The sequence below is a fragment of the Eumetopias jubatus genome, unplaced genomic scaffold (assembly GCF_037043125.1).
Source record: "Eumetopias jubatus isolate StellerSeaLion01/CBP00866 unplaced genomic scaffold, mEumJub1_p1.0 scaffold_17, whole genome shotgun sequence".
NCBI classification, from domain to species: domain Eukaryota; kingdom Metazoa; phylum Chordata; class Mammalia; order Carnivora; family Otariidae; genus Eumetopias; species Eumetopias jubatus.
In genome coordinates, this window is record NW_028274823.1 from 381198 (window position 1) to 452645 (window position 71448).

General features: G+C 47.5%; 2 protein-coding genes and 2 pseudogenes across 8 annotated transcripts; 3 read left to right on the forward strand and 1 right to left on the reverse strand.

Annotated features, from left to right (window-relative positions):
* The window catches only part of LOC114221809 (olfactory receptor 13A1-like), a 932-nt pseudogene extending 866 nt beyond the window's left edge, over positions 1–66 (forward strand).
* Positions 67–25730: 25664 nt separating this feature from the next.
* SCART1 (scavenger receptor family member expressed on T cells 1) lies at positions 25731–40553 on the reverse strand. 7 transcript variants are annotated; one of them, XM_028119922.2, is made up of 14 exons: positions 40340–40550; positions 38154–38471; positions 36967–37263; positions 35790–36098; positions 35145–35450; positions 34717–35034; positions 34332–34646; positions 28620–28934; positions 28419–28487; positions 28029–28343; positions 27704–27751; positions 27048–27182; positions 26396–26590; positions 25731–25919 (listed from the first exon to the last, which is right to left on the reverse strand). In XM_028119922.2, the coding sequence occupies exons 1-14, from the start codon at positions 40404–40406 to the stop codon at positions 25849–25851; spliced, it is 3078 nt and encodes a 1025-aa protein (XP_027975723.1). In that variant the 5' UTR covers positions 40407–40550; the 3' UTR covers positions 25731–25848. The 7 variants fall into 7 exon arrangements, with proteins under 7 accessions (XP_027975723.1, XP_087876203.1, XP_087876205.1 ...); XM_088020077.1 differs by lacking the exon at positions 25731–25919 and having other exon boundaries at positions 25926–26590; positions 40340–40552; XM_088020079.1 differs by lacking the exons at positions 25731–25919; positions 28029–28343 and having other exon boundaries at positions 25926–26590; positions 40340–40553.
* A 13353-nt stretch (positions 40554–53906) lies between these two features.
* On the forward strand, positions 53907–54828 carry LOC114221778 (olfactory receptor 226-like; annotated as a pseudogene).
* A 1399-nt stretch (positions 54829–56227) lies between these two features.
* On the forward strand, positions 56228–56793 carry LOC114221760 (U6 snRNA-associated Sm-like protein LSm3). The gene is made up of 2 exons (XM_028119871.1): positions 56228–56415; positions 56648–56793. Exons 1-2 carry the CDS (start codon positions 56228–56230, stop codon positions 56766–56768), a joined length of 309 nt encoding a protein of 102 aa, XP_027975672.1. The 3' UTR covers positions 56769–56793.
* The last annotated feature ends 14655 nt before the right edge of the window (positions 56794–71448 follow it).

Consider the following 71448-nt stretch of genomic DNA (forward strand, 5'->3'; position numbering starts at 1 on the left):
CTGAAGAACAAGGATGTCAAGGCAGCCCTCAGGAAACTCTTGATACTCATGGTCAATAACCTGTAAATTGGCAATTTCTAAAGTTTGTGTTCTTTGTTGCTCTCTGACCACTGAGCCTTATGAGATTTATCCCACCTGTTATAAATACCCTCTTTCTATGCAACCCTCAATATACTTCATTGAGAAAATATTCCTCTGTGAATTCTCTATAGCATCCCAGTGAGATGTGAATTTTGGCCACTGTTACTGAAAGTTTGGAGTCCCTGGAATATAACACATATTAAGATACAATGGATGTGTTGGTTACTTCTCAGATCCCTGGACTGCACACCAACCCAGAGTCTCTACCTATGTCTTACTGACCTTCATGAGGTGGGAGCCAGCTCAACTCCATCCAAAGTTCCACTGTAAAAAAAAAAAAAAAAAAAATGCCCCTGTAAAGCTACCCAAAGTTCTTGCTTAGGCCATACAGATCTTGGTCCCAAACTGCAGAGGAGGTATCTCCTACAATGGTTGATTTTATGTGTCAACCTGACTAGGCTCCAGGACACCCAGACAGCTGGTCAAACATTATTTCTGGGTGTGTCTGTGAGGGTGTCTCTGGAAGAGATTAACATTTGAATGGGTAAACTGGATAAAGAAGGTCATAGATCATCCTCAGCAATGGAGGTGGGCATCATGAGTCCACTGAGGGCCAGAATGAAACAAAAAAGGAAAAGAAAGGTATATTTGCTTCTTTGGCTATCAGACTCAGAATAGTACTTACAAACTGCCCCTGGTTTGTAAGCCTTTGGACTTGGACTGAATTACTACATCAGCTCTTCTGATTCTACAGTTTGCAAATGGCTGGTAGTGGGGCTTCTTGTCTTCCATAAATGCATGAGCCAGTTCCAATAATAAACCTCCAAATGTATGTATATATGTATATATATGTGCACACCAGATTGTATAATATCATGTATGTAATTACACGTGTTATACGTATGTATATATGTGTGCATGTTATATACATGTGTGTATAGATATAGATCACCACAAATCCAAAAGTATGTATACCTGCTGTTGGTTGTTTCTCTGAAGAACCCTAAGACATCTCTCTTCCCATATAAAGTATGATAGGAACCTCATGATCCAAGGCAACATTCCCCCTTCGAATCTTGTGTACACATTGCTCCTTCAGCATGGAATGTTATTTACCTGCTCAACTCATGCTCTTTCCACATCCCAGCTGCATGTTAAATCCTAAATAATTTTTCCCTAACCAGCCTGAGTTAGGTCCCTCCATTATCTGCTCTCCTAGTGCCTTCTTATTTCCCTCAGAGCTAATCATACAGTTGATTATTTAATTAATATCTCTCATACTGGGTTTCATTAAGAGAAGGGCTATAGTTTTTGCTCACCACTGTATCCTCACAAAAAACAGGACCTGGAACATAATAGGTGATAAATAAATGACAAATAATCCACAGTACCACCTTACTTTGCACATCTTTTCAAGATGAAGAGGTACATACTCTACTATTCAACAATTTCACTGCTAGGTGTTCTTGCATATATACACAAGGACACGGGTTCAGAGTTGTTTGTTCCATCACTTTGTGCAGTAGCAAAAAGTAGAAACAACCTAAATGTCCATCAGTGGGAACATGAATAAGCAAGCCATGGATTTATCACACATGGATTATCATCCTGAATCCATACATTTAATGTGGACACACATCACACATGGAGTATCATGTTGGATGTGCCTTATCCATGTGGACATACAACAAAAGCATAATGTCAAGTAGAAAAGCAAGTTGAAAGTGACTATATAAAGGTGGCAAACATTGCCATATTTATAGAAATTTGAAATAATGGGGTGTCTCAGTCAGTTAAGTGTCTGCCTTGGCTCAGGTCATGGTCTCAGAGTCCTGGGATCAAGTCCCGCATCGGGCTCCTTGCTCAGTGGGAAGCCTGCTTCTCCCTCTGCCTCTGTTGCTCCCTCAGCTCATGCTTGTTCTCTCTCTCTCTCTCTCATACTTGCTCTCTCTCAAGTAAATAAATAAAATATATTTTTTTAAATCATTGAGGGGTACCTGGGTGGTGGCTCAGTCAGTTAAGCATCTGCCTTCGGCTCAGGTCATGATCCCAGTGTCCTGGGATTGAGTCCCACATTGGGCTCCCTGCTCAGCGGGGAGCCTGCTTCTCCCTCTGCCTCTGCCTGCTGCTCCCCCTGCTTGTGCTCTCTCTCTCTCTCTCTCATACACACAAATAAATAAATAAAATCTTAAAAAAAAAAAAACCTAATGAATCAGAATTTGCATTTTAACAAGTTCCCTGGGTGATGCTTCGTAAGCTGAGGTATGAATACCCCTAATTCAGGGTAAAAGCAAGACTTTCCTGTCTCCCACTATGTACCCATCATGGGATCTGATATTCTTCCTCAAAACAGAGAAAGCTATAGGACCCCCCTGCTAAATTCCTCTGTTTAGCAGATAAGTCTGAATTTTCACTCAACAGTATAGATGTTCATATCCCGTTTGTTTAAAGAAAATTTGTCAGTATCATTGATCAGAATGGCTAAAATTAATAACATGAGAAACAACAGGTGTTGGTGAGGATGTGAAGAAAAGGGAACCCTCTTACACTGCTGGTGGGAATGCAAACTGGTATAGCCACTCTGGAAAACAGTATGGAGTTTCCTCAAAAAGTTAAAAATAGAGCTACCCTACGACCCAGCAATTGCACTACTAGGTATTTACCCCCAAAGATACAGATGTAGTGAAAAGAAGGGCCATATGCACCCCAATGTTCATAGCAGCAATGTCCGCAACAGCCAAACTGTGGAAAGAGCCGAGATGCCTTTCAACAGATGAATGGATAAAGATGTGGCCCATATATACAATGGAATATTACTCAGCCATCAGAAAGGATGAATACCCAACTTTTACATCAACAGGGATGGGACTGGAGGAGATTGTGCTAAGTGGAATAAGTCAAGAAGAGAAAGTCAATTATCATATGGTTTCACTTATTTGTGGACATAAGGAATGGCACGGAGGACATTAGGAGAAGGAAGGGAAAAATGAAGGGGGGGGAATCGGAGGGAGAGACGAACCATGAGAGACTATGGACTCTGAGAAATAAACTGAGGGTTCTAGAGGGGAGGGGGGGTGGGGGGATGGGTTAGCCTGGTGATGGGTATTAAGGAGGGCACGTTCTGCGTGGAGCACTGGTGTTATGCACTAACAATGAATCATGGATCACTACATCAAAAACTTACGATGTACTATATGGTGACTAACATACCATAATAAAATACAAAATTAAAAATAAAAAAGTCAGTATCATAATCTGAGTTTTTGGAAGTATGTTTTCTAGTAAATATAGGTAGCTCAGCCAGTGGGCTATATTGATTGTAATCCCCCAGAGCACCCCGTTTTCTCTCAGCGGTCTGAGAGCCATGGGTCATCTCTCCACAGCATGGCTCAGCCACAGGCAGCTCCCAAAGCCTCCATTAAAGTTCTTTTTCACTCCTGTGGAAGAGACACCACACAGCACATGCATCGCCCTGTGATCAGGTCCTGGATATACCACTGACAGCACAGTTAGGCTATGGGAAGGACCACAGGCTGCTTTGGATGGTGACACAAACTTGAGTGCTGAAAATAGTATTATAGGGAAAAGAGTTCTTCTAAATTCTATCAGAATAGTAATCACATGAATGTTTCCAACCAGCTAGCTAGCATCGGAGTTTCTATCATTCTCATCTTGCCTGACTCCAAAAGACAAATGAACTGTGACTACAGAATGTTACCTGGCATTAGCGGCTGGTGAGTCAGTGCATCACAATGGCTTCAGGTGGTCCCTCTGGGCACTTTAGCCACTTAGAATTCATCTCCCAATTTCGCAGGTACTTTGTCATATTTCCAAATTGTAACTGATTTTGCCACATAAAGCTATGAAGATCCTTAATTTAGTGCATCACCTCAGCGGTTTAGGACAGGCAAGTAAAGAATGTGATTACAATTAACCTTGAATTATTTTTCCCAATTCTTTTTCTATATAAGAGTAGATATGTATTTATCATCACCGCAAAATATTACATGAAGAGAGTAGAAACAGTTCCAACAGATTCTTGGTCCTCCCTCTTACACACACACCCCATTTCTATCCCCAGAGTAATCCCTGTTAATTTTTTCTTTTATTGTCTTCCAGAAAATTTTTTTCTCTTTAAATTTTTTATTGTTATGTTAATCACCATACATTACATCATTAGTTTTTTTAATTTTTATTGTTATGTTAATCACCATATATTACATCATTTGTTTTGGTGTAGTGTTCCATGATTCATTGTTTGTTCATAACACCCAGTGCTCCATGCAGAATGTGCCCTCTTTAATACCCTTCACCAGGCTAACCCATCCCCCTACCCTCCTCCCCTCTAGAACCCTCAGTTTGTTTTTCAGAGTCCATCATCTCTCCTGGTTCGTCTCCCCCTCTGACTTACTCCCCTTCATTCTTCCTCTCCTGCTATCTTCTTTTTCTTTTTTCTTAAAATATGTTGCGTTATTTGTTTCAGAAGTACAGATCTGTGATTCAACAGTCTTGCACAATTCACAGCACTCACCGTAGCACATACCCTCCCCAATGTCTATCACCCAGCCACCCCATCCCTCCCACCCCCAACCACTCCAGTAACACTCAGTTTGTTCCTGAGATTCAGAATTCCTCATATCAGTGAGGTCATATGATACATGTCTTTCTCTGATTGACTTATTTCACTAAGCATAACACCCTCCAGTTCCACCCATGTCATTGCAAATGGAAAGATCTCATTCCTTTTGATGGCTCCATACTATTCCATTGTGTATATATACCACATCTTCTTTATCCATTCATCTGTCGATGGACATCTTGGCTCTTTCCACAGTTTGGCTATTGTGGACATTGCTGCTATAAACATTGGGGTGCACGTACCCCTTCGGGTCCCTACATTTGTATCTTTGGGGTAAATACCCAGTAGTGCAATTGCTGGATCAAATGGTAGCTCTAATTTCAACTGTTTGAGGAACCTCCATACTGTTTTCCAGAGTGGTTGCACCATCTTGCATTCCCACCAACAGTGTAGGAGGGTTCCCCTTTCTCCACATCCCCGCCAACATCTGTCGCTCCCTGACTTGTTAATTTTAGCCATTCTGACTGGTGTGAGGTGGTATCTCATTGAGGTTTTGATTTGGATATCCCTGATGCCGAGCGATGTTGAGCACTTTTTCATGTGCCTGTTGGCCATTTGGATGTCTTCTTTGGAAAAATGTCTGTTAATGTCTTCTGCCCATTTCTTGATTGGATTATTTGTTCTTTGGGTGTTGAGTTTGATAAGTTCTTTATAGATTTTGGATACTAGCCCTTTATATGATATGTCATTTGCAAATATTTTCTCCCATTCTGTCGGTTGACTTTTGGTTTTGTGGACTGTTTCTTTTGCTGTGCAAAAGCTTTTTATCTTGATGAAATCCCAATAGTTCATTTTTGCCCTGGCTTCCCGTGCCTTTGGTGATGTTTCTAGGAAGAAGTTGCTGCGGCTGAGGTCGAAGAGGTTGCTGCCTGTGTTCTCCTTTAGGATTTTGATGGACTTCTGTCTCACGTTTAGGTCTTTCAACCATTTGGAGTCTATTTTTGTGTGTGGTGTAAGAAAATGGTCCAGTTTCATTCTTCTGCACGTGGCTGTCCAATTTTCCCAACACCATTTGTTGAAGAGACTGTCTTTTTTCCATTGGACATTCTTTCCTGCTTTGTCAAAGATGAGTTGACCGTAGACTTGAGGGTCCGTTTCTGGGCTCTTGATTCTGTTCCATTGATCTATGTGTCTGTTTTTGTGCCAGTACCGTACTGTCTTGATGATGACACCTTTGTAATAGAGCTGGAAGTCCGGAATTGTGATGCCGCCAGCTTTGCTTTTCTTTTTCAAGATTCCTCTGGCTATTCGGGGTCTCTTCTGGTTCCATACAAATTTTAGGATTATTTGTTCCATTTCTTTGAAAAAAGTGGATGGTATTTTGATGGGGATTGCATTGAATGTGTAGATTGCTCTAGGTAGCATTGACATCTTCAAAATGTTGGTTCTCCCAATCCATGAGCATGGAACATTTTTCCATTTCTTTGTGTCTTCTTCAATTTCTTTCCTGAGTATTTTATAGTTTTCTGAGTACAGATCCTTTGCCTCTTTGGTTAAATTTATTCCTAGGTATCTTATGGTTTTGGGTGCAATTGTGAATGGGATCGACTCCTTGATTTGTCTCTCTTCTGTCTTGTTGGTGGTGTATAGGAATGCCACTGATTTCTGTGCATTGATTTTATAGCCTGCTACTTGACTGAATTCCTGTATGAGTTCTAGCAGTTTTGGGGTGGAGTCTTTTGGGTTTTCCACGTACAGTATCATATCATCTGCAAAGAGTGAGAGTTTGACTTCCTCTTTGCCGATTTGGATGCCTTTGATTTATTTTTGTTGTCTGATTGCTGTGGCTAGGACTTCTAATCCTATGTTGAATAGCAGTGGTGAGGGTGGACATCCCTGTCGCGTTCCTGACCTTAGGGGAAAAGCTCTCAGCTTTTCCGCATTGAGAATGATATTGGCTGTAGGTTTTTCATAGATGGCTTTTATGATACTGAGGTATGTACCCTCTATCCCTATACTCTGAAGAGTTTTGATCAAGAAAGGATGCTGTACTTTGTCAAATGCTTTTTCTGCATCTATTGAGAGGATCATATGATTCTTGTTCTTTCTTTTGTTAATGTATTGTATCACGTTGACTGATTTGCGGATGTTGAACCAGTCTGCAGCCCAGGGATAAATCCCACTTGGTCATGGTGAATATCCTTTTAATGTACTGTTGGATCCTATTGGCTAGTATTTTGGTGAGAATTTTTGCATCCATGTTCATCAAGGATATTGGTCTGTAATTCTCCTTTTTGATGGGGTCTTTGTATGGTTTTGGGATCAAGGTAATGGTGGCCTCATAAAATGAATTTGGAAGTTTTCCTTCCATTTCTATTTTTTGGAACAGTTTCAGGAGAATAGGTATTAATTCTTCTTTAAATGTCTGATAGAATTCCCCTGGGAAGCCATCTGGCCCTGGGCTTTTGTTTCTTGGGAGATTTTTGATGACTGCTTCAATTTCCTTAGTGGTTATAGGTCTGTTCGGGTTTTCTATTTCTTCCTGGTTCAGTTTTGGTAGTTGATACATCTCTAGGAATGCACCCATTTCTTCCAGATTATCTAATTTGCTGGCATAGAGTTGCTCATAATATGTTCTTATAATTGTTTGTATTTCTTTGGTGTTGGTTGTGATCTCTCCTCTTTCATTCATGATTTTGTTGATTTGGGTCATTTCTCTTTTCTTTTGGATCAGTCTGGCCAGGGGTTTATCAATCTTGTTAATTCTTTCAAAGAACCAGCTCCTAGTTTCGTTGATCTGTTCTACTGTTTTTTGGTTTCTATTTCATTGATTTCTGCTCTGATCTTTATGATTTCTCTTCTCCTGCTGGGTTTAGGCTTTATTTGCTGTTCTTTCTCCAGCTTCTTTAGGTGTAGGGTTAGGTTGTGTATTTGAGACCTTTCTTGTTTCTTGAGAAAGGCTTGTATTGCTATATACTTTCCTCTCAAGACTGCCTTTGCTGTATCCCAAAGATTTTGGACAATTGTGTTTTCATTTTCATTGGTTTCCATGAATTTTTTTAATTCTTCTTTTATTTCCTGGTTGACCCATTCATTCTTTAGTAGGATGCTCTTTAGCCTCCATGTATTTGAGTTCTTTCCGACTTTCCTCTTGTGATTGAGTTCTAGTTTCAAAACATTGTGGTCTGAAAATATGCAGGGAATGATCCTAATCTTTTGGTACCGGTTGAGACCTGATTTGTGACCTAGGATGTGATCAATTCTGGAGAATGTTCCATGGGCACTAGAGAAGAATGTGTATTCCGTTGCTTTGGGATGGAATGTTCTGAATATGTCTGTGAAGTCCATTTGGGCCAGTGTGTCATTTAAAGTCTTTATTTCCTTGTTGATCTTTTGCTTAGATCTTCTGTCCATTTCAGTCAGGGGGGTGTTAAAGTCCCCCACTATTATTGTATTGTTGTCAATGTCTTTCTTTGCTTTTGTTATTAATTGCCTTATATAATTGGCTGCTCCTGTGTTCGGGGCATAGATATTTACAATTGTTAGATCTTCTTGTTGGATAGACCCTTTAAGTAGGATATAGTGTCCTTCCTCATCTCTTATTACAGTCTTTGTTTTAAAATCTAGTTTGTCTGATATAAGGATTGCCACCCCAGCTTTCTTTTGGTGTCCATTAGCATGGTAAATGGTTTTCCACCCCCTCACTTTCAATCTGGGGGTGTCTTTGGGTCTAAAATGAGTCTCTTGCAGACAGCATATTGATGGGTCTTGTTTTTTAATCCAATCTGATAGCCTGTGTCTTTTGATTGGGGCATTTAGCCCATTTACATTCAGGGTAACTATTGAAAGGTATGAATTTAGTGCCATTGTATTGCCTAGAAGGTGACTGTTACTGTATGTTGTCTGTGTTCCTTTCTGATCTGTGCTGCTTTTAGGCTCTCTCTTTGCTTAGAGGACTCCTTTCAATATTTCTTGGAGGGCTGGTTTCGTGTTTGCAAATTCCTTTAGTTTTTGTTTGTTCTGGAAGCTTTTTATCTCTCCTTCTATTTTCAATGACAGCCTAGCTGGATATAGTATTCTTGGCTGCATATTTTCCTCGTTTAGTGCTCTGAAGATATCATGCCAGTCCTTTCTGGCCTGCCAGGTCTCTGTGGATAGGTCTGTTGCCAATCTAATATTTTTACCATTGTAGGTTACATATCTCTTCTCCCAAGCTGCTTTCAGGATTTTCTCTTTGTCTCTGAGACTCGTAAGTTTTACTATTAGATGTTGGGGTGTTGACCTATTATTATTGATTTTGAGAGGGGTTCTCTGTGCCTCCTGGATTTTGATGCCTGTTTCCTTCCTCACATTAGGGAAGTTCTCTGCTATTATTTGCTCCAATATACCTTCTGCCCCTCTCTCTCTTTCTTCTTCTTCTGGGATCCCAATTATTCTAATGTTGTTTCGTCTTATCGTATCGCTTATCTCTCGAATTCTGCCCTCGTGATCCTGTAGTTGTTTCTCTCTCTCTTTTTCTCAGCCTCTTTATTTTCCATCATTTGGTCTTCTATATCGCTGATTCTCCCTTCTGCCTCATTTATCCTAGCAGTTAGTGCCCCCATTTTTGATTGCACCTCATCAATAGCCTTTTTGATTTCGACTTGGTTAGATTTTAGTTCTTTTATTTCTCCAGAAAGGGTTTCTCTAATAACTTCCACGCTTTTTTCAAGCCCAGCTAGTATCTTTAAAGTCATGATTCTGAACTCTAGGTCTGACATCGTACTAATGTCCATATTGAGTAGGTCCCTGACTGACGGTACTACCTCTTGTTCTTTTTGCTGAGGTGATTTTTTTCGTCTTGTCATTTTGTCCAGAGGAGACTAGATGAATGAGAGAACAAAATGCTAACAGGTTTACAACGTCCCCAGCAAATATACTGTATACAAATCAGAAAAGACCCGAAACCAGGGGAAAAGAAAGGGAAAGAAAGAAAAAAGAAAGAGAAAAAAGAAAAAAAAGATAAAAACAAAAACAGAACAATACAAAAAAAGCAGAATGTGATCAAATATGATCAGGCTAGTGCATAGATCAGTGCCACACACTAGATTTTGGGCGTATTTTGGTTTGTTAGTAAAAAGTGCCTCCTAAAATTTTAAAGGAAGAAAGACATATATGTACAAAATGAGGGTTGATACAATGAAGGGATAGAAGATGACTGTAAAGATGAAAATTATAAAAGATTTTATAAAAGGACTTGATAAGATAAGAAGTTGTTTGGAAAAAGAAAGAAGATTTAAAAAAAAAGAAAAAAGGGAGAGAATGTGATCAGGCAGGAGACTAGAACAGAGCCATACACTAGTGATTTAGGGTATATTTTGATCTGTTAGAAGAAACTGTATCTCAAAATTTTAAAGAGAGTACAACTTATATATATATGCCAAAAATAAGGGTAACTACTATGAAGGGATAAAATATGACTCTAAAAATGAAAAATAAAAAATGTTTTTTTTTAAAAAGAGATTGATAAGACGTTGGTTGAAAAAGGGAAAAAGAAAAAAAAACAGTTAACAAAAATTAACTTTGATGAACTAATGAATCATGGTAAAAAAAAAAAAAGCCATGAATTCTATGTGCAGTATTCCCCTAGCGCTGGAGTTCTCCCGTTCTCCTTGATCGGTAAACTTGGTCTTGGCTTGCTGGCTGTCCGTGCTGATCTTCTGGGGGAGGGGCCTGTTGCCGTGGTTCCCAAATGTCTTTGCCGGAGGCTGAATTGCCCCGCCCTTTTCGATCCGGGCTAAGCAAGCCCTTCCGGTTTGATCTCAGGAGCTTTTGTTCCCTGCAAGCTCTCCGTACAGCCTTGGAGGACCAGGGCAAAAATGGTGGCCTCCCAATCTCCACCTGGAGGAGCTGAGAACTCGGGGCCCAGCTCCTCAGTGCGCCCCCAGAGAAAAGCAGTCACTCCCGTGTCCCCGGTCTCCGTCCGCACTCCGTGCTCACCCGGCCTGTGACCGAGTGTTTCTATCTCTGGCACCCGACCCCGTGTGGAGTCTCCAAACCCAGCAGATCCCCGCGGTGCGTTCCCGCGCCGCTCCTCCCCGGGAAGGAAGGGGAGTCTCCCCGGATCTGCCGCTTGTTGGGTCCCTGCTGGAGGAGCAGTGGCCCGACTGGGCCGCGGATCACAGTTTATGGCAACCCCAAGCTGAGAGCCCGCGCCTCGGCTCCGTCTCTGCAGCCGGCTTCCCCGCTCCGATACCTGGGAGCTCTGGCGCACTCAGGCTCCCCCGGTCTTTCTGTGACCCCAAGGGTCCTGAGACCACACTGTCCCGGGAGGATTCCACCCCCTGCTTAGCCACTGCAGCGACGTCCCTCAGTGGAGCCGACTTCTAACAGTTCCGATTTTGTGCTCCGGGACTCTATCACTTGCCAGAAGCGGCCGGCGGAGGCCCCTCCCCCGCTGTCTATCCTCCCAAATATCGCCTCGGATTCACTTCTCCGCACGTCCCACCTTCCAGTAAGTGGTCGCTTCTCTGTTCAGATAGTTGTTGCTACTCTCCTCTTTGATCTCCTGTTGAGTTCGTAGGTGTTCAGAATGCTTTGATCCCTATTCAGCTGAATTCCTGAGACCAGACGAAATCTAGGTCTCCTACTCCTCTGCCATCTTGCTCCGCCCCCACATCATTAGTTTTTGATGTAGTGTTCCATGATTCATTGTTTGTGCATAATACCCAGTGTTCCATGCAGAACATGCCCTCAGAAAATTTTTGTTGTGCATTGCTTGTGCATTGCTAAACAAATATTGGATAGCTATTTGTCATAGCATTTATAGATCTTTAAATTTTTTCTTTTATAAAGTAATTGTAATCAACCAGATATTTATTGATGGAGATTTTGATAATTTCATTTTTCTGTTATAAAAATGCTACACTAAATATTTTTAGAAATATTTGAGCACTGAGTATTTATGCAGAGCACAGTCAGGGAAAAGAGATTAATCATGGAAAGGATATTTATGAAACCTGCCAAATTTTATTTGTTCACAAAATGCAAACAATTTACAAATGTATTAATTTTCCCTTATCGTCACCAAAACTTCCAATCTGAAAGTGAAATTTTATTTCATTGTTGATGAAATTTTCACTTCCCCAAATGTGGTGATATTGGCTCTCTTTGGGGGAATTCACTCATCATTCCTCATCTAAGACATGTGTTTGTCCATCCTCATGATTTGTAGAGGCTCCACATACTCAGTAGAGGACCAAGAAGGGCTATAGAACAGATGTGGGGCAAAGTTTGCTGCAGAATAAAGGCTACTCTAGACAATCCCAAAGCACTTAGAAGTCACCGAAAAGCAGTGAACAGATCAGCAAGACTGTTCGTTTCCTGCTAGAGATGTTATAAAAGCAGGCAGTGGACAACATAGAATCATGTGTCCAGCATCCATTCACAATTATCAGACAAACAAAAGAGGCAGAAAAAAGTGTAACACAGCCAGGGGAGAGTTCAGTGAACAGAAACCCTAAAACATGGTACAGAGGATGGAATTAGTGAATAATTGCATTAAAAAAAGCTATTGTAAATATGTTGTATATGTTTTAAAAAAGATGAAAATTATGGAAGAGAAAAATTAAAGGTTTAATTAAAAACCAAATAGAACTTGTAGAGATGAAAAATGCTGTCTCTAAAATGGAAAGCTCATTAAGGAGAGGAAGAGCAGACTGGAGCCTGTGGGTCTGGACACTTAGCAGTAGAACCTCTTGAAAAGATAAAGGGCTGATATCCAAGATCTATAAAGAACTTATCAAACTCAACACCCAAAAAACAAATAATCTAGTCAAGAACTGGGCAGAAGACATGAACAGACACTTCTCCAAAGAAAACATACAAATGGCTAACAGAAACATGAAAAAATGTTCAATACCATTAGCCATCAGGAAAATACAAATCACAACCACAATGAGATACCACCTTACACCAGTTAGAATGGCTAAAATTAACAAGACAGGAAACAACAAGTGTTGGCGGGGATGTGGAGAAAGGGGAACCCTCCTACACTGTTGGTGGGAATGCAAGCTGGTGCAGCCACTCTGGAGAACAGTATGGAGGTTCCTCAAAAAGTTAAAAATAGAGCTACCCTATGACCCAGCAACTGCACTACTAGGTATTTACCCCAAAGATACAGATGTAGTAAAAAGAAGGGGCACATGCACCCCAATGTTCATAGCAGCAATGTCCACAATAGCCAAACTGTGGAAAGAACCGAGATGCCCTTCAACAGATGAATAGATAAAGAAGATGTGGTCCATATATACAATGGAATATTACTCAGCCATCAGAAAGGATGAATAACCACCATTTGCATCGACATGGAAGGAAGTGGAGGGGATTATGCTACGTGAAATAAGTCAAGCAGAGAAGGACAATCATCATATGGTTTCACTTATTTGTGGAACATAAGGAACAGCACGGAGGACCACAGGGGAAGAGAGGGAAAACTGAAGGGGGAGAAATCAGAAAGGGAGATGAACCATGAGAGACTATGGACCCTGGGAAACAAACTGAGGGTTACCAAAGGGGGGTAGGAGGGATGGCATTACTGGGTGATAGGTATTGAGGAGGGCACGTGTTGTGATGAGCACTGGGTGTTATATGCAACTAATGAATCATTGAACACTACATCAAAAACTAAAGATGCCCGGTGATGGGTATTAAAGAGGGCACATACTGCATGGAGCACTGGGTGTTATATGAAAACAATAATCATGGAATACTACATCAAAAACTAATGATGTAATGTATGGTGACTAACAATAAAATTAAAAAAAAAAACAACTAATAATGTACTGTATGGCGACTAACCTAATAAAATTAAATTAAATTTTAAAAAACTAATGATGTACTATTTGTTGACTAATTGAATTTAATTTTTTTTAAAAAGTTAGGTGAAGTAAAATAGACTGAAAAATGAACATCTCGAGTGATCTATAAGGGAATACTGAGCAATCTGTCAGATATGTAAATGATTACCAAAAATTAAGGGGTGGAAACAAAAAAAAAAATTGGTCAAAAAATCTTCAAAGATTTTCTAGATATAGGAATCCCAACAGTCACCCCAAGCAGCATAAACACACACAAACATCAGAACTCACCATTATGAAATGTTTGACAGTGAATAGACATATGAAAGAACAAAGATAAAAAATTGCAAGCAGATTTCTCATCGGAAATTGTGTAAGCCAAGGGTGCCCGGTGGCTCAGTCAGTTAAGCATCAGATTCTTGACTACAGCTCAGGGCATGATCTCAGGGTCGTTAGATCAAGCCCTGCATATGGCTTTGTGCTCAGCAGGGAGTCTGCTGGAGATTCTCCCTCTCCCTCTGCCCCTCCCCCCCAAGAAAGAAAGAAAGAAAGAAAAAGAAGAAAGAAAGAAAGGAAGGAAGGAAGGAAGGAAGGGAGGGAGGGAGGGAGGGAGGGAGGGAGGGAGGGAGGAAGGAAGGAAGGAAGGAAGGAAGGAAGGAAGGAAGGAAGGAAGGGTGTAAGCCAGAAGACAATAAGATGACATCTCTAACGCATGGAAGAGTCTGGGGCAAGACCACAGTGTGTGTTACACACCCTCAGATGATTTGGAAGAAAATGAAAGCTTTGTGTGTGCATTTTCTAACAAATATTTAAGGAAAGAATAATACTAATTTTACAAAACATCTTCCAGGGAGGGTAAAGACTAAAGCATTCCTGACTTAGCTGACAAGGCCGCCATTGCCCTGACTTCCAAAACAGACAGCAAAGACATTATAAGAAAAGAAAACAGCAAATCAAAACCCTCAACAAAATATTACAAAGTTACTCTGATAACATATAAAGGATATACATCATGTCAATTGAAGCTCAGTCTAAGAATGGACAGTTGGTTCAGTATCTTAGAATCAATCACTGTAGTTCACATTCCAACAGACTAAAAAAGCATATGATGATCCTATGAGATGCAGAAAGAACAGTTGACAAAATTCAACATGCATCAATAATAAATATTCTAGGAAAAATAGGAATTAAAGAAAACTGCCTCAAATTGGTAAGGGGTATTGACAAAACGCTGAGAGCCACACTGTATTTCACAGTGAAGAACCAAATGCTTTCCCTCTCAGATCATAAACAGTTGCTCCTGCTCAACCTCACGCTAGAAGCACTGGCCAGTAAGATGAGGCAAAAGACAATGATAACAGTAAAAGGCATAGAGAAATGTGAGGAAGAAGTATTTCATTCCACACACACGATTGTCTATGTAGAAAACCCAAAGATCTTTCAAAAAGTCACTAAAATTAATAAATTCATTTTTAAAACTCACAGCAAACAAGGTCACCATACAAACATCAGTTGCATTTCTATATACAAGCAATAAAACCATTAGAAATAAAACTTTAAAGTACCAGGGTGCCTGGGTGGCTCAGTTGGTTAAGCATCTGCCTTCGGCTCAGGTCATGATCCCGGGGTCCTGGGATCGAGCCCTGCATCAGGCTCCCTGCTCAGCAGGGAATCTGCTTCTCTCTCTCCCCGCATGTGCTCGCTTTCATTCTCTCTGTCTCTCTCAAATAAGCAAATAAAATTTTTTAAAAAATTTTTAAGTACCATTTGCAATAGCACCAAAAAGCAGGAAATACTTCATTATAAATTTAACAAAACACATGCAAAATTTGTATGTGGGAAACTAAACCCCTGATGAGAGAAATCAAAGGTGACCCAAGAAGAAGAGCAGATAGATTAGGTCACCAGAACAGAAAACCTGACCAGGAGAAAATCCTTACAAACCGCATTTCTCTTCTCTGGTTCCTGGGGCTCCGGGACAAACACCTGCTCTTGGAAATACAGAGGCTTCCTTGAGGGCCAGTCAGACCAGAGATCCAGCCAGGAAGACATGGGAGGACACAGGGCATCTGGGGCCACCGCAGAGCCTCCTGTGGCTAAAGCTGCCTTCCAGAGCATCCCGGGAGGCCACCGTGAGCAAAGGTGAGTGAAGCACTGCAGCTCCGCCCTCTGAATTGTTGGGAGAACAAACACCTGCTTCCCAGCGAACCCGGAAACTTGACCCCAGTCCTCAGAGCTCATTGCAGGTGGGGTTAGGGCACCACACTCTGAGTTAACACTTCTTCAGGTTTTACTGAAAGTGACTGATCAAGGAAAGGACCGGTAGAAAGTTTCGGTTTTATGCCCCATCATATAAAAAGCATAATATCAAATTTTTATGACCCTTGAGCTTATTCAGATCTGTTATTTTTGCACTTTGTTCAAAACCTGGTTTTCTCACTCAACTGTCCTGCTGATAATACTGCTTTCGAAATTGAACAAATAATCTGTGAGGAATCTAAGATCCAAATCCATGACTAGCCAATACTTGGGGTCCTGTCCTTCGGCCACGGCCTCCTGAGAGAACCTGAGAAACAATGCCAGATGCCAGCCCCTAGTCCTGCGTCAAGCCAAGAGCCAAGAGCAGAAAATGAGTCTCACACCCCGTGAGAGAAACACTTACCTGTCACGTCAGAGCTGGCCTGGCCCCATCGGCCGCAGAGTCTGCGCGCGGCTGACTCCAAGTCACATCAGTAAAATAGCATTACCATTGGATGTAAAGTCAGTCAGAGCACGGAGGGTCAAGGGTGTGAGGAGAAGGCTGGGCTGCCAGGCAGTGTCTCAGGGAGTGTGTCCAGCATGCACTGAGCCTCCGTGCTGGGGCCCGCGGGGTGCAGAGGCATCTCCATCCGTGACACAGTGTGGGCCCCAGTAGCCCACACCCGGGCTGGTCTCAGCCCCCGCAGGTGTGGAAGGCTGCCTCGCTTTGGACATTCAGGGTCCTCACACACGGCAGCCTCCAGGCTCAATGCCGGCCCTTCCCAGATGAACACGTCAGAGCCACACTCTGTTCCAAAGACCAGTCGGACAGGTGGAAAGGTCCCAGGTGTGGATCCAGCCAAGCCCGTGTGAGGCCAGTGTGCGTGTGCACACACGATTCATCCCATCTGGATAGCAGTTCCTATATCCGAAATAGAGGGATAAAAATACCCCTCCAGCCAGCTGGGAAGAGAGGCCTCAAAGTAGTCTGCTCAGGCCAATGGACAGAAACCTGATCAATTATTGATTTGTTGTTTCTTAAAAGGCCATTTTAATCCTCCCAACTGCGTGTGTAAGATGCCGCTCAGAGTTCGAGGACTTGGAAAGGTGCCCCCCCACCCAGGCAAGGCAGAGTGAAAGGCCAGGTCCAGCAGAGGGGTGGCCGGTGCCCACCAGGGTGAGGCTCTCAGCTTGCCCCTTCTGCCCATGACGTAACTTCCACAAGAAGCCTCACAAAACACGCTGTGGGGCAGGGCGGGGGGGCAGTTTGACCTGAGCCAGCAGCTCCAACTATCACCACTTGCTTAAGGTAATAGATTCCTCCATGATTAGTAAATAATCTGTGGGAAATATTCTGAGGCCATGTAAGGTCCTGTGTCTGTCCAAAGTTTTACTTGTCCACACAGTTTTAGGAATGATCGATGATGTCATTTCCTTCCTCCTACTTTAAGGATGAGCATTCTCTTCATTCCATTTTTTTAAATTTTATTTTATTATGTTATATAATACCATATAACACCCAGTGCTCCACGCAGAACGTGCCCTCCTTAGTGCCCATCACCAGGCTAACCCATCCCCCCACCTCCTCCCCTCTAGAACGCTCCGTTTGTTTTTCAGAGTCCATTGTCTCTCATGGTTCGTCTCCCGCTCCATTTAATTAATTAATGAAAATATGGACTCGTAGAATCTTAGCATGGTTGTTTCCTATCGTTAATTATTCGGGTTCTTGAATTGGTTCAGGTTTCACTAGCAGGAGCCCCTTCCGGCTGGCTCTGTCCCCTTCTGACTTCTTGTCTTCATTCTTTGAGCAGTTTCTTGCTGGAGAGCACCAGCTCCTTCGCGGGACGTGTGGCCCAGCTCTTCCTTGTCATGCCCACATGTTCGGCTGCAGCGGCTCAGGGTCATGGCCATCTCCCACACGCTGCTGAGCACCACTGCCGCGGGCGTGTGGGTGCTCAGTGCATCAGCGCACACGGTCCTTCTGTGGCCCCAGCGCCACCACACACTTCTGCTCTGAGAGCCTCCACAAGTGCGAGCCGCATCAGGGCTGTCTTGGCCAGTGCCTTCTATAGAGTCACAGGCTTCCTGCTCGCCCCAGTGTCCCAGGGCTGCACCATCACCAACATCCTGCACATCTGCTTGGCCACTGGCTCCTCCCACCTCCTGCTGTTCACCTTGCGCTCCCCTGCTGTGTTCTGTGCCTGTATCAGCCCAGCCTCCAGCTACAGCCCTGAGAGAAACAGAGTGTCCACGTGCTGTACACTGCCCTGAGCCCCACCCTGACCCCAGCATCTACTCTCTGAGGAACACGAAGGTCAAGTGCACCCAGGGAGACTTGTTACACTTTCCAGAGGTTCATGGCGATATGCAAGCCCTTCTTCCGGCCTGGACACCCTGTACCTGTCTCCAAGACCAGGCTTGTGGAAGTCGGGCTGGGCTAACACCTGTCAGCTTGATTACCGGCAGGTGTCTGTGCTGGCCATGCCATCCTGGGTTTGCCTGACCTGTGTGGCACTATGCACACAATAAATGCCTCATCTGCAGAATCTCGGCCCGGGTCCAGCTAGGTGCCCTTCTTGCATCCAGTAAACGTGTCATCGCCCTTGGGTGAGCCCTACAAACTGACAGTCAAACTGCCCCAAGGCCTTTCTTGACCCAGCTCTTCCTTAGCTGTGACAATCTCGGGCCCACCCCAAGCTCTAGCTGAAAGTGTCACCAGCTGGATCTGTAATGTCTTACTGTCCCCAAGACTGCACTCACGGGGGTGGTCTGTTCCTAGAGCCCCTTCCTCAGTGCACAGTCGGCCCCATTCCTCAAGCCCTACCTATCACTGCCCTGAAGGGTTCATCCTCTGCCGATAACGGCCCCTCACTCTGTCTCCTGCAGCTGCTTCTCTGCCCCTGGTCTACTGTATGCTGGAAGTCCACGTAGCAACTTGCCTCGTTGGCCGCATTTTCAATTCCGGTCCTGCTGTTCCCGCCTCGTGCCGGAGATTCACAGATGCCCCTCACCCCTCCAGAGTGTGTGGGAGCCATGACACGGTCTTTGGTCTCACCTGGGCCTTCCCTGCTGGGCCCTCAGGTGACTCTGGTCTCGAGGGTCTCGATGGGACAAGAATAAGGACTGCTTCAGGGTCCCACAGCCCTAACTGCCCCAACATTCCCATGCAGCTTCTCTGCTCCACGCATTTTCCTTCACCAAGGTCGTGCGTCAAGAGTGACTCACAACTCAGTCTCGCCACCCACATGAAGCTCTGTGTCCTGGACCCTTTACCCAGTGGGGGCTGGGGGGCCCTTCGTGTGGGTCATAACTGCCCATTCCATCCTAGAACAGCCCTCCACCCACTTATTCATCAAGAAGATGCCACAGCCCCTCATGGTCCAAATGCTCAACTGGTCTTCTGGGCTTCGCATAAAATGACCCCTCAGTTGCCACCACTCCCTCTGGTTCCCGGTGTACCTGTATTCCTCACAAACCCTTTATAATGGTCCTTAGCCATAGCTGTGGGTTAAACTGTGTGCCCTGCAAAGATATGTGGAAGTCTTCACACAGGAACTTTTGAACGTGGCCTTCTTTCGAAATAGGGTCATTGCAGATGTGATCAGCTAAGGTGAGTTCCTGCCAAAGTAGGGTGGGCCCTAATCCCCCCTGTCTGGGGTCCTTAAGAAAGACACAGTGACCTGGACACGGAGGGAGAAGCCACATGAGGATGGAGACAGGGGTTGGAGCGAAGTGTCTACAAGCCAAGTTTGCCAGGACCGCCGGCAACACAGACACTGGACAAGGCAACCAGGGCCCTCCCCATGAGCTCAGACAGGGACGGCTGACCCCCACATCGATTTTGGTGTTGGGCCTCTACCCCTAGATCATAATAAGTTTGGGTTGTTTTAACCCTCCCACTGTGTGGCACTTTATGACAACAACCCTAGGAAACAATATACATTTTGCACAGGTGGCCAGCCTGAGCATGAGCTGTGGCTTTGGGTCCGGTGGTCATTCAGATGCAGTGGGAGGGACATCAGGGCAGACGGTACATTCAGTGGGGGGCACGGGGAATGGGTCCATAGCCCATGATCCCCAAGGGGTGTGGAAGGGGCCTGAGCCAGTGTTCAGTGACGTGGTATGGTAAGGGTTTGCAGCATGGGGTCGAGGGTTCCACTGATGGATCCTGGAGTAAGATTTTGGGCTATATGCCAATTGTTTGGTGCAGTTCTCTCTGTACATAAAATGGCACTAATGCAAATTAGGCCCATATCAAACACTGTCTGCTGCATCATTATGTCCTGCCTAGGGCAGGCCTTCATCCCCATTTGTGCAAGCGAGAGACATGTCCCCACACACCCACCCTTCTGCTCCCAGGCTTGCCACGAGTGCAGCATCCCAGCGTGTGACCCAAGGTCTACCCTCCCCTCTCCCCCCAACGCGGAGATGTTTCTCTGGCTCTACTCTCTCCCCCATTAGTCAGACCAGAGTTTTCATTGCTACAATCCCTCTGGCTTCTCTGGGCAGCTCCTGAGAAGTGTTTCTCTTCTGTACCAAGGAGGCAACCACCCAGCCACCCCTTCAGACCTGGATTAGGCCGACTTTCCTCTTGGACAGAGAGAGCAGTAACTGTGGCTCAGACTTCCTCAGAATCTTTTTCTTTAACACAAAAGCAGACTGGAAGTGGGTGGCCTACAGGAGGCTGGTCCTTCTGCTCCCCTCCCTCACTGTACCAGCTCACAGAAGAAGGGCGGTTCTGGCTCCTTCTGTGCTCCAGTGGAACCCACCCAATGGCATCACCAGGCTCCCCTCTCAGGCTGAGCTCGCTGCAGCCTGTGTGGGGACAGCCGAGAGATGGCAGGAGGGCCGTGGGCAGTGCCGCTGCAGCCAGTGGGCAGCCCCCTGACTGGTGAGCCTCGCGGCGTTGCTCATGCCAACCACCCCATGCTCTGCCCTGCTCTCTTGTTCAGGGTCCCCTACGGCCTGGAGCTGCACCAGCAAGGGTGGTATCCCCTCCGAGGCCTTGTCAGGGCTGGGTCCTGGCAACTGTCCTCACTCTCTGAAACATATGCCCAGGTCAGAAGGCTCTCCGGGTAGACTGACCCCATGCAAAGGCAGGAGCACCCACCCAACACTTGGCTCAGTCTGTTTGGGGCTGCTAAAGCTGAACAATACAGACTGGAGGCTGCAAGTTCCAGACCGAGGCACTGGCAGACCCGGTGTCTGGTGAGAGCCCACCTCTGGCTCTCCTCCCTCTGTCCTCACAGGGAGGACGGGGTAGGGCACTTTCTGGAGTCTCTTACAAGGGCACCGATCCCATTCATGAGGGCTCCAGGATCACGACCTCATCACTTTCCAAAGACCGCCACCTTGAGCGCTTGGGTTTCAACATAGGAATTTCAGGGGACCCAAATATTCAGACCATAGCAGATGTGGAAACCAATGATACCACACACACTAAGCAGGTAGGAGAGTCCCTCACTTATCCCTTGTGGTCTCTGGGGGGAGCAGGGCAGGCCCCAGCGAGCCTGAGACAGCAGGGAAGGAGCCTGGCTCAGGGTTACCCTGTCAGGCGGTGGGGCCAGGCGAGGGTCTCCACACACAGGCAGCGGCTTGTGACCTGGATCTTTCATCAGCTTGTCCAGGTGTGGGGCAGAGGGTCTGGAGAAAGACTCCTCTCGGGCGCCTGGGTGGCTCAGATGGTTAAGCGTCTGCCTTCGGCTCAGGTCATGATCCCGGGGTCCTGGGATCGAGTCCCGCATCGGGCTCCCTGCTCTTTGGGAGCCTGCTTCTCTCTCTCTCTCTCCCTGTCTCTCATGAATAAATAAATAAAATCTTTAAAAAAAAAAAAAAAGAAAGACTCCTCTCTTACTCACAACACCAAGGGACATGTGCTGAAACAAGATGTGGGCGAATTTGGTCCTGCACAGGCAGGAACTGGGCACTAGGGCAGAGCTGGTGGCAGCCGGCCAGAGCACTGAAGGTGCAAGCCAACGAAGAGCTGGTGCACAAAGGCCAGATGTTTGGTTTTGGCTACAAGCATTTAAGAAAATCAATTTCAAATCTACTTCAAATCACCACTCAGCTAATGAAAGAGACCTCCGTGGTCACACATAACAACGAATCTTTACATAGCCTGACTGCATGTTGGGCCACAAACCAAATCTTTAAAGTATAAAATTTTAAGAGACTGAAATCACAAAAAGTATCTCTGACTACAGTGCAATGAAGCTAGAAATGAACAGGACCAGGAAAACTGGAAAATCTACAAACACAACAGGCTCATAAACAGCCAATGGGGCAAAGACATTACACGGAAAGCTAGAAAAATCTTTGAGCTGAATGGAAATGAAAACACAACATACCAAGACATGGATTGAAGCAAAAAAAAAAAAAAATGCCCTCATTAAGAAAAAAGAAGAATCTCCAAACAATAACCTAAATTTATACCTTAGGAAACTAGAAAGAGAAGAAGAAACCAGATCTGAAGGGAGTCATGAAGAATAGAATGAAAGCAAGTGAATGTACGGCACAAATCAAGAGAGAGAATAATGAAGATAAACATTGTATTCTTTGAAAAGGTAAATAAAATTCACATTTAGCTAGATTGACCATGAAAACAATAGAAAAGACTCAAGTTACTTAAAATCAGAAACGAAAGTGGAAGCATTCCTACCAAACTTGGAGAACAGAGGCAGATACAGGCAGCATGCACCCAGCACGACATAATTCAGATGAAACAGACAGATTACCAGAAACACATAGACTACCAAAACTGACCGAAAATAAACAGAAAATCTGAGCAGACTTACAAAAATTAAAGAGAATGAATCAGTAAGTAAAAATTTCTGAACAAAGAAAAGCCCAGCCCCAGATTCTCCACTTCACTCATAAAGGAAAAAAACAAAACCTGATCATCTCGATTGATGCAGAAAAAGCATTTGACAAAACCCAGCAGACCTTCAGGATGAAACACTCAGCAAACTGGAAAGGAAAGGAACCTTTCTCAACATGACAGAGGCCATATATGAAAAACCCACAGTGCACACGAGGCTCAGCGGTGGTGGACAGCAAGCTCCCCTCCTATCGAGCAGGCGGAGTCATGGACAACTTTCCCGCCACTCCTAGTCAGAACAATTAGGCAAGAAAAAAGAAACAAAAGGCATTCAGATGGGAAAAGAAGTAAAATATCTGTATTCACAGACACATGATCTTCTCTGTAGAAAATCCTACAGAATCCTACAAAAAAACTATTAAATAAATTCAGGAAAGTTGATGGTACAAGATCAATACATAAAAATTAGTTGAATCTCTACATACCATAATTTCCTAAAGGAAATTAAGAGAACAATTCCCTTCACAATGATAGAAACATATACTTTCTGTTTCCCACCTAAGTCTGGCATCCTGGCGGTGCCCACACTGGTGCCCAGTTCCCCAGGGGCAGTGAAACAGCAGAGACTCATTGCCTGCACAACAGAAGACCTCTGTCCACACGTGCCAGGAGCCCCAGGCGAAGTGGGCGCCCCCAGGAGTAGACACGGCTGAGCCACCCTGCAGCTGGGCACACCACATGGGCCTTGGCCCAGTCCAGGTGGGCATTGCAGCTGAGCCCCAGGTCAGGACACACCTCACTTCCAGACACTGGCACAGGGGTGCTCGGCACCCACCAGCTGGGCCTCCGTGTGACCTGGGGGGACACTGAACTGAAACAGTCCATCAAGGGCAGGGTAAGCGTTTGACAGGTCTCTGGGAAATCGACCCGACTGTCCGGCCCTCCAGTCCCACAGGGAGGAAGGCTGCAGGAGGACCAGGACCACCTGGCCTAGCATAGCCCCAGCGGGCCCTCAAGCCACCACTGGAAGCCTGGGGGTGGGGGTCCTGCAGATTCTGAGGACCCTCCCGTCACTCAGCACCTCCCAGGTCCTGGCCCCCACTCAGACTCAGACAGCAAAAGCTCATTTCCCACCTCCTCGGGCCCCATGGGAGCCAGGGGTAGATGAGCACAGCACCCTCAGCTCTGCACCGGAGGGCCTAGGGCCCCTACCCCAGGCTGGGGCTGCGTGCCCAGCTGGAACATTAGTCTCCTGGTCAGTCTTCAACCCTGGTGCATAGTCACAGCGTGACCAGAGCACTCAGAGCCCTGTGGGAGGGCACCTGCTCTAGGAACCCCCAGCGGTGTCTGCCCCCCAGCAACTCCCAGATACAGCCTTCGGAGCAAGAACACAGGAAGGTTGTACATGGCAAAAATGCTCTCAAGGACTCTTTGTCCAGAAATTTCAAAAATTAGAAATCAAATATTCACCTTCCATCTCAATTTGTATCCTTAATTTTGATTTTCCTAAGTTTTCTCAGACTTTATTTTGATGGTGTCAATGACATTAAGGAATTAAAATACTAACAAATGAATGCCTAAGGACCGTTTTCTGAGGCATCTCCACAGAGTTAGGGTCTCGGCTCTTCACATGCACATAGACGGTTCACTGCCTGCAAAGGGCTGAGACAGCCCATCTCTTTGGGGCCCACGTGGTGTGGTCCCCTCCTCTCATGGACCTCTTGGGATCCAGAGCCCTGTGGAGAGCAGCACATTCACCTGGAAGGAGGAGGGGCCATACCTCACAGCCACCTGGGCACGGAGAGTGTGCTCCACCCACCTGCAAAGGATGACCGCACGGGTCAGGTGGGAAACACACAGGACACATAGACCATGCACCTCGTAAATCATGCTCATATTTACACATCAGTGCAAAGAAAGGTTCTCATGGATATAAACCAGGATGCTGAGGGATTCATTTCTGAGTGTAGAACAAGGGTCTTCCATTCTCTTTCTTCATTCTATGAGTTTTTAAATTTACAGTAATAAATGTGTTTTGTTTTATAAACAGAATAAGATCAATAACGGTTGCTTTCCAAAAGATTTGCCAGATGACCAGTTTTCGAGAGGGCAGCTCAGGTTTTCAGACCAGTATGGAGGAGGTGAGGAGAATCTGGAGGGAGATGAGGATATACAGAGAGGGCAGGAGGACCCCATCAGCAGGACCCTCTGCACAGTAGCTCCAGCGCCTCCCGAGCCACAGCCTGTGCGCTGCACTGAGCTGCACCCCCAGCTCAGGGCTCAGGGACCTGCAGCTGCCTCAAGTGAGTCCCCCCATGCTCTTCCCTCACAAGAAGCCTAATCAATACCCTACAAATAGACTGAAAGGACCGGGGGCCACCGGGAAAAGCTCAGCACACAGCTATGAAGGGGGCACGGTCCGGGTGCCTGGGGCAGGTGCGGAGCGCTAAGCTTTGGGGAAGGGCAGCACAGATAGAGGGGCCCCGCACCCTTCCTCTAAGTCCCAACCGCTCTGGCTGCTCGGCTGACACCCTTACTCTGCACCCCATGTGTCTTCCAGACCCCTGTCCCATGCCCAGACCCCCACCCCACTTCCTGCCAGCTCCCTTCTCTCCCTCCTGACCCCAGGGGACGCACTCCTGCCGCACACCTTCCCCCATCCCCCAGGCCCAGGGATATCCAGTGTGAGGGTGACCAGGGTGTGGTCAGGGTGCGTGTGGTCAGGGAAGGAGGATGTGAGGGAGGTTGTGAGGGTGGGGTGGGGAAGGTGGGGTCAGGTGGGCGTGGTCAGGGCGTGGTCAGAGTGGCAGTGGCAGGATGCAGGGTGTGAGGGTAGGGTGGGGACGGAAGGGAGGTGGAAAGGCTGTGGCAAGTGTGGTTGTGGTCACAAAGGGCTGGCTCCCTCGGTGAGTACTGGGGACTCTGGCACAACGGAACACCTGGGCCGGTTCCAGCACCCTCTGTGGATGTGAAGAGGGGCATCCAGGAGTTGGTTCGTCAGGGGCCCCCATCCCGATGCGCACAGGAGAACCACGTGGGCAAGAAGTTGTCGGTGCAGAACGTTGAAAACACGCGCCCACGTGGGACTAGGGTGAAGAGGGGGTAGCTGAGAACAGAACCTGGGCTGAGAGGGGGCGGTCTGAGGAATGTTTCTGAGATGAATTAATGCATGAATGAGTGAGTTCAAAGGGACTTTAATGACATCTTTTAAAATGAGGACAATGAAAGCCCTCCAGGGCCTGGGCTCTCTCCCTGCTCTGGTCTCACTGATGTCCCCCATGGCCAGCTCACTGTCATCACGTCCTAGGGCACGCTGTGTCTTCCATATCAGCCTGAGCTTTGGGGCCGAGGCTGCAAGAAGCCCCACCTGCGTTTAAGGAGAGAGACGTGCACTGGGTCCCTTGGCCATCCCTCCGAGCCCCCCCGACTTCTGGGCCCTGGTGTGTCACTTGAAGCCAGAAGGTCACACAAGGACTAGAATGGGTGAGCCAGGGTCACACCGCTTCCCCTCCCACCCTGTCTGCTCAGGCTCCCTGTGGCCGGCCAGGACAAGGTACTAGAAGGGCCCTGTGGGCAGCCATGTAAAGAAACCCAAAGAAAACTCCAGGACCCTCCCTAAACTCCACATCCACCCACAAGAAGACTCCTGTCTAAGGAGCAACTTTGAAGGGACGGCCGAATTTCCTAACATCCAAGCCTGTGACGCAGGAGTGAGGGTCATGGACACACGGGCTGATGGCTCTCAGGGTCTTTAAATGTAGGCACTGGCCAGAGCAGAGCCCCAGGCATAGGTGCAGTACAGAAGGGACAGCACGCCAGACAATAAGGCGCAGAGGTGCACACCAGTGGGGCTCAGGGGCACCTCCTCCTCTTCCTCCTCCTCCTCAGGGCCCAGCTCCGGCTCCCCAGCGTCATCATATTCCTCCTCCAGGGCCAGGTTCTGGGACACTCTGGGCCCCTCGTCTTTCTCCCCCATGGGGACAGCTCCGATGTCCTCATAAACACCTTCCGAGGGCAAACTCCCCAACATTCTGGAACCTGCAAAGGCCACACCAGACCCCTCTAGAAGAGACACTCCCACAGTCTGAGCCCTCCCACTGCTGGCCCTGTGGGGTCTCCCATGCGTGCAACCTGGCCCTTCTGCTGCAGTTGCCCACCAAGAGCAACGTCCCCCACAAGGGGCCACACGCCTCCCTGGCACCCAGGGCTGGTTAGCCCCACCACACAGATGGCCTGAGGAATCGGGACACCCCTGGGGACTTGTTCTCACACCCAGGCCACCCTTCAGAAGCAAAGCAGGGCCCAGGATCCCGAGTCCCCAGGGTCCAAGAATGTCACTGAGAAGTCGCCATGCAGTGGAGGTCCAGGTGTGACCGGGCATGCAGAGCAGTTACCAGGACAGAAGAGGCCTGTGATGGGCTGGGGTCCCAGAGTGTGCGCCCCCAACCTCCCCAACCCAAGCCTTGTTTTCACCTCCCCAACCACACCCACCTACCCCTGCGGGTTCTGCCACGGTGCCACTGTGCCCCCAAGACCAGGGAGACAATGACCAGAAGGGTGCCGAGGACAACGCAAAACATCATGGGTAGGTTCCCAGCCTTGAGGGCAGATGCAGGGGCCAGGGGAGGGCCTGTGGGGACAGTGAGAGGCGGGGTCTCCCCTGTGTGCCTGTGTGCCTGGGGTATTGTGACCTTGGGTCTGGACCACCTGAGCCTCTCAGGGAGGGGGAAGGCACCCAGAGGAGAGATGGCCTTGTGCTCCTCCCCCAGAGATAACCCCGAGGTCATTGGGCAAGGGTCAGGAGGGAGGGGGCACAGAGGGAGGGGGCCAGAAGGGAGGCCACAGTGTTCCCAGGTCAAACCCCCCAGTTGGTAAAAGAAAGACCCCTGAGAAGTTGCTAGGCAGGGCCTGAGCCTGCTGTCCCTCCCAGTGGCTCTCCACACAGGAGGATGCACAGCCATTTTCCTTGGAGGAGGGGGTGGTCGTGGTCCTCCTGACCTTGGCCCGACCAGCCTAAGGAGGGGCTGACTGGAGCCTTGGCACCCACAGGAGACTCCAGGGCACCCCTCTGTAGAGAACCCATTGTAGGGCCCCTCTGAGTTGGGGCCAGACAGGAGAGCATGAGCTGAGCCCTGAGGGAGAGCACACTACCCAATGTCTGTGCCAGTGCTGGTGGCAAGGCCGTGGTTCCCCTGTCACCTGCAAGAGAAATAGGAAGGATCTGAGGGCAAAGTAGGGGAGGCAACCACAGCCCTGGGCAGCCTAGACCCTTACCCAGACCCTCAGGGAAGTGTCCCAGGCCCACTCAGCCTGAGCCAACATGTCATGGGACAACCACAGAGGCAACCAGAGGAAGCCAGCACAGCCTCAGGGCCAGGTTCTGGGGGGATACTCGGAGGAACCCTTCTGGCAACCCCTCCCCAGCCCCCAACAAACCCTCCCACCCCGCCTGTCCCGCTACCCCCTGCCCACTCACGGGAGCAGTGCACGCCTGCATCCTCCTTGTGCCCACAGTCTCCGAGTCCCCACGGCTCTGCGGGACAGCTCCACAGGGATGCCTCGCTGCCACGGCACCCCACCTCATCCAGCCACACAGGCCCCGAGCCTGGCCCAAAGGCAGCCCCCACAAGGGCACCCACAGCCGGGCCACAGCCCAGCTGGCGGCACACAACCTCTGCATCTGCCAGGTCCCAGGAATCATCACACACGGTGCCCCAGGAGCCAGCATGCCAGAGCTCCACACGGCCAGAGCAGTTGTCCTTGCCCCCACGCACACGCAGCATACCCTCTTCTGGAAAGGGGGGTTGTGGTCACTGCAGGGCAGGACCAAGATGAAGAGTGGACAGGGAGATGGACAGAAGGGTACCTGGGCAGCTGTGGGTGGATGAGCAGTTGAGGGTCTCCCCGGAATCCTGTGCCATTTTCTCTGACAATCCTATTGGATTAAGTAGTCACCATCCCACTGTAAATGCCCTGAAAAGCTTCAGAATGCAGTTTGTAGAACCCACATGACCCCCAGGCCCTGAATCATGAATGGGTGGTTTGTCAGAAACCACCAGCATCCCACCTGCACAGGTGATCCAGACCTCCTCTCCAGGGGTACAGGAATGTGGGTGCCATGGTGCCGAGGGGCACTGCCACAGTGTGGAGTTTCTCAGCCTGCGGCACTCGATGTTGTCCACCCAGGAGGTGCCTGAGCCAGTGTGGACGGGTCTGTTCTCTAGCCAGCCCTGCTCCCCACAGCCCAGCTGCTTGCAGATGATGGACAAGGAGATGTCCTTCAGGGCATTACTGCACACGGCGCCCCACGTCCCATTGTAGAACACATCCAGCCACCCAGCACAGTGGTGGATGCCACCTCGCAGTCTCAGAGCCACTGACCCTGGAAGACAAGAGCAGTCAGGCCAGGAGAAATCTCCAAAGGAGAAGGCCAAAATGAGAGGGTCCCAGCACTGGCATCAGTGCTGTTCGAGACATCTAACCCAGGGAGCCCCTGGCATGAACCTTAAATCAATCACACATCCCCATGACAATCTCCACCCCAGGGATGTAGGTAGCAGTTAATCTCAGGTGACCTGATTTAATCCCAAGCTGTAACGTCTTAGCAGGTGTCAGCTAATTGTCCAGAAATCCATCTTTGGAAATCATTCAAAATAGAGAATAATCCGGGTGCTAAATGAGAAAAATATGCAGCCAAGAATACTTTATCCATCAAGGCTGTCATTCAGAATACAAGGGGAAAAAAAATCCTCCAGGACAAACAGAAACTAAAAGAATTTGTGATCACTAAACCAGCCCTGCAAGAAATATTAAAGGGGATCCTTTAAGCAAAGAGAGAGCCCAAAAGTAACAAAGACCAGAAAAGAACAGAGACAATATACAGAAACAGGGACTTTACAGGTAGTACAATGGCCCTAAATTCATATCTTTCAATAGTTACTCTGAATGTAAATGAGCTAAATGCCCCAATCAAAAGACATAGGGTATTAGATTGGATAAAAAAGCAAGACCCATGATATGCTGTCTGCAACAGACTCATTTTAGACCTAAAGACACCTCCAGGTTGAAAGTGAGGGGTGGAAAATCTTTATCATGTTAACAAACATTAAAAGAAAGCTGGGGTAACAATCCTTATATCCGACAAATTAGATTTTAAAACCAAAGACCAATAAGACATGAGGAAGGACACTATATCATACTTAAAGGGTCTATCCAACAATTGTAAATATCTATGCCCCTAACATTGGAGCAGCCAATTATATAAACCAGTAAGTAACAAAATTAAAGAAACACATCGATAATAATACAATAATAGTAGGGGACTTTAACACCCCATTCACCACAATGAACAAATCATCTAAGCAGAAGATCAAGAAAGAAACAAGAGCTTTGAGTGACACACTGGACCAGATGGACTTAACACATATGTTCAGAGCATTCCATCCTAAAGCAACAGAATACACATTCTTCTCAACTGCACATGGAACATTCTCCAGAATAGATCACATACTGGGTCACAAATCAGGTCTCAACTGGTACCAAAAGATTTGGATCATCCCCTGCAACAGTACATTAAAACAATTACCACAACCAAGTGGGATTTATTACTGGGCTGCAAGGATGGTTCAATATCCACAAATCAATCAATGTGATACACTACATTAATAAAACAAAGGAAAAGAACCATATGATCCTCTCAATAGATGCAGAAAAAGTATTTGACAAAGTACAGCATCCTTTCTTGATTAAACCTCTTCACAGTGTAGGGATAGAGGGAACATACCTCAATATCATAAAAGCCACATATGAAAAGTCCACAGTGAATATCATTCTCAATGGGGAAAACTTGACAGCTTTTCCCCTAAGGTCAGGATGCCCGCTCTCACCACTATTGTCCAACATAGTACTAGAAGTCCTAGCCTCAGCAATCAGACAACAAAAAGAAATAAGAGGCATCCAAATCGGCAAAGAAGAAGTCAAACTCTCACTCTTTGCAGACGACATGATACTCTATGTGGAAAACCCAAAAGACTCCACCTCAAAATTGCTAGAACTCAAACAGGAATTCAGCAAAGTCGCAGGATATAAAATCAATGCACAGAAGTCAGTTGCATTTCTATACACTAACAATGAGACAGAAGAAAGAGAAATTAAGAAGTCAATCTCATTTACAATGGCACCAAAAACCATAAGATACCGAAGAATAAATCTAACCAGAGAGGTAAAAGATCTGTACTCTGAAAAGTATAAAACACTCATGAAAGAAATTGAGGAATACACAAGGAAATGGAAAAACATTCCATGCTCATGGATTGGAAGAACAAATATTGTTAAAATGTCTATGTTACCCAAAGCAATCTATGCATTCAATACAATCTTTATCAAAATACTATCAAGTTTTTTCACCGAGCTGAAACAAATAGTCCTAAAATTTGTATGGAACCAGAAAAGACCCCAAGTGGGCAGGGGAATGTGGAAAAAGAAAATCAAAGCTAGGGACATCACAATTCCAGACTTCAAGCTGTATTACAAAGCTGTGATCATCAAGGCAGTATGGTACTGGCACAAAAACAGACACATAGATCAATGGAACAGAACAGAGAACCCAGAAATCGACCCTCAACTCTATGGTCAACTAATCTTCAACATAGCAGGAAAGAATATCCAATAGAAAAAAGTCAGTCTAGGGGTGCCTAGGTGGCTCAGTCGTTAAGCGTCTGCCTTTGGCTCAGGTCATGGTCCCAGGGTCCTGGGATCAAGCCCCGCATAGGGCTCCCTGCTCGGCAGGAAGCCTGCTTCTCCCTCTCCCACTCCCCCTGCTTATGTTCCCTCTCTCACTGTCTCTCTGTCAAATAAATAAAAAATTTTTTAAAAAAAGAAAAAGAAAGACAGTCTCTTCAACATATGGTATTGGGAAAACTGGACAGCCGCCTGCAGAAGAATGAAACTGGACCATTTCCTTACACCATACACAAAGATAAACTCAAAATGGATGAAAGATCTAAATGTGAGACAAGAATCCATCAAAATCCTAGAGAAGAACGTAGGCAGTAACCTCTTCAACATTGGCCACAGTGACTTCTTTCAAGACATGTCACCAAAGGCCAGGGAAACAAAGAAAAAAGTGAACTATTGGGACTTCAAGATAAAAAGCTCCTGCACAGCAAAGGAAACAGTCAATAAAACCAAAAGACAACCCACGGAATGGGAGAAGATATTTGCAAATGACATATAAGATAAAGGGCTAGTATCTAAGATCTATAAAGAACTTCTCAAATTCAAAACCCAAAGAACAAATAATCCAGTCAAGAAATGGGCAGAAGACATGAAAAGACATGTCTCCAAAGAAGACATACAAATAGTCAACAGACACATGAAGAAAAATGTTCATCATTGGCATCAGAGAAATTCAAATAAAGACCACAATGAGATACCACCTCACACCAGTCAGAATGGCTAAAATTAACAAGTCAGGAAACATCAAATGTTGGCAAGGATGCAGAGAAAGGGGAAACCCTCTTACACTGTTGGTGGGAATGCAAACTGGTGCAGTCACTCTGGAAAACAGTATGGAAGTTCCTCAAAAAGTTAAAAATAAAGCTATCCGATGACCCAGCAATTGCATTAGTGGGTATTTACCCCAAATATACAAGTGTAGTGATCCAAAGGGGCACCTGCACCCCAATGTTTATAGCAGCAATGTCCACAATAGCCACACTATGGAAACTAAATAGTCCAGATGTCCATCGACAGATGAATGGATAAAGAAGATGTGGTTCATATTTACAATGGAATATTACTCAGCCACCAAAAAGATTGAAATCTTGCCATTTGCAACAACATGGATGGAACGAGAGGGTATTGTGCTAAGCAAAGTAAGTCAGTCAGAGAAAGACAATTATCATATGATCTCACTCATATGTGGAATTTAAGAAACAAAATAGATGAACATAAGGGAAGAGAGGAAAAAATAAAACAAAACAATATCAGAGAGAGAGAAAAACCATAAGAGACTCTTAACTATAGGAAACAAACTGAGGGCTGCTGGAGGGGAAGGGGGGTGGGGGGATGGGGTAATTGGGTGATGGGCATTAGGAGGGCACGTGATGGAATAAGCACTGGGTGTTATATAAGACTGATGAATCACTGAACTCTACCTCTGAAACTAAAATGCATTATATATGTTCATTGAATTTAAATTAAAAAAAAAAGTACAGAATAATCCTTGTGCACAAGATGATCAATGTAGCAGTGATTATAAAAACTTAAAAAATTGAAAAACAGGAATGAGCGCAGTTTCACGTTCAGAGAGCATCAACCCGGGCTGGTCATGGCCCAAGTACCATCACATTACCCTCAAGCAAGGCAACTCCAACAACACTGAGATGTCTTAAGTAAACCATAATATCACCACTAATAAAGCATTAGACAGTCCTTTAAAATTATGTTATGAGAGTCCACAAATACATTAAAAATACCTCTGCAGGATATGAATTGCATGTGATGGGGCCATAACAAATTAAAATTTAAATAAGCTTTTAAAAAATGCTTGAAGGATGTACATCCATGACAGATTACCAAAGTGGCCCCTAAGATATCCTGCTGTACCCACACCCCTTGAAATGAGTCTGGGCTGACCCCCTGAATCTGGGCTGGCCTTGGGACTTCAGTCAACTGACCAAATGGGTAAGAGTGACCCACGCCCGTCCCAGGCCTGGGCATCACACACGTGCTTGGCCTGCTTTGGCTCTCGCTTTTGGAACATTGCTTCCATGTTGAATCATAATAGAAACAGAGCGTCCCCCACCCCAGCCAACAACCAGTTCCCAGCAGCAGAATCCTATCAGTCAGCAAGTGATCAGCTGCCTGAGGGAGCCCCTGAGACAGACGAAGGAAGGCAAACTTGCCAAGTTGAAATGCACATCCAAGAACTTTTGTTGACACACAAGCATTAAATCCGTGATGTATACAAAACCTAGAGACACTCCCCCAGAATATATGAGAAAAGACCAGAGCCCCCCCAAAAAATAATGAATAAAAAGGACAAGGAAGATCTAAAATAATGAGCTGAAATGTCACTTTGAAAGACACACAAGGATTGAAAGAGAGCGATCATCTGAGACATCAGATGAGGAAAACTTTCCTAAAGCAAAACCAGTAAGAAGAAAGCACAGTGAACGCTCAGCTCCGTCCTGGAGGGCAGCCCTGCGCAGACCCCTCACAGGCTCATACCCCCCCAATAAATGACACTCTGTCCCTCGGGAATGACCACACCCACACACTACCGATATAAAGAGCCTCAGATATGCATAAGCTTTCATACACCACCTTTAAAGCATTCTGGAAAAAGTCCTCCAGAACACTGAAATAAGGGTCCAGAGTTTGAGACAGAGAAAGCTCACACACAAATGTGAGCTGAGCCTGTGAGCAGGGGTGACAGACCCCAGGCAGTGCTGGTCCAGGACCGCCAGCCGCATCTGAGCAGACCCGCACCCTCCCCCGACCGGGGTCTCCTGTCCACCCCCCCACACACACACACACCCCGCCGGGGTCTCCTGTCCATCCCCCCGTCCCCCACCCCCGGCAGCGTAAAGTTGCTCTGGCCTGCAGCATCACTGCAGCAAGAGAACACTGTCCAATACACCGCGGAGCTCTCCATGCCGGGAAGAGACGTTAGTGGAATCCGTGGAAGGCAAGAGTGCAAGATGTTATGCACTAGGACAGCGCGAACATTCTATACCCAGCTGCCCCAAAAAGACAGTCAACTAACAGGACCCACCTGAGCAGATGACGCCGGCGTCCTCCTTGTGCCCGCAGTCCTGCTGGCCCCAGCCCCGCGACGGGCACTGCCACAGCGCAGACTCGTGGCCGCTGCAGCCCAGCTGGTCCATCCAGATGCGCCCCGACCCCGCACCGAAGGGCGCGGCCCCCAGGGCGCGGAGGGCTTGGCCGCAGCCCAGCTGCCGGCAGACCACGTGGGCGTCCTGCAGGTCCCAGCCGTCGTCACACACGGTGCCCCACGTGCCCCCGTGCAGCACCTCCACGCGCCCCGCACAGCGGTGGGGCCCCGCGGCCAGCCGCACCCGCCGGCTCCCTGCGGAGACACGCGGAGTCAGGGCGGCCGGCCCGCGGGCGATGGGCCAGCGGCGCGGGCACTCACTCACCGGAGCACACGACGCCCGCGTCCCGCGAGGCTCCCGAGGGTACCAGCGGGGATGCGGACACGTTGCACTGGGTCAGGCGGGTCTCGGTGCCCTGACAGCGCGCGCGGCTCAGCCCCACCGGGACCGCCCCGCGCCTGGGCGCGGGCGCGTCGTAGGCCCGGTCAGCCTGTCCGCACCCCAGCTGCCTGCACACCACGCGGGCGCCGCGCAGGTCCCACGCGTCGTCCAGGACGCGGCCCCACACCCCATCCAGGGAGACCTCCGCGCGGCCATCGCAGCGGCTCTGTCCGTCTCTCAGCCGCAGAGCGTGGAGGAGACCTGGGGAAGACGCACGCATGGACAGGGGGTCAGGGGGAGACAACCACCACCTCCCAGCAGAAGCCCGCCCACTCCCAGCCTCCCTCAGCCCGCCGCTCTTGCAGACCCACCTGAGCAGACTGCGGCAGCCGCGTTTCCCAGCACACAGGCCCCGGCCCCCAGGGTGCTTACTGGGCAATTCCACAAATAGGGTTCTGTCCCCACACAGTGAAACACATCAGGCCAGATGGGAGCGTCCCCGTTCCCAAAGTGGCCTCCTCGGGGTGTGGCCTCCGCACTACCGCAGTTGAGCTGGTGGCAGAGGACGGTGGCATCTGCTAAGTCCCAGTGGGCAGCACAGAGGGGTGCCCAGGCCCCCTGCACTTGGAGCTCCACGCGCCCCTCACAGCTGCTGCTGCCATTAACCAGCCGGAACTCTGAAGAGGGGAGTGGGAGTCAGCATCCCCCGCAGCTACAGACCAGCTTCTTTCCTTTGCACCCACTGCGCCGGCCACAGCCGTGCCCTTTTGCCTCACCAGTCCCCTCCCCACCTCAGCCGCAGCATCCAGATCATGCCTCTGCAGATGTGCCCACAGACTACGGTGTTGCCACGGTGGGGGGGCACAGTCCTCTCCTCCCCCTCAACCCACAGAAGCAACACTTCGCACGCCCTTCTGGCCAGAGGCACCTTTATGAGCCTAGTTTAGAGCCCCCAGAGGGAGTCACCAAGGGAGGCTGGCAGGGAAGGCTACCTGAGGCTACCCTCCCAGCCTCACCTGAGCACCTGAGCCCGGCATCCTGGCGGTGCCCACACTGGTGCCCAGGCCCCCGGGGGCAGTGGAACAGCAGAGACTCATTGCCTGCACAGTGGAAGGCCTCTGTCCACACAGGCCCAGAACCCTGGCCGAAGTGGGCGCCCCCAGGAGTAGACACAGCCGAGCCACACTGCAGCTCCCGGCACACAACGTGAGCCGTTGCCTGGTCCAGGTCAGCGTCACAGACAGTGCCCCAGGTCAGGCCACGCCTCACTTCCAGACGCCCGGCACAGGGGTGCTCACCACCCTCCAACCGGGCTTCCATGTGTCCTGGGGGAGGACACAAACTCTCAGTTAGGGATAAGTGTTCTCAGGTGAACAATTCAGCCACCTCCCTGGGCCACAGGAGGCTCCAGCCAGGGTAGACCATCTGTAATCAGGCAGTGGGTCTGCAAGCCCTGGGCAGAAACTGATAGCCAGAGGCCCATACACCCTCCACCTAGAACAGAGCAGGAGTCCCTGGTCACTTCCCTGAGATCAGAGGTCAGAGTCACCTCCTCCAGGTGCCCACAGGTGTCACATAGCCTCTGCCTGCCCAGAGCAGGGGCATCAAGACCCTGTATAGTCTTGGAAGCCAGGTCAAGACACCTTTCCGGCCACAGATCACTGCCTTCTTGGGGGCACCAAGGAAGGTGACCCATCCACCTCACTTTAGCTTTTCCCGATTCCCAGAACACAGGCAGGATCTATGAGGGCCAATTCACTTGCCCATTTGAGACAGGACTGGGAGGGGGCAACCACAAGCCAGCTGACTCATGTTGTAAGGCAACAATCACAGCTCAACCAGCACAGATGCTGCAGGATAGCCAGGACCCCAGCCGGCCAGGGGGTTCTGAGCCAGGACACATCTGGGGGGACACACACACAGGTGACTCAGTGAGGCACCTGAGGAGCCATCCAAGAGCACTTCCTGTGCTCTCACCTCCAGGCCTCTGTTCCAAGCAGCTGTGAGCTAAAGAACGCCAGATGGTCACAGTGCCTGCCCTCACCTGTCCAGCCCATCCCTAATTCATCTGAGACACCAAGCTGCCCAGGTGTCAAGAGGAGATGGGTCTGTGAGAGCTGAGACCACTCCCAACAGCTCCTTCCCCAGGGGTCTGCACCCTGAGACTCAGGCGAGCCCCATGCTGGGCCTCACCTGAGCAGACCACCTCCGCGTCCTGCCGGAAGTCACAACCACTGCGGAGATTATTGTTGAGTCTGCAGTTCCGGATGGTGGGCTCGGTACCCCTGCACATCATGTACTTCCTGATGACCCCCACGTCTTGGCGGGGGGCCTGAAGCACAGGCCCACACCCCAGCTCCTGGCAGAACACCGTGGCCTCCTCCTGATGCAGGCCGCAGAGGCGATCCACCCCATTCACATTCCGGATCTCGGGGAGTCCAGAGCACGGGCTGCGGCCCTTTACCAGCCGGATCTCCCGAAAGGTGCCATCTGAGAAGCACGGGCCCAGTGACAGAAGGTGGGGACTCTGCTGGCCGCATGGCCACTCAGAGCCTCTGGCCTGCCTCCATGACCAGATCCCATTTGGGCGTGGCAGTCCCTACGCTGGGCCTGGGTCAGACTCTGCAACCAACCCTGCTCCTTCCAGAGGGTCCAGAGGGCACTTTCTGAGAGCAGCCAGTCACAAAGCCTCCCCCACTCAGAGGGACCTGAGCCTGGGTTAATACTCTGCTGTCACTGTCTTGAAAATCTTGTTGTTGAACAAGGGTCCCTGCATTTTCGCTTTATACTGGGCTCCATTAACCATGCAGTGGGTCAGCTTCACAGACAGGAGGCTATGGGGGGCGGCACAAGTTCACAAGTGCCCAGAGACAGCAGAAGACCCTCAAGATAGACCTCAAAGGGAAAGCATTTGCCTCCTCATCATTTTTGAAATCATGTTTAAATACCTAATGTTAAACACCAACAAGCACCCTCAGGTGTCTAGAAGACAGGGTGGTCCCTAGCCACCACCCCACCCCCCCCCATCTGCCCATTTCCCGCCTCTCCACACTCCCACATTGCTGTTGTACTTCTTTATTTACTCTCTTTCCCCCTAGGAGAGTACAGGCTCCATGCAGCGGGATTTTTGTCTGATTTATTCACAGCTGCATCCCCAGCACCCAGAACAGTGCCTTGCAAATAAGCACTTGTTGAATGAAAAGCAAAGGACCCCTAACAGAAGGTATGAAAGAGTCATGAGAGGTTGGAAGGCTTTACAGGTGGGGATGGTTCCTATGCCCAGTAAGGAGCCCCCCCTCCCCGCCCAGATCCTCTCTCCTTGCCCCTCCCCCAGACCTACCCTCTTCCCCCTCCGCAGCTCCCTCCTGCGCCGGACTTACTTGCACACAGAGCAACCACCACCCACTCGTGAGGGCACTTGCTCCGAGTCCAAGCCCCGAGGCTGCACTCCCAGAAGGAGGGCTCATCACCCCTGCAGGACACGTTGTGGAGCCAGGGCCGCACCATCTCCCCGGGCAATGGGACGTACTTGGGGGCACCCACGGCATGGCCACAGCCCAGCTGCCTGCAGACCACGGACGCCTCCGCCAACGTCCACTCCTGGTTGCACACGTGTCCCCACTGCTCCTCGTGGCGGACCAGCACCACTCCGTCACAGGAACTGCGTCTGTACGCCAGCCTCAGGTCGCCTGGTCCGCCTACAGAAGGACAGGCCCGCCTCAGAGGGGCCCAGAACCGTCTTTGTGGGGGTGGGGGGAGAGCCGGCTGTAGCTGGGAGGTATAAAGACGCCTGCGTTTACCCGCGGCCACTTCCAAGGTCTTGCTGCGAGGCCTCAGCACAAAGTCAGGTCCCCCTGACCCCCGAGTCCGCGCCGTCCAGAAGGGTGATGGGGTGGGGTCACACAGAGACCCACCCACTGCCCCCACGCACCCCTGCGTCCTTGCCTCCACAGTCCCCCTCCCCCCAACCATGTCTTCTGCTCCCCTTCCAAGCCCTCTGGGGCCCCATACGATGTGGGTGACCCGACCCCCCAGGCAAGGAAGTCCCTTGTCCGCTGCCTGGAACTGGGGCGGCTCTTCCCACCACCCCACCACGCCTCCCAATCATAATTTCCCCACTTCCACTGGCGGGCCTGTGGCCCACCACACGCACCCCACCACTCTCCATTCCCTGCTCACCTCTACCCCACCCCCCGGACGGCTGCCTGTCCTTCCAGTTCCGCTCTCCCAAGCGGCCTCCTCGGGTTTCAGGTCTCAGCAGCTCCCGGGACCAGGACCAAATGGACCACCTCACCAGGACCAGGATGTATTTCCCGAACCACCACACCCCTTCTAGGCCTCTGCACCTTGGTTTCTCCTGCACAAACCCCTCCCCATCACAGCCCCTTGATCCCCAATTCTCACGACCCCTTCCTGGGCTGCTGCTGGAGAAACAGAACAGCAGTCACAGAGAAGTCTCTGTCCCAGCCTGGGCCACCCCAGACCACCTCCAGGGCCCATCCTGGACTCACAGAAGGAGGAGACAGAGGGCAGACTCCCACACACAGATCCAGAGGAAGGCTTGTCCCTCTCCGCACTGCTCTCATTGACCCCTGAGGGTCTTCATTCATCACTGGTACATCTCTGGTACATCCCCCTCCAACCTGTGCATGGGTGTCTGCATCTCTAACACAAAACGGGATCCCCTCCGGTTTTCCTACAGCACTCCCACAACGGCATCACTGCCCACAGATTCCTGCCACCACTACCTGGGGCGCCCCTACTGTCCAACTCTGAGGCCACCTGGGCTGGGCCAAGGATCAGCCTGCCCAGTGAGGCTCTTCCATCAGTTTCCAGGGCACTGGACACTGCTACCCTCTCCCATCTCCCTGTGCGACTCACACACTCACTCTCTGACACCAACAATATCACTCACCCAGTCAGAGGCCCCAGGCTACTGTATGCAGTCTCCCCCAGGGGCTTGCTCCCTCACTACCAGCCTTTCCGTGTTGTTCCATCCGGCAGAACCCCCTCTGCACAGCTTGCTGCCCATGATTCTGCCTCTTGGTTTCTGGACCCAGCACCATCCCACACCCCTGTGCCCCCCACCTTGCTACTGCGACTCCCTGCAACGGTGTCTCTCTTCCATGTCCCAGCACAAGCTGAATGGTCACCCTCACTGCCAGGTACAGCTGGCTTTCCGTCTCCCCCACCAGCCACCCAGCCCCGGGGAAAGCAGATGGAGCAGCCCCTCCGCAGGACCTATCAACACCTCCTGTCCATGGGGATCACTGGGACCAGAAACTAGCCATGTCCCCTCATTCCATCCAGGCTCTGACCCAGCCCTGCACCCCGCGGTCACCCTGGGATTAGGTTTGCTCAGTCTTCGTTAGAACAAGAGTCTCCAGGGATACACACTTTGGAGCCCACATGCCCACTTGCCCCAGGATGACCCATACACCTCTGGGCTGAGCAAGAGCCAGATAGACAGCTGGTCATAGCAGAAAACCCCCACACCCCAGGGTCTCAGGCTCTACAGAACCACTGCCTCCAGAAGCTTCCATGGATGAGGGAAGGAGAAACTTACCAATGGGGATTGCCCTGAGAGTGAGGAGAAGGGTTCCCAGTCCCAAGGCCCAGAGAACTGTCTTCATGGCCCTGTGACCCGAGGGCTCAGCCAGCTCCAGCCACTCAACTGGGGCAATGCAGAGATTACAGTCAAGAGTCAAATATACAGAAGTAGGAGCCACCAATGGCCTCCAGGAACCAATGGGGACAGTGAGGGCCTTTCCAGAACCTATCAGGGGTCTGTCTCTCTGTCTCTGAGCAGAGCAACCAATGGTGTTGGCAGCCCTGAGCATTGCCAGATATGAGCGAGGGGCCCAGGCTGTGGGTTTCCTCCCGCACTGATAACTGCTGACAGGGTAGCTTTACTCAGACCCCACAGCCAGACAGGTGGTCTAATCTGCCCACAGCCACAGCAGCAGCAACAAAGCCCTGTGTGTCTCTGCCCTCCGCCCAGGCCCAGTAGCCTTGGCTCCGCACCACAGTGACACAGTGACACCAGATTTCTGGGGACCAGCAGGAACTGAGTGGAAGCCCCACAGCACCAGAAGAATGAGACAGCCCAGGATAGCCTTTCAAGGCCCCTAAAAACTGAACTGTCATTGGACCTAAAGCCGCAAAAGGACAGAACCTATACTCTGAACCTAAACAGGGTGACTACCTGCTGACATGGAAGAGTCTCCGAACATCACAATCCAGAATACAAGTGAAAATCATCCATCATATGAAGAATCAGGAAAACAACAATTTGATGATAAAATACAATGAACTGATACAAGATGAAGTTGATCTCAGAACTATCTGCCGAGGATTTTAAAGTAGACTTCATAAAAGATGCTTCCACAGTAAATTGCAAACTCTTTTGAAACTAATGGGAAAAAAATAGAAAATCTCAGCAGAGAAATAGAAGTTATAAAAATGAACTGCTGGTGAGGTATGGAAAAATTGGAACATTCATGAGATTGGAAAATGGTGCAGCCACTTTGGAAAACAGTTTGGCAGTTATTCATAATGTTAACCCAGCAATACCACTCCTAGGTACATATCAAAGAGAAATTAAGTTATGTCCACACAAAAACCTGTATATAAATGTTCATAGCAGCATTATTCATAATAAACAAAAAATAGAAACAAGCTAAATGTACATCAATTGATGAATGGATAAACAAATGTGGTCTATCCACAGCACAGAACATATTCAGCCATTGAAAGGAAGGAAGCTCTGACACCTGCAACAGTGGAGTGAACCTTGGAAACAGTATGCTAAGTGTCAGACACAAAAGACCACATGTATGATTCCATTTATATAAAATGTCCTGATTGGGCAAATCCACAGACAGAGAAAGTGAATTAGTGGTTGCCAGGGGCTGGAAGGAGGAGAAAATTGGAAATGACTGCTAATAGGTATGGGGCTTCCTTTGGGGGAGATGAAAATGTTCTGGAATCAGCCAGTGGTGATTGTGGTATAACTCTGAGTATACTAAAAACTACTGGATTATACACTTTTAAAGGATACATTTGTGGTGTATGAGTTATATTCTCAATAAAGCTGTTATCCTTTTAAAGAACCAAATGGAAATTATAGAACTAAAAATACAACTGATGTTTTTTAAAAACTCACTAAAAGGGGGCCCTTGGTTGGCTCAGTCAGTGAAGTGTCTGCCTTTGGCTCAGGGTCCTGGGATTGAGTCCCACATCGGGCTCCCTGCTTAGCAGGTAGTCGGCTTCTCTCTCTCCCTCTGCCCCCTCCCTGCTCATGCACTCTCTCTCAAATAAATAAATAAAATCTTTTTTTAAAAAACTCACCCAATGGACTCAAGAATAGAATGGAAATGCCAGAGGACAGCATCAGTCAAACTGAAGACAAATAAAAAGAATTTACTAAATGTAAACAACAGAGAGAAAATAGACAAAAAAATTAATACAGCCTCAGAGACTTCTGGGACAATAACAAAAAAGATAATATTTCTATCATTGGAGATCTAAGAAGGAGAGGAGAGAAAAGAATGTTAAGAAACTGAAAACTGGGCAAGACATAAACTTACAGATTCAGGAAGCTGAGCAAACTCCAAATAGGATAAACCCAAAGAAATTCACTCCAAACCACATCATAAGTAAAATTCTGAAAACTAAGAATTAAAAAAAAAAAAATCCTAAAAGCAGACAAAGAAAAACAATACATTATCAATAAAGGAAAACCAATCTGAATGATAGCAAATTTCTCATCTAAAATGGAGACCAGTAGGTAGTGGAAGACCCATTTTTAAGAGCTGAGAGAGAGGGTGTGTCAAGCTTGTATGCTACGTCTGTGAAACTATCCTGCACAAATTACGGGGAAATAAAGACAACCTCAAATGAAGGAAAACAAGAGAACTTCTTGCTAGAAGACATACTGTTACATAATGGCTAAAGAAAACCTTCCAATCAGAAAGCAAATGATTACAAAAAGATGGGACTTTCAGAAAGGAAAGAAGAACAATGAAATGGGTAAAAGTAGAAGTGACCATAATAGACTATCCTTCACTTTGTGAGTTTCTTTAATCACATTTTATGTTATAACACCACCTGAAGTGGTGCTCAGTGAATACAGAAGAAATACTCCAGACAGTTCTATGTTTAAAGTAGGAAGGTAAAAAAACAACTAAATATAAGTAAGGTTTCTATATTTCACTACAAGTGTTAACATGACAACACCAGAAGGCTGTTATAAGTTACATATAGTATCATATATAAGTTACATATAAGGTAACCAATTAAAAAATCATACAAAACCCAAATACATTATAAATACATCAAAATAGAAGTCTGAAAAATGTTCACATAACTCATAGAGAGAGAAGGGGAAAAGAAACAGATACATGAAGACAGGGGAACAAATAGGAAACAAAAAGTAAATGGCAGATATAAGCCCTAAAACATTAGTAATAACTTAGATGTAAATGTTCTAAATACACACATTAACAGGCAGATGTTGGGGGCGCCTGGGTGGCTCAGTCAGTTGGGCAGCTGCCTTCGGCTTGGGTCATGATCCCAGGGTCCTGGGATTGAGCCCCACATCGGGCACCCTGCTTGGGTTAGGGTTAGGGTTAGGGTTAAGGTTGGCAAAGTGAATTTTGGCTGGAGTGGCTATATTGATATCAGAGAAAAATTTCAGATAAAAGAAAATTACTAGGAAGAATAGGGAACATTACATAATAATAAAAAGGATGAATCCACCAAAAAGATAGAACAATCCTAAATATGTATGTGCCAAACTACAGAACTTCAAAATATATGAAGCAAAAATGGATAAAGCTGAAAAAAGAAATGGACAAATCCACAATTCTACTTGGAGACTTCAAGATGTCTCTCACAGCAATTGACAGAACTACTTGAGACAAAATCAGCAAGATATGGAAGAACCGACACCATCAACCAATGGATCTAATTCACATCTGCAGAACACTCCACACAACAAAAGTAGAATACACATTTGTTTCACACACATGGGACATTCACCAAAATTTGTATCTTAGGTCATAAAACAAACCTTAACAAACTTAAAAGAATTTAAATCATACAGAATATATTTTCTGACCATAATAGATTCAAACAAGAACTCAATAACAGAAAGACAACAGAAAAATCTACAAACACTTGAAAATTAAACACACTTCTAAATAATCCATGGGTCAATGATGAAGTCTCAAGGGAAATTTTAAAAATACAAAGAAGTGAATGAAAATGAAAATGACATATCAACATTTGGAGGATGCAGCTAAAGAAATGTTAAGAGGGAAGTTTACAGTGCTTAATATTTACATGAGAGGAAAGATCTCAAACCCATAAGCTAAATTGCTACCTCAAAAATCTAGAGAGAAAAAAGCTAAATAAAGCCAAAGTATGCATAAGGAAAGAAATAATAAAGGTAATATCAGAAATGAATGAAGTTAAAAACAGGAAAACAATTTAAAAAATTAATGAAACAAAAAGCTGATTTTTTGGAAAAAAAAATAAACCTCTAGCAAGATTAACAAAAATAAAAAATGACCCAAATCAATACCAAGAATAGAAAAAGTGATATACCAACAGATGCAACTGCCATTATAAGGATAAGAGAGAAATACGATGGACAACTTTAAACTCATAAATTCAACAACTTAGAAGAGATGGACCAATTCCCTGAAAACCACAAACTACTAAAACTCAGCCAGATGAAATAGATAACTAAAACTCTAAAGGAACTAGGTTTTTGTCATCAAAATGCTTCTGAATCCAGAGTTCTCACTGTTAGAATTGACATTTACAGATCAGCAAGGGCAGGAGGCTGGAATGACCCACATGGTGGTGGATTAGAGGTGGAGATGTCACTACGATCTTGTGTTCAGCTTAATCTGGGTACAGATGGCTACATACAGAAATACTGTAGATGTGTGTATGTGTGTGTGTATTTCTATACAGATGTGTGCATAGGTATGTACAAACACACATGTATTTCTTTGTTTTGCCAACTGAGAGGGCCTGGAAGCCTTGGTGCCCCAGTAGCGATGAGCACACCCAGTGCCCAAATCTTGGCATCTAACATCATCCTCAGTCAAAGGAGACAGGACACCTGGGAGAAGCAGCTGATTCTAAGAGTGGGGTAGGAAATATATAAGGTGGGCCTGGAGTATCTTGTAATGTCAGAAAGTAAAGAAGTGATCAAAAATAAACAATAACAGAAAATTGAAAACACTGATGATGAGATATGGCAAAGGTGCATAGGGGCTGACTGAAGGGTTCCCAAAGACCAAAGCTGGAACAATTTGAGCAATGATCAATCAGTCAATATTGGATTATAACCCAAAGGGTAAAATACACACCCATTAGTCATACTGGCATTAAAAAAATGACTGAATACATACAGGAGGAGAAGAGATACCTTTCCCATGCAGAAGAAGTCCAAATAATTTGTGTAGATACTCTGCTTTCAAGGAAGGAGCACATAACTTCCCACTCCTTGGGCCTGCCTAATGTCTTCCTCCAAAAAGTGAAGTATAGAAAGGGGAGAAAAGGAACAGCTCTTCAATGGAAAAATACCTGACAAACACAATTCATCCATGTGAAAAAAGTCAACATCAACAGCCATACACCATCTTGATATGTGTACTCTTGATCATAAGGGATAAAAATGGCACTTCACCTCTGTGATCTGCCTCCAAAAAAACCCATAACCACTATCTAATGGGAAGAAGATCAGAGAAATTCCAGTAAAAGAGCATCTTACAAATACCTGAGCAGTACTCTTCAAAACTGTCAAGGTCATCAAAACCAAGAAAAATATGAGAAATCATCACAGCCAAGAGGAGTCTAAGGAGACATGCCAACTAAATATAAAGTGATATCCTAGATGGGTTCCTAAGACAGGAAAAAGACATTAGGTAAAAACTAAGGAAATCTGAATAAACTATGGACTTTCATTTATAATAACGTGTCAATATCGGTTCATTAATTGTAGCAAATATACCATATTAATGTAAGATGTATACAATGTATGTGGGATGTGGGGTATCTGCAGTAGCTTCTCTGTCTCTGTGCAAATCTAAAACTGTCCCAAAAAATAAAGTCTAAAAATTCCTAAAAAAGAAATCTCTAGGCCAAGATGGTTCCACTGGAGTATTTTACCAGACATTTTAAAAAGAATACACCAATTTCACACAATCTCTTCTAAAAATAAGACGGAACACTTTCCAACTCATGTTATAAGACAAGAATTACCCTGAAAGTACAACCAAAGATAGCACTGAAATGAAAACCACAGACCGATGTCTCTAATGAACTTAGCTGTAAAATCCTCAACAAAACTTCATCAAACATAATCCAATATATAAAAAGAATAATACACTATAACTAAGTGGATTTACTCCAAGCATGCAAGATTGATTCTGAAAATCAATCATCATAATTCATCTCATCAACAGACAAAAGAGGACAAATATTATGATCATATCAAATGTGCAGAAAAAGCTTGACAAAATTCACACCCTATTCAGGATAAATAAGCTCTCAGGAAACTAGGAATAGAGGGGAACTTTCTCAGTCTCATAAAGAATATCTACCAAAAATTCTCTGCATTTAACATCATCGTTAATGCTGAAAGACTGAATGTCCTCCCTTAAGATCAGGAATTTAGTGTAGTGATGCCCATTCTCAGCACCCTCACCCAACATAGCACTGGAAGTTCCAGCCCGAGCAACAGTGCAAGAAAAAGAACTAAAAGCATACATGTTGGAAAGGAAGAAATAAAAAATATCTCTATTTACAGATGACATAATTATTTGTGTGGAAAATCCCAAGAAGTCTACAAAAATAAAACTCTTAGAAGTAATAAGTGGATTCAATAAGATCATATAACACAAGATCAAACACAAAAATCAGGTGCATTTCTACACACTAACAATGACCAGGTGGAACCCTCAATAAAAAATGTAATACAATTTATAATTTCTCCAAAGAAATGAACTCAACCTAACCCTCATATCTTATACAGAAACTAATTCAAAATGAACGATGGGCTTAAATGTCAAATGTAAAACTATAAAACTTCTAGGAAAAAAATTAATAAAATCTTTGGGACCTACAATGAGGTAAAGCATTCTTAATTTGAAACCAAAAACAAAATTCTATAAAAAGTTATATTGGACCTTGTAAAAACTAAAAATCTTTGCTTTGTGAAAGTATTGTGAAAATACCCACTGGGAGAAAATATTTGCAAATCACATATTCAACGCAAGACTTGCATTCAAAGTATTTTAAAAAAACTCTAAAAACTCAACATGAAAAAATATTCAATTAGAAAATGGGAATGCATAGTCATTTCACCAAAGAGGACATACAGATGTGTCATATAAGAACATGAAACGATGTTCACCTTCATTAGCCGTTAGTAAATGCAAACTAAAACACAATAAGATATCACTACAGAACTACCAGAATGGCTTTTAAAAAAATTAGTGGTAATACCAAATGCTGGCAAGAAGTCGAGAAACTAAATCACTCACACATTGCTGGTGGGAATGTAAATGGTACAGCCACAGCCACTCTAGATAATTTGGCCTTTCTTTCTAACCCAAAAACTAGACTTGCCATATGACTCAGTTGGGCACTGACCCCAGAGCAGCGAAATCTTATCTTCATGCAGAAACTTGTACTCTAATGCTCACAGCAGCTTTATTCACAGTAGCCGAAGAGTGGGAATTACTTAATGCCTCTCCAAGGTTCAACAGTTAAATTGTGGTGCATCCATGCATGGAACACTACTCAGCAATAAAAAAGGACTGAGCTATTGATACACACAAAACAACTTGGATGAACGAACCTCAAGGAAATTATGCTGAATGAAAAAAGCCATCTCAAAAGGATACATATTGCATGATACCATTTATATAACATTTCTGAAATAACAACAGAGACGAAGAACAGATTAGTGGGCTAGGTACGTGAGGGTGTAGGGGTGTGACTAGAAAGGGGCAGCACCAGGGAGTCAGCGTGATTCCTGTGGTACTCACCTGAACGTACATACGTGATGTGACTGTGAGTTACACGGACACACACATGAGAACGTGCACAGCCAGTGAAATCTGAACTAGCTCTAGGGATTGTACCCATGTGGATTTCCTGCATTGTTTACAGTTTGGGACAGTTAAAAATAAATCTATTAAGAACATTCTTGTACAAGTCCTTTGGTGGACGTATATTTTCATTTCTCTGAAGTAAGTACTTTGGAGTGGAGTGGTGGGGTCATTCGGTAGGAGCAGGTGTAACTCACTATGAAGGGCCCAAACTGTTTTCCAAAGTGGTTGTACTATTTGGGGCTTCAGTTCCTCCACATCCTCTCCACTCATAAATTTCTAGGAAATGCAAACTAACGTACAGTGACAGAAAGCAGGTCAGTGGCCGCCTGGAGAGGTACTGTGGGGAGGGGCAGGAAGGAGGAAACTTTTGGGGGGGGTGGAAATGCACATTCTGTTGATTGTGGTATCAGTTTCATGGGTGTATACATATGTCAAAACTAATCAAATTGTACACTTCAAATATGTGCTATTTATTGTACATCATTTGTACCTGGATAATGCTGTTTTTAAAGAAAGATTATCCTCCCACAAAGAAAACCCTGTGCCCGGAACCAACAGAATTGGCAATGTGTATAAAGCATAATAATGGTGCCCACAACTGGCTCTTTCCCCAGGACTGCAAAGTTGGTTTGCCATTAGAAAAGCCATCATTGTAATTTGCCACACTGAGGTACTAAGGGAGAAAAATTATATTATCCTCTTAAGAGAGGCAAAAAGTTTTATATTAAAAAATGTGTTACAATTAATAAATACTTTGCAAACTAGGAGTAGCCCGGAACTCCCTTAATCTGATAACAAGTATCAAACCACAACCCACAGCAAGCCTCCTGCTCTCCAAAACCCAGTCAGAGACCAGAGGCAGCGCAGGGCTGCCCTCCCCACTTCGACCGTCTCTGCCCTGCCCTGGGGGCCTTCACCAGTGCAGTGGGTTATGAGAAGAAAGTCGTTAGGACTGGAAATGAGGACAAAGCCCTCATGGCCCACAGACAATGCCAGCGGGAAAGAAAGGAATCCAGAAGAATCTGCAGCTAAATGAGTACAATCCACGACAGTTTAGCAAGCTCACAGGGCACAGTTAATAAACAAAAAGCAACAGTTTTTCTACATAAGAGCAACAAGAAACAGAAAAGGAATTATTTTAAAAAGCTACCACTTACAAAAGCAACAAAAATATTAAACATCTAGGAATTACTGTAATGAAAGATGTGGGAAACCTTTACACAGAAAACTGAGAGACATCACAGCGAAGTTTAAGTAAGAAAGAAAAATACACCCAGTTTACAGGTCAGAAGACTCAATCTTGCAAAGACATAAAATTTCCCCAAATTAACTACTGAAGGAGGGAGGCTAACCCTGACAAAATGACTCTAAAATTTACATGGAACCCCAGATGGGCGTGAGTAGCTGCCAAGCCAACTAGGAGCAGGACCCTGCAGGTCCAGCTGGATTGGCAGCAATGCAACTGTGGGCGTCTCCAACACACGTCAGCCAGCCAGTGTGGACGGAAGCAGAGAGCATGGTCAGGAGTGGACGCCCTACTTCTCGAAGGCCAGCGACAGGCAGGGAGGCCTCCTGCCCAGCTGACAAGGGCACTAGAGTGGGCAAGAAGTGGGGTGAGGGCACGAGGGTGCTGCTACCCGGGGGAAGCGGGGCGTGGGCTGCGCGGCTGGGCCTGCCTGCCCTGTCATTTCCAAGCCAGGAGGCTGCAGCCTGTGTCTCTGCGATGTCAGCAAAGGCAGAAAAAGGGCGCCTGGGTGGCTCAGATGGTTAAGCGTCTTCCTTCGGCTCAGGTCATGATCCCAGGGTCCTGGGATCGAGTCCCGCATCGGGCTCCCTGCTCGGCGGGGAGCCTGCTTCTCCCTCTGCCTCTCTCTCTCTCTCTCTCTCTGTCTCTCATGAATAAATAAATAAAATCTTTAAAAATTTTTTTCAAAAAAAAAAGCAGAAAGAAAGGTGGAGACCCGGCAGGAAAGGCCAGGGAAGGGTCCAGAGGTCAGCACAGCCTGGAGCAGGAAAGCCCCCAGGATGTGTGTGGATAAAGATAAGGTCTCTGTGGGGGAAGCAAGAAGTCAGAGTCCCTGCCCCTTGGCTTGTTTTCTGCGGAGGGGTGGGCGCTATAGGGTTTGGGAAGCCTGCCTGGGGCCGCAGAGGGCCTCTGGGTCTGCTGGAGCTCACGCTGCAGGGACAGACTGGAGACTCTGCTGGGGACAAAAGGGTGAACACTGACGCTGGAGTTTGGGGATGGGTGGCAAGCCCAGGTGTTAGGCACCCACTAAGGTGGGACTAGGGGTGCTGTGAGCGTGACATGAGAAATGGGCAGCACCTTAATCTCCACACCTTGGATGCAGAGGTGAAGTTCTGGGCCAGGAGAAGCCAGGGGTGTCTGCGGAAAGGGGCTGAGATGATGTGGGGAAACAGGACCCCGGGAAGCAGGAAGCTGGGGAACTGTGGGGAGCACTGCCGGTGGGTGCTGGGATTCCCAAGTAGAAAATCTCCAGCCAGCCACCAAAACCAACAAACCAGCAAGCAGTCCGGGAGCCCAAGATACACCTGCCTGAGCACAGCCTGCAGAGGGCCACCTGACCTCCCTACTGGAGAGGCACTGTGGTGCGAGGCCCCCGGGAGCGTGCAGGGGCGGTGGGGAGGGGGGCCACAGATGTGCACCAGGGCAGGAAGCCCCGAGCAGACCAGGGTAGGGGCTGAGGCAGTCGCATGAGTAAGACAGTGTCTTCCCCTGGAAGGTTCCAGCCACCTCTCTGCAAAGCAGCCTGGTTGGCCCAGGTGGAACGCAGGGCCGTGAGGTCCAGAGGGTGGTCAGCCCTGCCCAGGAGCCACAGCTACTCCCCAGCACCAAGGCCCAGTGGGAAGGGGTGGTGTAGGGCTGAGTGTGGGCACACAGACCAGCAGTGTATCTGAGTGTCCTCCCTTGGTCCCTCACTCGGGCCACGTTAACGGTCACCTCAAATTGCAGCCTGAACAGCTTAGCTCCAGCATGCTTGAAGTCCCTCACCAGGGCAACTGAGGAGTCGTTTACAGCAGTGGAAAAGAGGCTGGCCATCTTGACTCATGTCCGCAGAGGGACAGCCCTGCTCCCAGCTCCTTCCTCGTCCCGCACCCTCATCTGCCGGAGGCCCCAGTCCTTGGTCCTCCTCCCAGCCTCGCACCTTGTGGGACCCCAAATGCCCATCTCCAGGAAGGCTCTGAGCTCCAGACGCACGTGCCCATGTCCCCACCTAACTTCCCCTCATCTCTAAATCTGCACACCAAAAACACTTACTCCCAACCCGCCCCCCCCAGCCCTCCAAAACCCACCAATCCCACACCGTTGGACTCCTCGTTCTTCCACATCACGCCCGACCCATCAGCAAATCCAGCAACATCCTGCCCTACCACAGCGATCCTTAGCTCCGGCAGCAGCCTGAATGCAGCCCATCTGGGCCCCGCCAGTCTATTCTTCCCAGCAGCCCTGCTCTGCCCAGAACCCCGCATGTCTCAGGGGCACCACCAGGCCATGCGCCCACCCCGGGGCTCAGCCGCCGACCCCGCCCCAGCTCTCTGAGTCCAGGCCAGTCCCAGCATGCACCCTCCCCCTCCACACGTGGAGCGCACGTCCCCTCCCCCTCCACACGTGGAGCGCACGTCCCCTCCCCCCACACGTGGAGCCCACCCTCTCCCCCCAACACGTGGAGCCCATGCCCCCTCCCTAGGCTGTGCAGTGGCTGGTGCCTCCGCCCACGCTCTCCTTCCAAGCTCTCTCCAGGATTCTGTACAAAGCTCTGACTGCGCCCCAGACTTCCTCCCGGTCCCTACTGGCCAGAGCACACGTCACCAGCCCCTCGTCTCCTCCCTCCAGCTCCAGAGCTCCACACACAGGAGCTTGACTGCTGGATGCCGTATCCAGAGCCCGGAGCCCTCCCGGGTTGAATCGTGAATATGAGTAAATGTGACTTCTATAAAATGACTCTGCAGCCCAGGAACACGAGGCCATGAGATAGGGCAGCCCCAGAGATCGGGGCTCCCCTGAGGCCAGGACCCCACCTCCATGCCCCATGGGACAGCTGAGGGGTCTGAGGCACAGAGAGACCAGATGTCCTGTCCCAGGCACAGGTGGCTGGGGAAGGTGGGGCTTGAACCTGAGCCGCCCGTCCCAGTGCCCACACCCTGGAGCTCTGGACTCTGCTGCTTCTTGAAATCTTTGCAGGATGAAACTGCGTGTACCTGCAGGCGTCAAGCAGATACTGGGCAGTATGCAGAGGAGAGAGGTGAGGGCGCCTGTGGCCGCTCAAGGGCAGAGGCCAGGAGGAGTCCCGGGGAGTTCTGGGGTTCTGGGAGGAGGCAGGAAGCTGAGAAGGGGACATGAGCTGGGGCCTAGGGGTGGAGGCAGCCACCCTGCCCGGTTCTAAGCTCAAGGGCCTCTCCAAAAAGGGGTGGGGGTGGGGCCCCAGGGCAGCTGTACCCTGGGGCATCTACTCCACCAGGGAAGGGGGGCCACCCGCCACACCCTGCTCAGCCCCAAGCTCAGTCTGAGGCCTCGGTGGACGAGGCCTGGTGTGGGGGAATGCCCTCTGAAGGCTCACAGCAGCAAGATGCAGAACAGAGCCCGAGTAAGAGTTTAGGGGTTTTGTCCTCCAAACCCATTCTCCCGTATATCAGCCAGCTTGTTTAGCACACTCTCACTTTCACATCGAGTGTGCAGATCCACTCAGGGCCACGTTCTGAGGCACTCGGGGTGCAGGTAAGAAGCTAAAACCCCAACCATACTACAAATGAGTGCATTGGTTTTTAAATGGGTTTTGGAGATCTAGAAGCACAGCCTGTGACCTGTGGGAACGTTCCTAGAATGGAGAGCACAGGCTGATTGGCGGCAGGGTGCAGGGGGACCCTGGACAGGGCTCAGCCACATTTTGGGGAGCCCCTGAGCCAGCAAACCCATGGGTGGGCAGGGATGAAGGAAGCCGGCTTCTGTTTTGAGGCTCTGGCCCTTTCAATCCTGTGAAAACAGTTCCTTGTAGCAGCGAGGAAGCTGCCCACCAATCCTGCCCGTCAATCCCTCGGCCACCATTGCAGGGACCGGAATCAGGGCGCACAGGGAGTCTGGCCCTGAGGACCTCCCTGCAGAGCTGTGGCTGTATCAGCGTGGCTTGGGCAGAACCAGACAGGAGCTGCACGTGGAGTGAGGCGGCGGAGGGCCGGACCCCCAGGGCCTGGGGAGGGGCCTCAGCTCCTGGGAGCTCCAGGGAGCATGTAGCTTGCCTGGCCAGGGTGTCAAGGGGACCCAGGGCGGGAAACTTGGCCTCCTGCATCCCTCCAACTCCCTGGGATGCTGAATTCTCCTAGGGAACAGGCACCCCATGAGTGGCCATGATCCTCATTGGCCCCCCACTACACATGCCCATGGACGTCCTCCTCAGCACCCCATCCCTCCCGGAGGTGTGGTACATCTCCACTTAACCTGACGGCAAATTCTGGGGCTGTCATCTCAAGAACAGACAAGGAAGCTGCGTCTCTGGGCAGCGGGTGCCTTCCCCCTCACCCAGGAAGATGGCAGGAGCCCAGCTCCGGGCCCAGCCCTTTCTCGTCCACCCCAGGCCGCTCACTTGCCCACTGACCCACGACACCCATTCTTCCGACCTGGGTGACTTTGGCCACGGCCTCCCCCCTCCCCATCAGTGGGTCCAAGCCAGGCCTGGGGTGGGTCCTCATCCACACCTGTTAGCAGGTCCCCAGGCCAGGCCTCTGAGGCCTTCTCGTGTGCCCTGCACAGACCCCCACCGCACCACGGCCTTTGTCTCGTCTGTGACCACGCAGGGCCGGTGGCTCCAGGGCAGAGCCCACATCTGCCCACCCCCCACCCAGTGCCCGGAGGAAACGTGTGAGGCCGCGGGCCCCGCCGTGGGCAGTCCTGGGGGATAATGACCAGGACGGGGCCCCTCCCTCCCGCACCCCGCCCCCCAGCCATCACCTAACCTGCTCCTCTGCTACCAGGCAGTGCACACCATGTCCGCCAGGGACAACTGCTCCGAGGTGACAGACTTCATCCTGGTGGGCTTCCCAGGCTTGCTGGGCTTCCCCATGTGCCTGCTGGTGCTATTCACACTGGCCTACACACCGACTGTCTCGGAGAACGTGGTCCTTCTCACCGGGATCCGTGTCAGTGCCCTGTTGCCCAAGCCCATGTACGTCTTCCTCAGCAACCTGTCCTTCCTGGAGGTGTGGTACATCTCTGTCACCGTGCCCAAGATGCTGCTCAGCCTGGCGGCGTCCCCGCTCCACCACATCTCCTTCGTGGGCTGCGTGGCACAGCTGTACTTCTTCCTGGTGCTGGCCTGCACCGAGCTCACGCTCCTGGGCGTCGTGGCTACAACCGCTACCCCGCCATCACGAGTTTCTGCAGCTTCCTGGCCACCAGCTCCTGGATCTTAGGCTTCACCGTCTCCCTGGGAAAGGTCTTCTTCATCTCGCGCCTGGGCTACTGTGGCCCCAACATCATGAACCACTTCTTCTGCGATGTGTCCCCCCTGCTGAACCTGGCGTGCTCTGGCGTGTCCGCAGCAGAACTGGTGGACTTCCTCCTGGCGCTGCTCCTCCTGCTGGGGCCGCTCCTGCTCATCATTCTCTTGTACACCGCCATCCTCGGCACCGTGCTGCGCATCGCTTCTGCCACCGACCGGCACAAGGCCTTCTCCACCTGCACCGCGCGCCTGGCTGTGGTGGTCATCTTCGACTCGGCCTCCCTCTCATCTACGCCCGGCCATGCGCCATCTACTCCTTCGACCTCAACAAGTTGGTGTCCGTGGTCTACACGGTGCTCATGCTGTTGCTCAACCCCATCATTTACTGCCTGCGGAACCAGGAGGTCAAGGAGGCGCTACGCAAGGCGGCTCGGAGGGCAGCCCAGGCCCTGAGTGCCCAGTCCTAGGAGCCTCCCCAGGACCCACGCTGGGCCTCAGTGTCTCCTGTTTATCTCCTGAGCAGCTCCACCAGGGCAAAGGGCTGAAGGCAGAGTCCTCCCTGTCCCTGCCCCTCATCTAGCGGGACCTGCCCGGGACACCACACAGGATGACCACCCCAACCCGGCTCATGGCCAGGGAGCCAATGCCTGGAACGGGCACCCCGTGTGGAGCCCCCTCGCCCTGCCATCCCCAGGGTCCTGGGGCAAATAAGACCCCGGGAAGGCAGGGAGCTGCCCGCCCACCGCCAGCAGTCCCCTGGCGGCACCTCCCTAGCAGCGTCCCTGTGACCAGCTTCCTCTCCGATGGGGGCACGCAGAGTAGACAAGGCTGGGCTTGAAAGCGATGTGTAGGCCCCGAGCCACAGCTCTGCTCCACACGGACCCAGCCCTGGTGCTGATTCTACAGGGACTCACACCCCTCCGCCCCTTCCACTTCCTCCAGCCGTTTGCCCGACTGTGGCCTCCCTGCTCTGTGACGGACCTGGTGTATAGGACCCTCCAAGCTGGCTCACTTTGGCCCTGCTGTGCAGCTGACCCTGGCCACGGCTCCCACAAGCACATCGTCACCAAGTGGAGACTGGGTGGGGGTCCACACCCACCACAGGCCTGGCTGACCAGGGAGGACAGTACCTGGATCGTCCGAGAGGAACCTCCGCCTGCTCTCCTGAGATGATTGGTACCATGGCATCAGAAGGCCCTGTGTCCCCACTGGAGCATGACTGTGACAGCCCATGAGGCTCTGCCACGGCTTCTAGGGTCACGAGGCCCGGCCCCAGCCTGTGACAGCCCATGAGGCTCTGCCACGGCTTCTAGGGTCACGAGGCCCGGCCCCAGCCTGTGCTCAAAGGCAGCCTGAGTGCTGGTCAGAAATCTCACGGTGCCTCTGCAGGATTTCTGGTTATAATTGTCAACCATGCTGGCAAGGTTGGGGAAATCTAAAATGTTCATCTTGGGCAAATGACAATGGGGGTTTTGAGCTTCATTCTCTGGGCCACCACAGAAACACACTAGACACTGAACGTTAAGGCTGCTCATTCAGCATGCACACACTGGGCTCCGTGGGTGTGATGGGCCATGCGATGCAAGGAACAGGGCACAAGTCCCCATGTAGCCCCTTGGGCCAGGACTGTGGGCAATCCCAGCACAGACTGACCCATCGCTGCATCTTGCCAGGTGTCTTGGCACAGACTCCAACTGCCGTGGCAGCCACCAGGATAGAGCAAACGGCCCATGCAAGCTGCCTATAGGTCTGAAACCTTGAGCACTTCCCTCTTTCATAATGGAGGTCCTTCCAAATCAAACTTCTGTAAAGTAATCACTTTAAAAACTAGGGTGAAGAAAAAAAAAAAGGCCCAGGGTTTGAAACATGGCGGACGACATGGACCAGCAACAAACTACCAACACTGTAGAAGAGCCCCTGGATCTCATCAGGCTCAGCCTGGATGAGCAAATTTATGTGAAAATGAGAAATGACAGAGAGCTTCCAGGCAGATTACATGCTTATGATCAGCATTTAAGTATGATATTGGGAGATGTGGAAGAAACTGTGACTACAAGTCACAAGGCGCCTTGCGTAGCGCCTCCTTGACCTCCTGGTTCCGCAGGCAGTAAATGATGGGGTTGAGCAACAGCATGAGCACCGTGTAGACCACGGACACCAGCTTGTTGAGGTCGAAGGAGTAGATGGCGTATGGCCGGGCGTAGATGAGAGGGAGGCCGAGTCGAAGATGACCACCACAGCCAGGCACGCGGTGCAGGTGGAGAAGGCCTTGTGCCGGTCGGTGGAAATAGAAATTGATGAGGAAACATACGAAGAGATATATAAATCAACAAAACGGAATATTCCAATGCTTTTTGTCCGGGGAGATGGTGTTGTACTAGTTGCCCCTCCTTTAAGAGTTGGCTGAAACAAAGAATTTATCATGTATGGAATATAGGAACTTTTGTATGATTGCCTCTTTAAATGTAGAAGACATTCAAAAGAGAAACCTGTGTAAATTTTGATATTAAGAAATGACCAAGGATTCTTCCACTCCTGAAACGAGTTGATTTGCAGATAACTAAAAAATTCTTAAGCTAAAGGGCATTTTAATTTTTTTCCAACCCTTTCAATAAATGTGATCACCAAAAAAAAAAAAAAAAAATACCTAGGGTGAAAATACTACTGGCTCACTGGTCTGACAATTAATAAAGCAAGCACTGAGTACCAGCCTCTCGCTGGAGCTGCTTGGCCCTGCAGAGACCAGCTGGGTCAGGGAACTCACAGCCTGGCTTAGTCTGGAAGCAACAGAAGCAGCTCCGGTCGGGGTTTGCCACACAACAGGGCCCCCAAGGCCAGGGAGACACGACCCGTTCCAGGCGGGGCATGGATGCCAAGGATGGGTGAGGACGTGAGTCAGCCCCAGCGAGTGTGGAGTGCCCCACAGGAGAACAGCAGTGTCGGGAGACCAAGCACAGCTGCAAACCAGAAGGTGCTGGAATGCAAGGCTACCAGCATGGCAGATGTGTTCCCCGAACATCCTCCTGCAGAGGTGGAAGCCACTTTAAACAAAGTGGAGACGCGCTCTGATCTTCATGTTGGAGAGACAACTCTGCAGCTGGGTCAGAGGGACAGCCCACCTGAGCAGAGGGGGAGAAGTCGGAGATGGGCTGCGGGGGGAGAGGGGCACAGGCATAAGCAGCCCAATCAGGCGACTAGTTAATGTTGGGGGAGTGAAAACTAGGGGTCATGGACAAGGCCCCAGTGTTGGCTTGGGCTGCTGGGCAGGTGCCCCCAACTGAAGACAGAAAGAACCCCCAGAGCAGAGATGAGGTGGGGAGCAAGCAGGGGCCTGATGGAGGAGTCTCATGGGCTCTTGGACTGGGGGCCACGGGGACCCACTGAAAGCACAGCTGCATGAAATCATAATTTGAGTTTTTAGACGATTGCTCTAACTTGGGGAGGTTCTACAGGATTTGGCCTTGTTCTAACATGGGACACGGAACACAGTGTGGAAGCAGGAGTCCAGGGATAAAGGAGCCAGTGTAAGAAGCCCAGGCAAGGGGCTGGGGCGCCTCAAACACAGCACAGTGGGCAGGCGTGTGAGGCTGTGGGGCAGCCCTGAAGGTGGGGCCCAAGCTCTGTGAGGCGCTGAGGCTGGGGGTCCACTATCCACCCACCCAGATGGGCAGGTCCGGGGAGGAGGGCACTGGAACATCCAAGAGGTGGTCCAGTCCCTGGCTCTGGAGCTCCAGAGAAAAGGGGCCAGAAATAGAACTTTCAGAGTAAGCTTATAGAGGGAGAGCACAGTCAGGAGCACAAGAAGGTCACCTACCAGGGGTGAAGAGCAGAGGAGCAGAGAAGACCCCTCAGCAAGGGAGCACTGAGGGTGGAAGAGGTAGCCCACAGGCCGCCCCACACCCTGGTCAGGGTGGAGGTCCCCACAGGGCACCAGGTGAGGCCAGAACTGTTCCCCTGGGTTTGTCAGCAGGTGGCTCAGACATCAGGTGGGAGGGGAGAGCAGTGAGGGAGCGGGGGGTGGGGGGCAAGCTGCTGGGTAGCCAGAGAAAGGGTATTGAGGAAGCGCTGGCTAGGGAGGTGGGCTGCTGGAGGAGGCAGCTGTTGGGGGCAGGGGTCTGCTGGCTGTCCCTGCAGGGTGGTGGGAAGAGCTTGAAGGGGGAGCGGTAGAAACAAAAGGGACAGACCCCATTCAGGGCGGGAATGAGATGCAAGGAACAGGCCAGAGCCTCAGCTGGGAAGGAGGACACCACCACCCGCCTGGGAGCCCAGCCCTCAAGCTCCCCTAGTTCCGAGCAGACCTCCATTTGTTGTTTTTTCAGACTTTTGGAGACGTGTATTTCCAGTGGCTACTCCTTTCTTTTGCACACTGTGAAGTTGGGGGCCATTACAGCAGAGAAGGAAGAGGCTGTTTTTCCTGTCTGAGCAGCAGGGGGAGGTCAGTGTCCCTAGGCCTGCAGTGCTGAGCCAGACTGCCCCCCATGCCCCAGGCCAGGATGACCCACTAGCAGATGAGGAGTCGGAGCTCCTGTGGCCCGCGACGCCTTGCCACCAGTGGTCCTGCTGACCACCCCCAGGCCCTCTCCAAGGGGGCCTCTGCCTCCCAGGCCCAGCCCCCAGCGAGGATTCAGTTTTTGGTTAAAGATAGCAGGTTGAGCACCACATGCTCCCTCCTTAAATCCCACCAGACCGTTGCTAAAGGAACCCACCAGATAAGGACAATGACAGAGGGGACGGCAGCAACAAAGCCCCAGAAACTGGATAAATGGAGTGGACCCAGCAGAGCAGAGAGGACTAAAGTGCAAAGACCAGAAGGAAGGGGTTTGCCTCACAGATGCCTCTGAGACTGTCTTTACTCATGGCTGACATGATGAGCAAAGAGGAGACTCGTAGAGTCTACAACAAAGCTTATTATTCAAACATCAATTGTATTTCTATATATCAGCAACAAACAATAGGAAATTGGAATATTTTCCAAATACCATTTCCAGTATGATGGGAATTAAAGAGGGCACCTGATGTGATGAGCACTGGGTGTTATAGTAAACTAATAAATCATTGACCATTATATCAAAAACTAATGATGTACTATACCTTGGCTAATTGAATTTAACTTTAAAAAAATAAAATAGCTAAGTGTAAATCTTACAAAAATGTGCAAGAACTATACACTCAAAACTACAAAATATTGCTGAGAACATTAAAGAAGACCTAAAGAAATGGGATGTAAACCATGTTCATTGGTTGAAACACTCCCCATAGTTAAGATGCCAATCCTTCCCAAACTGATCTATACATTTGATGCAATCTCAATCAGAACTTAAGCAGGTTTCTCTTAGGAAGTACCAAACTGATTCTAAGGACCTGGAATTTTCAAAACAACTTGAAAAAGAGCCACAGATTTGGAAAACTAACACTGTCTGATTTCAGGTTTTATTGTAAAATTACTATAATAAGACAGCATGGTCCTGGCATCAACATAGACAAATAGATCAGCAGATCAGAGTAGAGAGACTAAGAAACGGAGCCCCACATATAAAGACAACTGACTTTTCACAAAAGTGCAAAGGCAATTTAGTGGAAAAAGAATAGTCTTTTCAACAAATAATGCCAGAAAAATTAGATATCTTGATTCCCCCAAATAGGCTTTGATACCTCATATCATATATACTCATAGACCTAAATATAACCTAAAACCCCCAGAGGAAAACATATGAGGAAATCTTTTTTACCTTGGGTTGGGCAAAAATTTCTTAGATATGAAAGCAAAACCAAAATCCATAAAAGAAAAAATCATCAACTGACTTCAATAGAATTTAAATCTTTTGCTCTTCAAGAGGCACAGTTAAAATAATGAAAACACAAGCCACAGCCTGAGAGAAGATATTTCTAAATCATATGTCTTGGCTGGAATGTAAAGGGCAGAGCCACTTTGGAGAACAAGATGGGAACTTCCTGAAACATTACACACAAACGTACCATACAACCCCCCATCTCACAGGTATTTACCCAAAAGAAATGAAAGTCCTTTCAAAGATCTGTAAGTGTATATTCATCACAGCTTTCTTTGATAGTCCCAAACTGGAAATAGCTCAAGGGTCCATCAGAAGGTGGATAAATAAATTATGGTATATCCACATATTGGATTTATTAGCAATAAAGAGGAATGGACTATTGATGCAGGCAATGACATAGATGGTCTCAGAGTAATTATGTTAAATGGGAAAAATGTGATACATAAAAATCTAGAAAATGCAGACTGATCAGCAGTGACAGAAAGCAGATCAGTGGTTGCCTGTGATGCATCAGGGAGTGGTGGGCAGGAAGAGTGAGACCTGCAAGTCAAATATATACTATCTGACCCTTTTCAGAAAAGGCTTGTCCCTGATATAGAGCAATATTTGATAAGACTGTGGTTGAGAATATTCCAGAACTAATGAACAAAAGAAATCTATAGATTCAATAAAGGTCCATGAATGCTGAGCAGAATTAATACAAATGATGCCCAGACACATTATACTGACAGTACAGGACATCAAAGACAGAGAGAAACTCCCAAAAGCAGCTGGGAAAAGCGCAGATGTCTTCCCAGGGAACCAGAAGCTGACTTTCCAGCAGTAACTATGGAAGTCAGTGAGTGCCTTCAAGGTGCTGGAAAAATCTGCCAACCTAGGATCCTGTACTCCGGGAAAATTGCACATGGCAACTTTGGCTGGTTTTCCTAAAAAGTCAGTCACAATCTAAGGTAGATATTTGCCACTACTGCAGACACTTAGAATCAGCTGGTCCAGGCCTTACAGGAGAGTCCTGAGAAGTTCCCGAGCATGGTCTGGGGACCAGCCTCTGCACCTCAGATCACCTGCCAATGACCAAGACCATGTGAGTAGCATGCAAAGGTACTAATTAGTCTCAGATTACTCTCAGAGAAAACCTGCTTATGCCTTTTCAATAATTGTTTATTTTAAAAAATATTTCCAACCTCACATTCCACCATCCTCCCCTTGACCATCCATATTAGTTTTCTATTGCTGTGTAACAAATTATCACAGGTTAGCCGCACAAAACTATTGATGATCTCGTACTTTCCATGGGTCCTCTGCTTGGAGTCTTGCCAGACTGCAGGCAGATGTCAGCTGGGGCTGTGTTCCATGTGAGGCTCACCTGGGGAGGGACCCACTTCCAAGATCTCTCAGGCTCTTGGCAGAATTCTTCTCCTTGCAGGGGCGCCTGGGTGGCTCAGTTGGCTAGGCAACTGCCTTCAGCTCAGGTCATGATCTCAGGGTCCTGGGATCGAGCCCCACATCGGGCTCCCTGCTCGGCAGGAAGACTGCTTCTCCCTCTCCCACTCCCCCTGCTTGTGTTCCCTCTCTCGCTGTCTCTCTCTCTGTCAAATAAATAAAATCTTTAAAAAAAAAAAAAAAAGAATTCATCTCCTTGCAAATGTAAGACCAAGGCCCTATTCTCTTTCTGGGAAGAGATCCCTGCCAGGTGGCCCTACATGCCCTCCTACTGTTTGACAGCTCCTTCCAGGCCCGCAGGGTCAGACTCGGATGGAGTCTCATGGAACATAACGCATCACAGGAGTGACATCCCAATCCCTTTGCATACTTGTTGGTTCCCATCCACTCTCAAGTGCTTTATGTCCCTTTTTGTTATCCTCAACATATTAATAAAAGTGAATTGGAGATGAGCTAGGTTCACTCAGCAGTCTAGAGGTCTTTTGCCCAGAAAACTGTCAGCCAAATTTGTACCCAAGCACTTCCCACTGCTTAACCTTTTAAAACTCTTTTTTTAAAAGGCCTCTATTCAAATTACAGAGGAGGGGAATATAAGGCAAATTTTAACAAAACTAGAACTTATTGGTAACAATGAAGTTGTATTACTAGGAAGAAATTTCATACCAGGATAATGTGAGGTGTAAATTTTTTAATGTTGACTTTTAAAAATGCTCATTACAATACTGGCAAATAAGTACAGATTTTATTTTTAACCATGGAGTAATTCCTAAGAAATGCTTAGGATTTATACCTCAAATTGACAGACACTGTGTCTTATGCTTTTGCATTTATGCCCTAATACAATATACCAAGTACAGCCCCAGGCCCCACTGAACACCTGATGGTTGGTTGGACAAAAAAGAACTTGCTTTGGAAGAGGAGAAAAAAAAGTGCCATCCACTCTCAAGAATTACACAGCAGGGGGACATGGGGCCACCCTAGGCTCTGCCACCTGCTTCTTTTCTGAAAGTCCTAAGTGCACTGCACACTACAGTATTTTCAACATAAACACAATGTCATATGGCTGATCTCTAGAACTTACTCAATTTGTGTAACTGAAATTTTGTGCCCTGCCTAGCTTTTGGCAACCACCATTCTACTCTGTTTCTATGAATCTGCCTCATGTAAGTGAAATCATGCAGTTTTTGGCCTTCTGTGTCTGGCTTATTTCATTTAGCATGATGTCCTCTGGGTTCACCCATGTTGTCATGTATGACAGGATTGTCTTCTGTTTGAGGATGAATAATATTCCACTGTATGTATGTGTGTGTATGTGTGTATATGTGTGTATGTATATGTGCGTATTATATATGTGTGTGTGTGTGTGTATATATATACATATATATATATACACCAATCTTCTTTATCCATTCATCTGTTGATGGATACTTAGGTTGTTTCTGTGTCTTTATTATTATAATGAACATAGAAATGCAAACAGTCTTTTCAAGATCCTGATTTCATTGCCTTCAGATATATGCCAGAAGTGGGATTGCTGGGTCATATAGTACTTTTTTTAATTTTTTGAGAAAACTTTATACTGTTTTCTATAGTGACTGCACCAATTTACATTCCCACCAATAGTGTACAAGGGTTCCTTTTTCTCCATGACCTCACCAATACTTAGTTTTTTTAATAATAGACATCCTGGTGGGCATGAGGTGATATTCCATTATGGTTTTGATTTGTATTTCCCTGATGATGAGTGATATTGAGCATCTTTCCATGTGTCTGTTGGCCATCTGGATGTCTTCTTCAGAAAAAATGTTGATTCATGTCCTCTGCCCATTTTTAATCAGGTTTTTTTGTGGGTTGTTTTGTTTTGTTTTGTTTTTGCTACTGAATTGTATGCGTTTCTTACATAGTTTGGATATTGAATTCTTATCAGATATATAGTCTGTAGGTGTTCCCTCCCATCCCATTGGTTGCCTTTTCATTTTGTTGACTGTTTCCTTTACTGTTCAAAAGCTTGTTGTTTCACAGGTGTTGGTGAGGAAGCAGGGAAAAGTGAACCCTCTTACACTACTGGTGGGAATGCAAACTGGTGCAGCCACTCTGGAAAACAATATGGAGGTTCCTCAAAAAGTTGAAAATAGAATCCTAGGTCAAAAATCAGGTCTCAACCAGTATCAAAAGATTGGGATCATTCCCTGCATATTTTCAGACCACAATGCTTTGAAACTAGAACTCAATCACAAGAGGAAAGTCGGAAAGAACTCAAATACATGGAGGCTAAAGAGCATCCTACTAAACAATGAATGGGTCAACCAGGAAATTAAAGAAGAATTAAAAAAATTCATGGAAACCAATGAAAATGAAAACACAACTGTCCAAAATCTTTGGGATACAGCAAAGGCAGTCCTAAGAGGAAAGTATATAGCAATACAAGACTTTCTCAAGAAACAAGAAAGGTCTCAAATACACAACCTAACCCTACACCTAAAGGAGCTGGAGAAAGAACAGCAAAGAAAGCCTAAACCCAGCAGGAGAAGAGAAATCATAAAGATCAGAGCAGAAATCAATGAAATAGAAACCAAAAGAACAGTAGAACAGATCAACGAAACTAGGAGCTGGTTCTTTGAAAGAATTAACAAGATTGATAAACCCCTGGCCAGACTGATCCAAAAGAAAAGAGAAATGACCCAAATCAACAAAATCATGAATGAAAGAGGAGAGATCACAACCAACACCAAAGACATACAAACAATTATAAGAACATATTAGGAGCAACTCTATGCCAGCAAATTAGATAACCTGGAAGAAATCAGTGCATTCCTAGAGATGTATCAACTACCAAAACTGAACCAGGAAGAAATAGAAAACCTGAACAGACCTATAACCACTAAGGAAATTGAAGCAGTCATCAAAAATCTCCCAACAAACAAAAACCCAGGGCCAGATGGCTTCCCAGGGGAATTCTATCAGACATTTAAAGAAGAATTAATACCTATTCTCCTGAAACTGTTCCAAAAAATAGAAATGGAAGGAAAACTTCCAAATTCCTTTTATGAGGCCACCATTACCTTGATCCCAAAACCAGACAAAGATCCCATCAAAAAGGAGAATTACAGACCAATATCCTTGATGAACATGGATGCAAAAATTCTCACCAAAATACTAGCCAATAGGATCCAACGGTACATTAAAAGGATTATTCACCACGACCAAGTGGGATTTATCCCTGGGCTGCAAGGCTGGTTCAACATCCGCAAATCAGTCAACGTGATACAATATATTAACAAAAGAAAGAACAAGAATCATATGATCCTCTCAATAGATGCAGAAAAAGCATTTGACAAAGTACAGCATCCTTTCTTGATCAAAACTCTTCAGAGTATAGGGATAGAGGGTACATACCTCAATATCATAAAAGCCATCTACGAAAAACCTACAGCGAATATCATTCTCAATGGGGAAAAGCTGAGAGCTTTTCCCCTAAGGTCAGGAACGCGGCAGGGAGGTCCACTCTCACCACTGCTATTCAACATAGGATTAGAAGTCCTAGCCACAGCAATCAGACAACAAAAAGAAATCAAAGGCATCCAAATCGGCAAAGAGGAAGTCAAACTCTCACTCTTTGCAGATGATATGATACTTTATGTGGAAAACCCAAAAGACTCCACCCCAAAACTGCTAGAACTCATACAGGAATTCAGTCAAGTAGCAGGCTATAAAATCAATGCACAGAAATCAGTGGCATTCCTATACACCAACAACAAGACAGAAGAGAGACAAATCAAGGAGTCGATCCCATTCACAATTGCACCCAAAACCATAAGATACCTAGGAATAAATTTAACCAAAGAGGCAAAGGATCTGTACTCAGAACACTATAAAATACTCAGGAAAGAAATTGAAGAAGACACAAAGAAATGGAAAAACGTTCCATGCTCATGGATTGGGAGAACCAACATTGTGAAGATGTCAATGCTACCTAGAGCAATCTACACATTCAATGCAATCCCCATCAAAATACCATCCACTTTTTTCAAAGAAATGGAACAAATAATCCTAAAATTTGTATGGAACCAGAAGAGACCCCGAATAGCCAGAGGAATCTTGAAAAAGAAAAGCAAAGCTGGTGGCATCACAATTCCGGACTTCCAGCTCTATTACAAAGCTGTCATCATCAAAACAGTATGGTACTGGCACAAAAACAGACACAAAAATCAATGGAACAGAATCGAGAGCCCAGAAATGGACCCTCAACTCTACGGTCAACTTATCTTTGACAAAGCAGGAAAGAATGTCCAATGGAAAAAAGACAGTCTCTTCAACAAACGGTGTTGGGAAAATTGGACAGCCACATGCAGAAGAATGAAACTGGACCATTTCCTTACACCACACACGAAAATAGACTCCAAATGGTCGAAAGACCTAAACGTGAGACAGAAGTCCATCAAAATCCTAAAGGAGAACACAGGTAGCAACGTCTTCGACCTCAGCTGCAGCAACTTCTTCGTAGAAACATCGTCAAAGGCATGGGAAGCCAGGGCAAAAATGAACTATTGGGATTTCATCAAGATAAAAAGCTTTTGCACAGCAAAAGAAACAGTCCACAAAACCAAAAGACAACCGACAGAATGGGAGAAAATATTTGCAAATGACATATCAGATAAAGGGCTAGTATCCCAAATCTATAAAGAACTTATCAAACTCAACAGCCAAAGAACAAATAATCCAATCAAGAAATGGGCAGAAGACATGAACAGACATTTTTCCAAAGAAGACATCCAAATGGCCAACAGGCACATGAAAAAGTGCTCAACATCGCTCGGCATCAGGGAAATCCAAATCAAAACCTCAATGAGATACCACCTCACACCCATCAGAATGGCTAAAATTAACAAGTCAGGGAATGACAGATGTTGGCGGGGATGTGGAGAATGAGGAACCCTCCTACACTGTTGGTGGGGATGCAAGCTGGTGCAACCCCTCTGGAAAACAGTATGGAGGTTCCTCAAACAGTTGAAATTAGAGCTACCATTTGATCCAGCAATTGCCCTACTGGGTATTTATCACAAAGATACAAATGTAGGGACCCGAAGGGGTACGTGCACCCACTCCAATGTTTATAGCAGCAATGTCCACAATAGCCAAACTGTGGAAAGAGCCAAGATGTCCATCGACAGATGAATGGATAAAGAGGTGGTATATATACACAATGGAATATTATGCAGCCATCAAAAGGAATGAGATCTTGCCATTTGCAACGACGTGGATGGAACTGGAGGGTGTTATGCTGAGTGAAATAAGTCAATCAGAGAAAGACATGTATCATATGACCTCACTGATATGAGGAATTCTTAATCTCAGGAACAAGCTGAGGGTTGCTGGAGTGGTCGGGGGTGGGAGGGATGGGTGGCTGGGTGATAGACACTGGGGAGGGTATGTGCTACGGTGAGCGCTGTGAATTGTACAAGACTGTTGAATCACAGATCTGTACTTCTGAAACAAATAACGCAACATATTTTAAGAAAAAAGAAAAAGAAGAAGATAGCAGGAGAGGAAGAATGAAGGGGAGTAAGTCAGAGGGGGAGACGAACCAGGAGAGATGATGGACTCTGAAAAACAAACTGAGGGTTCTCGAGGGGAGGAGGTTGGGGGGATGGGTTAGCCTGGTGATAGGTATTAAGGAAGGCACATTCTGCGTGGAGCACTGGGTGTTATGAACAAACAATGAATCATGGAACACTACACCAAAACAAATGATGTAATATATGGTGATTAACATAACAATAAAAAATTTTTTTAAAAAGTTGAAAATAGAGCTACTCTACAGCTCAGCAATTGCACTACTAGGTACTTATCCAAAGGCTACAAATACAAACATAGTGTTTGGAAGGGACACATGCATCCCAATGTTTATAGCAGCATCATTCACAATAGCCAAACTATGGAAAAAGCCCAGAAGTCCATCAACTGATGAATGGATAAAGAAGACATTGTGTGTGTGTGTGTGTGTATGTGTGTGTGTGAAGGAATATTACTCAGCCATCAAAAAAAAAATGAAACCTTGCCATTTGCAATGATGGGGATGAAACTAGAGGGTATTATGTTAAGCAGCATAAGTCAGTCAGAGAAAGACAATTATCATATGATCTCACTCATTATGTGGAGTTTAAGAAACAAAACAGATGAACTTAGGGGAAGGGAGGGGGGAAATAAAATAAGATAAAAACAGAGAGGGAGGCAAACCATAAGAGACTCTAGGGAACAAATTGAGAGTTGCTGGAAGGGGAGGGGAGTGGGAGGGTGGGGTAACTGGGTGATGAGCATTAAGGAGGGTATGTGATGTAAATGAGCACTGGATGTTATATAAGACTGATGAATTACTGAACTCTATCTAAATAATACAGTATATATATGTCAACTAAATTGAATTTAAATAAAACATTTTTTAAAAAGCTTGTTGTTTGATGTCATCCCACTCATCTACTTCTGGGTTTTTTTGCTTGTGCTTTTGGTGTTGTTGTGTCCAAGAAATCAGTGCCAAGACAAATGTCATGAAGGTTCTCCCCTGTGTTCACTTCTAGGAGTTTTACAGTTTCAAGTCCTGTGTTTAAATCTTTAATCCATTTTGAGCTTATGTACATGTATGGTGTAAGACAGAGGTCCAATTTCAATCTTTTGCATGTGGATCTTGTTTTCCAAAACCATTTGCTGAAGAGGCTGTCCTCCCCCAGGTGTGTTCCTGGCACCTTGTTGAAGATCAATTCAGTTGCCTGTGTATGGATGAGTCTGGTTCTAAGTTCTCTGTTTTGTTCTCTTGGTCTATATGTCTGCACTTGGCCAAGACCACACTGTCTTAATTAGTGTAGGTTTGTAATATATTTTGAAGTCAGGATGTGTGATACCTCCAACTTTATTCTTCTTTCTCAAGATTGCTTTAGCTATTCTGAGTCGTTTGTGGTTCCACAAATTTTAGGATTACCCTGATACTTAAGCCAGACAAAGACACTATAAAAAAAGAAAACCAGAGGCCACTGTCCCTAATGAACATAGATGCAAAAATCCTCAAAAAAATACCATCAGACCAAACTCAGTACCACATTTAACAGTTCATACACCATGGCGGAATAATGGATCAAAATACAAACATCAGTTAATGTGATACATATGGTAACAAAAAGAATGACAAAAGTCCTCTTAACAGCCACCTGCCACCATCCAACCCTACAAAATTCTGGGTCACAAATGTCTTCAGGACCAGTAGAGAGCAAGGCCATCCCCCAAGCCTATGCGAGAGCCCAGCCAACCCACAGCTACACACAAACGCCTCAGTGAGCACAGCCAAGCCAGGAAAACTGCATCTATAGCCTCATGAGGGCTAAGAGAGGCCTTTTGTTTGATCGATTGAAATGTAATTTTAAGCCACTGAGGCTTTTATTCAGGTGTTATTTTGCATATGATAAAATTCACTTATGTAAAGTGTAGAACCTGATGCATTGTGGTCACTGCATGAAATAGCGTAACCATCAATACTACCAAAATACAGACCAGTTTCCTCCTGCTAAACAGTTCCCTCATCACTCTACTCTGATTTGTCTCTCCTAGAGGATCACATAAGTGAGGCATGCAGTCCTGTGTGCTGCTTTCACTTCACATGATGTGTTTGAGTTCCATCATATGTGTGTTAATATCTTGTTTCTGCCTATTACTGGGTGATATCCCATAATGTGAATATCCTCCATGTGATAGACCTTGGGTCACATTCAGTTTGGGACTATTATGAACAATGCTGCTATAAACAGGCTCATAATTGTCTCTGTGTGGACATGCAGTTCCATTTCTCCTGGGTAAACACCTAGCAGTGGAATTGCTGGGTCACATGCTAAGTGTATAAAGTGGTAACTTTATAAGATACTGCTGGGCTGTTTTCCAAAGTAAGCTGCTGAGATCTGAGGTGGCTCATTGTGCAGGGCCACTATAGGAACAAGTGATTGACATGTCATATGGACAGTATAGAAGCCGACATCAAAGCAACAGGGGCAAGCCAAGTTTCCCCACTGTCTGTCAGGACCCAGGTAGCTGGCACACGGGTGGCCTGGGGTCCCAGTCACATTGACAACCCGCCAGCCCGGGGCTCACCGTCTGCTCACTGAGTGTAGGCATACTGCACACAGCCACATACAGACATTCCATGCACATCAGCAGGAATGAATTAGTAATGATAGTGATCACAATGACTAATGTAATAATCATAAAGGATGCTTTATGCCAAAAGGAATATTTTCTTAAAGAATTGGACTCAGAGCCACTCAGTGGTCCTCAGAATAGAAATCACTGTGGACAGCATCCCCATGAGCACAAACAGCTGAACAGTTGGTCCACCCATGAGCTTCCCACAGAAAGCACTCTTGGCCACCTGTCATGGTGGCCCCTTCCCTTCACAGCTGCCAGGCTGAGTCATTTAATTCAAGTGGAGGGAAGAAGGTGGACAGGGGCTCGAGGTCCTGGGTCCACAGTGTGCTCACCACGTGGCCATGAGTCTCTTAAACAAAAAGGGAATTCTATCCCCACTTTGTCCTGCCTGTAGGACAAATGAGGTGGCACCCAGTCCCCACAGGGCTGCAAGGCAAGCATGGTGGTCATTCCCATTGTGCAGATGGGGCATGATGACAGAGCCACTGACAGATGACAGATGGAGCACAGGGTCACAGAGCCACTGGGAGGAGGGCACGACCCACCCCAGCTCCTGGCCAAGGCTGTGCTGCCTCAAGTGAGGGATGACACCGAGGGTCTGGCACAGCAAAGCTCACAGCAACTCTGTGGCCCCACCCAACACTTCCTCAGATTTAAGAGGAACTTGTTAACCAACCACACGCATTTCAAACAGAAAGGCTTTGGGGGATGTGTTGGGAACAGAGATGTTGGCCTGATCCACCATCTCGAAGGCAACACAGTGGGTTGCATGACTGAGTTTTGGCAGAACCGTCTGAATGCAGTCCTGTGGTCCAGTGGGGATAAAGAGGTTCCCACTGAAGCCCTATTTTCTCTCTCAAATCCAAGATCAAGAGAGATCTGACTCATATCCCAATGGCAAACAAGCATGAATGCCCAACTTCCTAGTCACCAGGAAATGTAAATTGAAACCACAATGTGATACATCTTCCAGGATGGCTAAAATGAAGACAGACAGTACTAAGTGCTGACAAGGATGGAGAGCACTCCTACACTCCTGAGGGAACTGGACAGTGTGGCAATCATCCAGAAAGACTGCTGCTGGGGCGCATGGGTGGCTCAGTCAGTTAAGCATCCAACTCTTGATTTCGGCTCAAGTCATGATCTCAGGGTCATGAGATCAGTCCCCATTTTGGGGTCTGTGCTCAGCACAGAGTCTGCTCGAGATTCTCTCCCTCTCCCTCTGTTCCTCCCCCCACTCATGCTTGTACATGTGCTCTCTCTCTCTCTTTCTAAAATAAATAAATAAATAAATAAATACCTAAAAAAAGAAAGAAAGACTGTTAACTGCTAAAATTGAACAGACACAGACCTATGACCCAGCAATTCCACTCTTGGATTTATACCCAACAGAAATGCATGCATATTCCCCCCAAAAGACATGTATAAGAATTATCAGAGCATCATTACTTATAACCAAAGGATAGAACCAACCCAAATGTCCATCAACAGCTGAGTGGATGAATCGTGATCTATTCATGCAATGAGAATTAATGAATTACAGCTACATATGACATCATGAGAGAATCTTGAATGAAAACACCAAACACACAAGAGCACATTCTGTGTGATTCCACTTATATAAATACAAAAACCAGGCAAAACTAACCTGTGGCGGTAGGTGGTTAA

Bases quoted from the DNA above. Each gene is read 5' to 3' on its own strand.
- LOC114221760 (XM_028119871.1), top strand. From the start codon at position 56,228: ATGGCGGACGACATGGACCAGCAACAAACTACCAACACTGTAGAAGAG. The intron at 56,416-56,647 runs AAGTCACAAGGC...CCGGTCGGTGGA, and splicing joins GTGGAAGAAACTGTGACTAC to AATAGAAATTGATGAGGAAA.
- SCART1 (XM_088020077.1), bottom strand. From the start codon at position 40,406: ATGAAGACAGTTCTCTGGGCCTTGGGACTGGGAACCCTTCTCCTCACT. The intron at 35,451-35,789 runs GTGAGGCTGGGA...TCCCCTCTTCAG, and splicing joins TGCCGGGCTCAGGTGCTCAG to AGTTCCGGCTGGTTAATGGC. The intron at 28,488-28,619 runs GTGGGATGCTGG...TTAATCCAATAG, and splicing joins GGTCTGGATCACCTGTGCAG to GATTGTCAGAGAAAATGGCA.